At 44.1% G+C, this 72,089-nt stretch overlaps 1 protein-coding gene and 1 non-coding gene across 2 annotated transcripts; one reads left to right on the forward strand and one right to left on the reverse strand.

The window, feature by feature from the left end:
* Positions 1-22,937: 22,937 nt before the first annotated feature.
* LOC126484678 (probable cytochrome P450 6a14) lies at positions 22,938-55,782 on the forward strand. Its single transcript, XM_050108272.1, has 8 exons — positions 22,938-23,124; positions 33,826-34,064; positions 38,941-39,203; positions 44,793-44,987; positions 45,813-45,828; positions 47,761-47,980; positions 50,136-50,387; positions 55,610-55,782. Exons 1-8 carry the CDS (start codon positions 22,938-22,940, stop codon positions 55,780-55,782), a joined length of 1,545 nt encoding a protein of 514 aa, XP_049964229.1.
* A 1,116-nt stretch (positions 55,783-56,898) lies between these two features.
* Trnas-uga (transfer RNA serine (anticodon UGA)) lies at positions 56,899-56,973 on the reverse strand. Its single transcript has one exon. It is a non-coding gene; the product is annotated as a tRNA-Ser (tRNA).
* Between the last annotated feature and the right edge of the window lie 15,116 nt (positions 56,974-72,089).

Consider the following 72,089-nt stretch of genomic DNA (forward strand, 5'->3'; position numbering starts at 1 on the left):
TCGACAGGCGTAGCCTACCAGAAAAAAAACACCGACAGAAAAAAATTGCAGTACCAAGAAGGAATCGTCCGATATAAACGAAAGTTGGTAGGCGTTTTCCCGCATCCGAAAGATGATGTCTATTCAAATTTAGCGCCATTCGCATAAAAGTGACGCCAGTAGCGCCATTATGAGGATGCAAATCAGAGTTACCTTAAATACAGGCTGAGCTGTCGTAAGCGTTAGTTATCTTTGAGATTGGACGTGGTGAGTTGATGCCAGTCACGAAAATCTCTAAGGCGACAAAGTCGCCATTATCAATAACTCTCTGAAATGATCGTGTGGCACTGATGGCCGGGAGGCCCCATCCGCGGACGTTGGGCCGCCGGGTTGCAAGTCTTATTTGAGGCGACGCCACACTGGGCGAGTTGCGCGTCGGTGATGACGAGATGATGAGGACAACACCACACACAGTCCACGAGAGGCCAAAATCTCCAGTCCGGCCGGGAATCGAACCTGGTAGGCAAACACGTCACCACTCAGCTAAGCGGACGCAAAAAATGGTTCAAATGGCTCTGAGCACTATGGGACTCAACTGCTGAGGTCATCAGTCCCCTAGAACTTAGAACTACTTAAACCTAACTAACCTAAGGACATCACACACATCCATTCCCGAGGCAGGATTCGAACCTGCGACCGTAGCAGTCTCGTGGTTCCAGACTGCAGTGCCTAGAACCGCACGACCACTTCGGCCGGCTAAGCGGACGCACCTCACTGAGTTTGAATATCGTGTAACAGGGCTACGATACTGCGATACTGCTGGAAGACTTGGCAGGGATGCGCCACTATGCATGAATACTGGCAGTGGTGGTCACCAGAATGTACGGTCGCAAGAAGACCGGGCCCCGGATGGGCACCCGAGGTGGTGAGACCATTGTGTTTGGCGTGTGTCTCTGCTGCATTGTAACTGTGTCTGCAGCAGCAATTTCAGCAGCAGTTGGCACCACGGTGACACAACGAAGTGTAACAAATCTGTTACTTCGAGGACAGCTCCTAACAGAAGTCCCATAGCGTGCATTTCACTTACCCCAAACCGCTGCCATTTGCGACTTCAGTGGTGTCAAGCGAGAGCTCACCTGAGGGCTTGATGGGGGTCTGCTGTGTTTTCCGAAGAAAGCTGGTTCTGCCTCGATGCCAATGATGAGCTTGTGTTGGTTAGAAGGAGGTCAGTGGAGTGCCTGCAATTAACCTGTCTGCGTGCTGGACACTCAGGACCTGCACCTGGAAGAATGGTCAGGGTTGCGATTTTGTATGACAACAGGAGCAGTCTCTTGGTTATCCCACGCACCCATACTGCGAAACTGTACGTCAGTCTAGTGATTCAAACTGTTATGCTGCCATTCATGAACAGTATTACATGGGGTGTTTTCCAACAGGATATCACAACCTACGTAATGCTGTTGTAACCCAACATGCTCTATCGAGTATCGACATGTGTCGTTGGTCTGCTTGATCACCAGATCTATCCCAAACGAGCACATATGGGACATCAACCGACGACAACTCCATCGTCCTCCACAGCCAACATGGGGCGTAGTGCCCAACGAAGTGTATCACGCATGGAATTCTGTGCGCAAACTGACTTCCGGCACCTTACAACACAGTGCAGGCAATTTTGAATAATCACATAAATATGCTACTTATACAAACGTACTCCTGAAATTTCATTACTCTACATTAATTAATTTTTTGGTGTTGCGATTTTTTCCGTCACCGTATATTTTGCGTGATCGGTATGTAAGAACAAACCATTAACATTGTTCCAAGAAAAGTCCTTCTGCCTCATCTGCATTTAATTTTGTCCTGATGAAGAATTTTGCAAAGGCGTGATGAAAGGGTCTTGAGGTTTTCAGATACCTGAAAGAAATTGTTTCCAACGTCAATAAGGCTAGGTTTGTGTGTTTGTCGAACCACAGATCAATGACCTTCGATGCCAAACTCTATAATGTTTAGCTAATGCTTCGATTCCCGGTACCTTCCAGGATTTTACTGAGGTAGAGAAGTCTGGTATTTGGTACATTCTGCCTTGTGAGTCCAAATGAGAAGCCGCTTAAATAAAGAAGCAGCGGCATCCTCGAAGTCTACATATACGTCTACATGATTTCTCTGCGATTCACAATTAAGTGCCTGGCAGAGGGTTCTTGGAACCACCTTTAAGCTACTTCTCTACCGTTCCTCTTTCGTTCAGCGCGAGGGAGAAACGAACAATTAACTCTTTCTGCGAGAGCTCTGATTCCTCTTATTTTATTATGATGATCATTCTTCCGTACGCGGATTGGATCTAACAAGATATGCTCACACTCTGAGGACAGCCGTGCAGGATTAGCCGAGCGGTCTGAGGCGCTGCAGTCATGGACTGTGCGGCTGGTCCCGGCGGAGGTTCGAGTCCTCTTTCGGGCATAGGTTTGTGTGTTTGTCTTTAGGATAATTTAGGTTAAGTAGTGTGTAAGCTTATGGATTGATGACCTTAGCAGTTAAGTCCCATAAGATTTCACACACATTTGAACATTTTTTTTCGAACTCTGAGGACAAAGTTGGCGATTGAAATTTTAGGAGATCATCCTGTCGCAACGAAAATCGCTTTGCCTTTAATGAATACCACTCCAATTCGTGTAGCATATCCGTGGCACTCTGTACCCTTATTTCGCGATAATACAAAACGAGCTGCCCTTCTTTGAATCCTTTCGACGTCGTTTGTTAGTACAATCCGATGCGGATCCTACACTGCACAGCAATTCTCTACACTAGGGCGGGCAATCGTAGCGTGAGCACTCTCTTTAGTAAACCTGTTACATTTTCTAAGTTTCTTTTTGGTTGCTTTCCCCACAACACTATCTAAGTGATAGTTCCAATTTGTTTACTTGTAACGGTAACAGCTAGGTATTTAACTGAGTTTACAGCCTTTAGATTTGCTTGATTTATCGTGTAACTGAATTCTGATGATTCCGTTGTTTTGCTGATGTCCATAACGTTTCATGATCTAAAAGTCAACCGCCATACAGAGACCTTGTCTTTATCATTTTGAAATTCTTTTTGATCATCTCATGGCATTAAGTAACGGTAAATGACAGCATCATCTGCAAACGTTCCAAGACGACTGCTCAGATTGACTCCTAAATAGTTCATGTTGTTCAGGAACAACAGAGGGCCTATAACACTTCCACGGGGAACCCCAGATATTACATATGTTTTACTTGATGACTGTCTGTCAGTTGTTACGAACTGTGACCTTTCTGACAGAACATCACGAATCCATTCATACGGCCGAGAAGGCACTTCATAGGCACGCAGTCCAAGTAGAAGTTCGCTTTGAGGAAAGTTGTCAAAAGCCTTCAGGAAATCTAAAAATATGAAATAAATTTGACGTTCCCTGTCGATAGCACTAATTAGTTCGCGAGAATGAACAGATAGTTATGTTTCACAAGAGAGATACAGTATTTTCCGAATCTATTTATCGATAAAATGTTTTCTTCGAGACGGTTTATAAAGTTCGAGCACGTTATATGCTCCAAAATCCTACTGCAGATCGGCATTAGTGATATGCGTCTGAGATTCAGTGGGTTATTCCCGTTTACTTTCTTTCATCTGCTGGTAGTAACACCTGGAGGGTCTGACGACATCTGCATACCCCACGATCTTTGACCGCTTCTCGTGCTGGCTTGCAGGAGGCAGTTTGCCGGTTGGACCAGTTCTAATGCGTAATCCGTGAGTGGTGTTTACGAATACATGCACTACTTTATCCAAGCATATTTAACCTGTAGTTTAGCGCTCACTGCTTCGCTATCGTAGATTGTATGTCCTCCACAGATTTTTGTTTTGTTTCTCTTTAATCGTATTTTTATGTTGTGCACGAATTGCAACGCCTTCTAAACATTTCACGCCGTAGACCAATGGTCCCTTACAACTGTACTTCTGAATAAAAATTGATTCTGGTTGCTAGAGTCCAAGACTTAATAATCATGCTTTTTGCTTTCTTATGGTGACATTTCTATAGAACCTTTCATCCCATATTTCTTTACATCTATCGGAGAAGTGAAATATCTATTACTACAGATTTAACTTTAAATTGTTTTCAATGTAACGAGATATTTTCTTACAAATTTTCATCCCCCATTTCGCCCCCATAAGGGCTGAATTTCCAGAAACAGTGTAACGTTAAATTTTTCTTTACTAACCGAGAAGCCAATTTCCAAAATTCATAGGTTTAGCTTTAAAAATCCTTTCGTAATAATATACTTAAAAAAAGGTCATCCCCTATTCCACTCCCTTAGGGATTGAATTTCTAAAACAGTAAAGCACGTATCTTTTATTTTGTAAACAAGAAGCCAAGTACCAGTTGTCATAGATGGTGCTTTAAAAATACTTTAGTAGTTCTTTAATAATGATTTATTTCCAAAAATCTTTCTACCAGTATTTCACCCACATGGGGATTAAATATTCAAAAGTTCTGAAACAGGTACTTCTTTATCACCGACCGAGAAACTAAAAACCAATGTTCGTAGGTCTATCTTCAAAATTACCTTCATATCGATACCTTTCCAAAAACCTTTCATCCCCTATTGCACCACGTTAAGAGTGGAATTTCGAAAATTCACTTTCTAAACTACGCCCATAGTGTAAGATCAACACTGTCTCCCAATTTCAAGTTTCTATCCTTAGCGGTTTCGGCTGGGCGATGACGCGTCAGTCAATCAGTAATCGCTTTTGGTACCTACTGTATAGACTGAACGCTAGAACATAATCTCATTTATCTGGACATCATTTGAGCAGGCTATCTCTCTCGATAAGAAATATGGTAAGGAAAAATGACTAGAAGGGAAAACCAGAGTACATGTCTGAGCGTGTCTGTTGCGAGAAGAAAATTACGATTGTGTTTGCGAAGAACTCGAAATAATAAGCATGCAGACTACACCGATTGGAGATGTCGCTACAGAACTGTGTACTGCGATGTGGCATTTTTCGGTCGGTGGAGCCGTGGTGTCAGCTCTGTTTACCCTTCGTTATTTGTTCGTGGTATGAAGGACGTTCACAGGCCCAGTGGCTGTTTGCAGCAAAGGAGGCAGTCTAGCGATCTGTCGTCAAAAGTCTTTAAAAGTGAATGAGAATGACAGAAGAGAGGGCTGAGAATTCTCAATATCTATCATGCAGTCGCATAATCGACGGGTGCCGCAAATTTGCTATGAAACAATATTACAACTCTACACTGAATGACTTTGAATATTTAGTTGGCAATGAAAGAGCAAAAAATTACCAGTGACAGACAGGATTCATTGTTTTGTACAAAAATGGTTCAAATAGCTCTGAGCACTATGGGACTTAGCTTCCGAGGTCATCAGTCCCCCAGAAATTAGAACTACTTAAACCTAACTATCCTAAGGACATCACACACACCCATGCCCGAGGCAGGATTCGAACCGGCGACCGTAGCGGTTGCGCGGTTCCAGACTGTAGCGCCTAGAACCGCTCGGCCACCCCGGCCGGCTGTTTTGTACACCAGGAAGCACTTTGCACTAAATTTGCAGGCACGGAGCAAGTGAAGGAATTGGTGGTATGAATAGTAAAACTTCTGAGGTTGCACGCATTATTCCACTGTCGGTTGCAACAACGAAGAGTGTAGGGCTTTATGTTTTACTTCAAAGTACGTTGGCTAGCACCAGGGGCATTTCTGGAACAAATCTGCGATCGAAGGAGTGAAGGAACGAAAATTAGAACACGTAGAATGGGCTGCAGACCTAGCATTTAAGACGATTTGACTGCCCAGTGCCCACAGTAAGACGCTGCAGGTTGAGAAACAGTTTATTGTGATTCGGCGGAGGATTCATCTATAAATAAAGTCGCGTTACAGAATAAACAAATTCTGAAAAAAAAACCGCGTAATCCTGTCCTCTGAACTCACAGGTACGTGTACAGGCAAAGTACGGCTCTGCGTTCGGCAACGCCTATATAAGACAACAAGTGTCTGGCGCAGTTGTTAGATCGGTTTCTGCTGCTACAGTGGCAGGTTATCAAGATTTAAGTGAGTCTGAATGTGGTGTTATACTCGGAGGACGGGTGATGGGCCACAGCATCTTCGAGGCAGCGATAAGTATGGATTTTCCCGTACGACCATTTCACGAGTGTACCGTGAATATCAGGAATCCGGTTAAATCATGAAATCTCCAACATTGCTACGTCCGGAACGGAAAAGGATCCTGCAAGAACGGGACCAAAGACGACTGCAGAAAATCATTCAACGCGATTGAAGTGCAACCCTTCCACCAACTGCTGCAGCTAGGCCATCAACAAGTGTCAGCGTGCTAACCATTCAGCGAAACATCGTCGATATGAGCTTTCGGAGCCGAAGGCCGTGTACTCTTGATGTCTGCACGACACAAAGCTTTATGCCTCGCCAGGGCCTATCATCACCGGCATTCGACCGTTGATGACTGGAAACGTTGCCTGATCGGGCGAGTCGCATTTCATATTGTATCGAGTAGACAGACGTGTATGGTTATGGAGAAAACCTCATGAACCAAATGGTTCAAATGGCTCTGAGCACTATGGGACTCAACATCTTAGGTTATAAGTCCCCTAGAACTTAGAACTACTTAAACCTAACTAACCTAAGGACATCACACACACCCATGCCCGAGGCAGGATTCGAACCTGCGACCGTAGCGGTCCCGCGGTTCCGGACTGCAGCGCCAGAACCGCACGGCCACCGCTGCCGGCCCTCATGAACCCACAGACCCTGAATGTCAGCAGGGGACTGTTCATGGTGGTGGAGGCTTTGTAATGGTGTGGGGCGTGTGCAGTTGGAGTGATATGGGACCCCTGATACGTCTAGATACGATTCTGACAGATGACACGTACGTAAGCATGCTGTCTGATCACCTGCATCCACCACTACGGTCGCAGGCTCGAATCCTGCCTCACGTATGGATGTGTGTGATGTCTTTAGGTTAGTTAAGTTCAAGTAGTTCTGAGTTCTAGGGGACTGATGACCTCAGATGTTAAGTCCCATAGTGCTCAGAGCCATTTGAACTACTTGAACCTGCATCCATTCACGTCCATTGTGCATTCCGACGGACTTGTGGAATTCCAGCAGGAGAATGCGACAGCCCACATGACCTGAATTGCTACAGAGCTGTTCCAGGAACACACTTCCGCTGGTCGCCAAAATCCCTAAACATGAACATTACGGAGCAAATCTAGGATGGCTTGCAACATGCTATTCACAAGAGATCTCCACCCCGTCGTACTCTTAGCGATTTATGGACATCCCTGCATGGTGTCAATACCCTCCAGCACTACGTCAGACATTAGTCGAGTCCATGCCACTTCTGCGTGCTCCCGTTGGCCCTATACGATATTACGCAGGTGTACCAGTTGCTTTGGCCCTGCAGTTTAATGAGATAGTAGTGAGAATTTGATTCGTTGGAGACCTATGTTATTGAGATATTTGAAATATTAAGCCAAGTCAAACGCAATAAAAGTGCTTTGCCATATAAATATGGAACGTTCGCCGTTTCCCCCTATTCCCCCTTCTCTTGCTGAGGCAGCGTGGCGTAGCCATGGGTGAAGTGTGCGAGTAGGCAAGCAAGCCAGGGTATGGTTTGCGACCCTTGTCCACCCATGCCATAGAACCATCTCAGTTGAAGACACACCACTGTCTTTCTTGACGGCAGTGCAGAGGCCGAGCAGCATTGGCTGAATTGCTGCTGTCCAGGCCGTGTATTCGCAGATAAACGCGAATTTGAGAGTCCTGAGGCAAATACGCTTACCGTCGTGCTGCTGGCAGAGTGGCAACTGGTGGTTGTGGAATCCATATAATTTAGCAATGTACAGAAGTAAGGCAGATTAGAAGTGCCATCTTCGGTCTGTTGTGACATGTACCGAGCAACCATACCGGGAAATCCATGTAGCGCGTATGTCCTTGTTGTTGTTCCCGACTGGTGTAGCTTTGGCCCGCCGTATTGTAATCCTACATTTTGTTATCATCTCCGGAGCTCCCTATATGGCTTTCCTTAGCTGCTTGTTTTGAAGTCAAATGCTGGGCCCTCAGAGTCGTCTTATACCCCCTTTTTTGGTTTCGTTCCTCCTGATCGAATGAATTTTAAAAGGTCATATCAACTTACGAAATAATATTTGACTAAAGTAGCAGTATTGCGAACGTTTACTTTAATAGTTTGTTATTTGGTTCAACTTTTCCTAATCTGATTTTTAAGTACTTTCAGCAAATTATTCAGAGCAATTTTCCTACGTCAGTCGTCTTAACATGATAATGCAATTGATCAGCTGCCGTTGTTGCGGCTTTAGGTGCATATTGCACGACGAATGCTAGCACCAGTCTTCACTCATAAGTTCCATTACGAAGTCCGATTCGTCTTTATAGCAATATTTTACACTACTGGACATTAAAATTGCTACACCACGAAGATGACGTGCTACAGACGCGAAATTTAACCGACAGGAAGAAGATGCTGTGATATGCAAATGACTAGCTTTTCAGAGCATTCACACAAGTTTGACGCCGGTGGCGACACCTACAACGTGCTGACATGAGGAACGTTTCCAACCGATTTCTCATACACAAACAGCAGTTCACCGGCGTTGCCTGGTGAAACGTTGTTGTGATGGCCCGTGTAAGGAGGAGAAATGCGTACCATCACGTTTCCGACTTTGATAAACGTCGGATTGTAGCCTATCGCGATTGCGGTTTATTATATCGCGACATTGCTGCTCGCGTTAGTCGATATCCAATGACTGTTAGCAGAATATGGAATCGGTGGGTTCAGGAGGGTAATACGGAACGCCGTGCTAGATCTCAACGGCATCGTATCACTAGCAGTCGAGATGACAGGCATCTTATCCGCATGGCTGTAACGGATCGTGCAGCCATGTCTCGATCCCTGGGTCAACAGATGGGGACGTTCGCAAGACAACAACCATCTGCACGAACAGTTCGACGACGTTTTCAGCAGCATGGACTATCAGCTCGGAGATCATAGCTGCTGTTACCCTTGACGCTGCATCAAAGACAGGAGTGCCTGCGATGGTGTACTCAACGACGAACCTGGGTGCACGAATGGCAAAACGTCATTTTTTCGGATGAATCCAGGTTCTGTTTACAACATCATGATGGTCGCATCCGTGTTTGGCGACATCGCGGTGAACGCACATTGGAAGCGTGTATTCGTCATCGCCATACTGCCGTATCACCCGGCGTGATGGTATGGGGTGCCATTGGTTACACGCCTGGGTCACCTCTTGTTCGCATTGACGGCACTTTGAACAGTGGACGTTACATTTCAGATGTGTTACGACCCGTGGCTCTACCCTTCATTCGATGCCTGCGAAACCCTACATTTCAGCAGGATAATGCACGACAGCATGTTGCAGGTCCTGTACGGGCCTTTGTGGTTACAGAAAATGTTCGACTGCTGCCCTGGCCAACACATTCTCCAGATCTCTCACCAATAGAAAACGTCTGGTCAATGGTGGCTGAGCAACTGGCTCGTCACAATACGCCAATCACTACTCTAGATGAACTGTGGTATCGTGTTGAAGCTGCATGGGCAGCTGTACGTGCTCTGTTTGACTCAATGCCCAGACGGATCAAGGCCGTTATCACGGCCAGAGGTGGTTGTTCTGGGTACTGATTCTTCGGGATCTATGCACTCAAATTTCGTGAAAATGTAATCACATATCAGTTCTAGTATAATATATTTGTCCAATGAATACGCGTATATCATCTGCATTTCTTCTTGGTGTAGCAATTTTAATGGCCAATAGTGTATTACAAGTTCAGTACCGATACAAAAGTTTTAATTAACTTTCCACGGTCAGGCATCATGGACGTAAAGATGGGCTGTCAATACAAGCTTCGACGCTTTTGACTTCTCTCTTCAAAATTATAATCATCCTTTCTCATTTTTGTTCATCTGGTTCTTTACAGTCTATATTAAAAAATATGCGTACAGAGGAACAGCGATTATACACTCAAGATGCAAAGAAACTGGTCCTTCTGCCTAATATCGTGTTGGGCCCCTGCGAGCACGCAGAACTGCTGCAACACGACGTGACATCGACTCGGCCAATGTCTGAAGTTTTGCTGGAGGGAATTGACACCATGCAGGGATGTCCATAAATCCGTAAGAGTACGACGGGGTGGAGATCTCTTGTAAACAGCACTCGCAAGGCATCCCAAGTATGCTCAATAATGCTCATGTCTGAGGAATTTGGTGGCCATCGGAAGTGTCTAAATCCAGAAGAGTGTTCCTGGAGCGCCTCTGTAACAATTATGGACGTATGAGGTGTCGCATTGTCCTGCTGGTATTGCCGAAGTCCGTGGGAATGCACAATGGACATGAGTGGATGCAGGTGATCAAACAGGATGCTTACGCACGTGTCACCTGTAAAAGTCGTAACAAGACATCTCAGGTGTCCCATATCACTCCAACCGCACACGCCCCTAACCATTAATGAGCCTCCACCAGCTTCTCACGCAGGGTCCATGGAGTCATGAGGTTGTCTCCATACTCCTACGCGTCCATCCATTCGATGCAATTTGAAACGAGGCTTGTCCGACCAGGTAACATCTTTCCACTCATCAACAGTCCAATGTCGGCGTTGACGGGTCCAGGCGAGACGTAAAGCCTGGTGTCGTGCAGCCATCGAGGTTACATCACTGGGCCTTCGGCTCTGAAAGCCTGTATCGGTTATGTTGATGGACGATGTAATACCTACAGCGCCTCTCGGTGTTGAATAAGCAAAAATAGCTCCCAAATTAGCTCCCATGTCCTTAAAATATCAATTCACAAAATGACCCAAGTCCCTCCACAAGTAGTAATTACTAAAAACAAATAAAAAACAAAATAGAGGGAAATATCTAGTATAGAAAGCAAAAGAAAAGAAAAGGAAAATGTAATTATAACTTTTAGAATCATGGGAAGGGGGAAAAACAGTAGAAAATGTTAAAATATTAGTTATTCCAATACGTAAGAAAATCAATATTATAATCATAGAACGTAGGTCTGGAACACCAAAGATAGTGTTTATTAAAGTGTAAATAGCCATACGTTGTAATTACGATACTCCAGTCTCTAGTCTGTTCTAATTCGGAAGTTATTTAGGACGTACAGCTTTAGAGAACAGCAATTGGGACTTTATTAAACGGGGATCAAGAATAGACCGTGACGAGATTGTTTTTGAGGATTGTCAATTCAAGACCTTAATTTGGACATTTATCAGATTAGATGAACGGGAAGGTGAATAGTAATCTCTTTGGCTTTAATGTCAATTCGTGTGATTATTTAAACGCTTTACTGAATTGAGATTTTTAACCGGATTCGGACTTTCAATTGTGATAGTGGGAAACTTTAACTTCACGCGACTAGTGATCATAGTTAATGACAGTTTGCGGATATTAAATAGAAATAACTTATTTACCGAAAGTGACAGAATATTATCTAACATCTCTGATGCTATCGGTAATCCTACTTGGACATCTAATTAAAGAACTTCTTTGAATTAGATCGTATGAGTGAACCTGTTTATTAATAATTCTTGTCAATAAACTGACGTTGTTAATTTGAAACATAATACAACTCTTGAACATTAATTTAACTCAGATTAATAAACGTTAAGGTTACATGATCTATGTCAAGAACAAACTAGCGATTCGTACCTAAAACAACTGAACGAAAGGTTAAAGTATCGTCGTCTGTAAACATTGGTATAAAGCTACTAAAGATTTTTTCTCTCAGAGTTTTGAAGACTATACGCGTAGTGACCCACGTTTAACATTGGGTTTTAAAAGTAATCAAACTGATACTTAGCCGGGACAATATTAAATAGAAGTAAACCCCTTCAATGACAGTCAATGTGTAAAAAATAAAATCAAACTTTCACCTATTAGACGAAAAAGCGAAAACAGAAAAATTCCTGCTACACCCAGCATAGAATACACTGCATTGATTATGTTACGAGGTAAAGTCAAGCACCGGCACTCTAGTCGGGAACGAGACGGCAGAGAGGGATGTGAAGAAGACGTCAGCCAGTTGCACGCTGACCGACCCCTCTCCTGGATGACAACGCGACAACAGCGGCCTCTATGCGAAGAAGACATAAGCGCCGCGCCCCCCGACCGGTCGCGGTCACGTCTACAGCAGCGTCAACACCAGTTACTTTGCCTGCGTATTGTATGTAGCTCCAACTTGGAATTGTTATACTGAAGAAGCTCGTTTATTATGTCTGCCGCCATTTGCTTGCGACACATCTATGTAATTCTCAAAGTTAAGTACTGTCATTTACTTTTTGTAATAAAACTCATTAACACAATTTGCTTTAATTGTTTGTCTAGCGATCCAAGAAAGCAGGTTTCCTAGACACCGCACAATTGACGACTAGGACGGATTCAACAGATTACATGGGCCTTGTGACTTGATTTTTGTAATTGGGCAGAATACTTCTGGTTTTTTTTTTTCCATTACAAAAATACAGATTGGATGTGACCTTTTTTGTCACAAGCGTAACACCGAGCTTGTCTGGACGGGCAATCTTGGCGCTTGTGCCGTGAATAGGACCGAGGGCATCACTTAATTCCATTCTCAGATGTAGTCGACTGTTTATAGAACTGTTTACGAGGCAAGGTGCGCGCTTGCTGTTGCTGCCTATTGTATTGGTCGTAAGCAACGGAAGATTCGACCTGACAAATACGCGGCTGCTCAAATTTATCGTCCACTACGGCACCTCAATCATATTAATGTAGAATTTGTATTACATGCTGAAATGATGCATGTGACTGCTTCAAAATCTGTTCTCTAAGTTTGACATCAGTTGCGTTGTTCACAATCGCATCACACAATATAGCATATGAATATAAAGCACCCAAGCACATTTCAATGTTCATTTTCTCATCATATCCTGAAATTCTGTTACCCACTCACATAAGTTTGTTCTGACTTTTTCTTGCAACGAAAGAATTGGTACCTACTTGCCACCACATTCGCTTGTTGATCATAATAGTTACTTACAGAATCTAAAACTTGATCACAGGAAAGTTCTCTCAGAGTGGCGTTAGGGAACAATTTCCGAATGAGGCGAAAGACCGCACTTCCCGCCATTGACAAAAAGAACAGTAGTTTCATAGTACCTGATACTTTTTGAGCAATGATGTGGGCTTCATACTGTTACAACCACTCGAGACATTCCTCTTCCTTTTCGTTAAAGTGGCGAAAAGGCGGTATGGCACTGAGAGTTACAGTTGTTGCATGTTCTGCAGCGTTAGTTGTGTGGGTGGCGAGTAACTGCTGTACCGTATTGAGAAGCGTGACAATCTGCTGCGTCTGAAACTCAGACATCAGTGTTAGCTGCGATGCATCTATTGCTTGCAGCTGAAGCGCCTGAGCAGGGGCTGGGAGAGGTGGGTTGCTCATTTTGCAAGAGGCAAATGCAATAAACAGACAATGCAAGCAATAAAAATAAGCACACAAGCAAAGAAAATTTCTGTAACGCCCACACGAAAACACTGATTACCAAAAACACTATAAGAGAGACTGTTAAAATAGGTAAACACACCCCAGCTAAGAAAAGACAAGGTAGAATTACGGCGCCAACGAAACACAAGAGCCCACGACAAAACTCTGGGTTCGAACCGTGAACAGGGCGTCGCTCTGTTGTTCATACACCTCGTCGTCAAATATGTAGTGTCCAGGACGCCTGCATACTCGGTTCGCTAGACAAACAATAAAACAAGTCGTATTAATGAGTTATATCCAAATAAGAAAATTACAATACTTAACTCTGGCAGTTACACAGATGTGTCGCAAGCAAAAGGCGACATACGAAACAATCAATCTTTTTCATACAGACAATTCCAAGTCTGTGCTACATAGAGAGTATGACAATACAGACAGTCATAAAGCAGTATCTGTTAGGCAGTGGTTTGTCGAGAATAACACTCCTGATATGGACTGACCTGCCCAGAGTTCCGACTTGAGCCGAATGGAATATCTTTCGGACGAGTTACAATGTCGATTTCTCTCCAGACCCCAGCATCCATCATCACTGTCTTCTCTGGTTTAGTTTCTTGAGGAAGAACGAGTTGCCATTCCGCCATATACACTCCTGGAAATTGAAATAAGAACACCGTGAATTCATTGTCCCAGGAAGGGGAAACTTTATTGACACATTCCTGGGGTCAGATACATCACATGATCACACTGACAGAACCACAGGCACATAGACACAGGCAACAGAGCATGCACAATGTCGGCACTAGTACAGTGTATATCCACCTTTCGCAGCAATGCAGGCTGCTATTCTCCCATGGAGACGATCGTAGAGATACTGGATGTAGTCCTGTGGAACGGCTTGCCATGCCATTTCCACCTGGCGCCTCAGTTGGACCAGCGTTCGTGCTGGACGTGCAGACCGCGTGAGACGACGCTTCATCCAGTCCCAAACATGCTCAATGGGGGACAGATCCGGAGATCTTGCTGGCCAGGGTAGTTGACTTACACCTTCTAGAGCACGTTGGGTGGCACGGGATACATGCGGACGTGCATTGTCCTGTTGGAACAGCAAGTTCCCTTGCCGGCCTAGGAATGGTAGAACGATGGGTTCGATGACGGTTTGGATGTACCGTGCACTATTCAGTGTCCCTCGACGATCACCAGTGGTGTACGGCCAGTGTAGGAGATCGCTCCCCACACCATGATGCCGGGTGTCGGCCCTGTGTGCCTCGGTCGTATGCAGTCCTGATTGTGGCGCTCACCTGCACGGCGCCAAACACGCATACGACCATCATCGGCACCAAGGCAGAAGCGACTCTCATCGCTGAAGACGACACGTCTCCATTCGTCCCTCCATTCACGCCTGTCGCGACACCACTGGAGGCGGGCTGCACGATGTTGGGGCGTGAGCGGAAGACGGCCTAACGGTGTGCGGGACCGTAGCCCAGCTTCATGGAGACGGTTGCGAATGGTCCTCGCCGATACCCCAGGAGCAACAGTGTCCCTAATTTGCTGGGAAGTGGCGGTGCGGTCCCCTACGGCACTGCGTAGGATCCTACGGTCTTGGCGTGCATCCGTGCGTCGCTGCGGTCCGGTCCCTGGTCGACGGGCACGTGCACCTTCCGCCGACCACTGGCGACAACATCGATGTACTGTGGAGACCTCACGCCCCACGTGTTGAGCAATTCGGCGGTACGTCCACCCGGCCTCCCGCATGCCCACTATACGCCCTCGCTCAAAGTCCGTCAACTGCACATACGGTTCACGTCCACGCTGTCGCGGCATGCTACCAGTGTTATAGACTGCGATGGAGCTCCGTATGCCACGGCAAACTGGCTGACACTGACGGCGGCGGTGCACAAATGCTGCGCAGCTAGCGCCATTCGACGGCCAACACCGCGGTTCCTGGTGTGTCCGCTGTGCCGTGCGTGTGACCATTGCTTGTACAGCCCTCTCGCAGTGTCCGGAGCAAGTATGGTGGGTCTGACACACCGGTGTCAATGTGTTCTTTTTTCCATTTCCAGGAGTGTAGATTCAGACACCTTACTGGAAGTGTCCCCAGCGGAATTCAGGCTGTCACGCAGGTGTAGGGTGAACACAGCCCATATTAATGTCCATTAATAGGACACTTTTGGTCACATATTGTACGGCGGGAGTTCCATTTCGCGCGCCTTTGATACACCGCAGGCGACGGGCGGAATGCTTGTCATCGGTATGGAAAATTCCGAAGTTTACGAAAATACACTCCTGGAAATGGAAAAAAGAACACATTGACACCGGTGTGTCAGACCCACCATACTTGCTCCGGACACTGCGAGAGGGCTGTACAAGCAATGATCACACGCACGGCACAGCGGACACACCAGGAACCGCGGTGTTGGCCGTCGAATGGCGCTAGCTGCGCAGCATTTGTGCACCGCCGCCGTCAGTGTCAGCCAGTTTGCCGTGGCATACGGAGCTCCATCACAGTCTTTAACACTGGTAGCATGCCGCGACAGCGTGGACGTGAACCGTATGTGCAGTTGACGGACTTTGAGCAAGGGCGTATAGTGGGCATGCGGGAGGCCGGGTGGACGTACCGCCGAATTGCTCAACAGGTGGGGCGTGAGGTCTCCACAGTACATCGATGTTGTCGCCAGTGGTCGGCGGAAGGTGCACGTGCCCGTCGACCTGGGACCGGACCGCAGCGACGCACGGATGCACGCCAAGACCGTAGGATCCTACGCAGTGCCGTAGGGGACCGCACCGCCACTTCCCAGCAAATTAGGGACACTGTTGCTCCTGGGGTATCGGCGAGGACCATTCGCAACCGTCTCCATGAAGCTGGGCTACGGTCCCGCACACCGTTAGGCCGTCTTCCGCTCACGCCCCAACATCGTGCAGCCCGCCTCCAGTGGTGTCGCGACAGCCTTGAATGGAGGGACGAATGGAGACGTGTCGTCTTCAGCGATGAGAGTCGCTTCTGCCTTGGTGCCAATGATGGTCGTATGCGTGTTTGGCGCCGTGCAGGTGAGCGCCACAATCAGGACTGCATACGACCGAGGCACACAGGGCCAACACCCGGCATCATGGTGTGGGGAGCGATCTCCTACACTGGCCGTACACCACTGGTGATCGTCGAGGGGACACTGAATAGTGCACGGTACATCCAAACCGTCATCGAACCCATCGTTCTACCATTCCTAGACCGGCAAGGGAACTTGCTGTTCCAACAGGACAATGCACGTCCGCATGTATCCCGTGCCACCAAACGTGCTCTAGAAGGTGTAAGTCAACTACCCTGGCCAGCAAGATCTCCGGATCTGTCCCCCATTGAGCACGTTTGGGACTGGATGAAGCGTAGTCTCACGCGGTCTGCACGTCCAGCACGAACGCTGGTCCAACTGAGGCGCCAGGTGGAAATGGCATGGCAAGCCGTTCCACAGGACTACATCCAGCATCTCTACGATCTTCTCCATGGGAGAATAGCAGCCTGCATTGCTGCGAAAGGTGGATATACACTGTACTAGTGCCGACATTGTGCATGCTCTGTTGCCTGTGTCTATGTGCCTGTGGTTCTGTCAGTGTGATCATGTGATGTATCTGACCCCAGGAATGTGTCAATAAAGTTTCCCCTTCCTGGGACAATGAATTCACGGTGTTCTTATTTCAATTTCCAGGAGTGTATTTGATTACAGTTGCATGGAACTTAAAGTCACTGTCTGTACCGCCCGCCCGGTTGGCTGTGCGGTCTAACGCACGGCTTTCCGGGCGGGAAGGAGCGCCGGTCCCCTGTACGAAACCACCCGGCGGATTTGTGCCGATGTCTGGTGAGCCGGCGAGCCTGTGGATGGTTTTTAGGCGGTTTTCCATCTGCCTCGGCAAATGTGGGCTGGTTCCCCTCATTCCGCCTCAGCTATACTAAGTCGGCGATTGCTGCGCAAACAAGTTCTTCACGTACGCGTACACCACCATTACTCTACCACGCATACATAGGGGTTACACTCGTCTGGTGTGAGACGTTCCTTGGGGGCCAACCGGGAGCCGAACCGCACAATAACCCTTGGTTCGATGTGGGGCGGCGGAGAGGTGAAGTGGACTGCGGTAGTCGTCGTGGGGTTGCGGAGCACTGCGGCTGCGGCGGGGACGGAGCCTCTCCGTCGTTTCTAGGTCCCCGGTTAACATAACATATACATAACACTGTTTGCACTGTTTGTACTGCGTTCGGCTCCATGTCTGCCGTCTCGGCGTAATATTGTCAGTTGTAGGCACCGTTGCTTCACTTATAATTTGCTCTTTAGTGTACTTTTTCTTATCGGTGTCACCAATTGTGGGTACGTTAAACCACAATAAAAAACCTCACACTCAAAACTGCTGATTAAGAAAAAAATGGTTTTTATAGCTTACAAACGCTTACAGAATACGAATTCGCGGACGGTAAATGAGTAAAGGCCAGTGGTACCAGTGCTAAGTAAACTCCGCCACTTGGCGCGAACAACGATCTACTGCGTCATCCAAAGAGTGGTTACTACACTCAAAGCACTTGTCACTGCTCCCACGTATGCAAGGGGTTAGAAAATTCCCGTTACAGATTTCTAGAACTTGTGGAGGAATATGCTCACGTTCCTCACAGCATAATGTAGCCGCCGCCAGCTTCTCTCCGTCTCTCAGACTATGCGTCAAGGAGCTGTTCCACTGGAGGACGGAGGATTCGTGCCTTCACATCGGCATCGAGATTCATCAGACGGCGCAAAGCTTTGCCACTGCGCCAACATCCAGTGTCGATGGTCACGTGCCCATTTCAGTCGTAGTTGTCGAGGTCGTGGTGTTAACGTTGGCACGTGCATAGTTCGTCTGCTACGGAGGCCCGTCGTTAGGGATGTTCGGTGCACTGTGTGTTTAGACACACTTTTGCTCTGCCCAGTATTGAAGTGTGATGTTAGTTCCGCCACAGTTCGCCGCCTGTTGTGTTTTACCAGTCTGCCCAGCCTACGACGCCCGACATCTGTAATGAGGAGTGACCGCCCAACCCCACGACGTCTGGGCGTGGTTTTACCTTGGTTTGGCTACTTGTTGAAGACATTCACCACAGCACTCCTAAACACCCGGCAAGTCGTGCAGTTTTCCAAGTGCTGTCCTCAGACACATCGCGCGCCTTCCTCGTTCTGCACCCTCACTGGTACTGCATGTACCGTGCATGTGTCTGACTAGCAGTCATTCAGGAAATGAAATCCGCCCACAATGGAAGTAATTTATAAATGTCTCGTAGAGCAATGCTTGAAAACTGCTCGTCAGTGTGGGATCTTTATAAGGTAAGTTTAATGGAGCAGATGCATAGAAGAACGGCCGGTTTCGTCTCGGTTCATTGACTAAGCGTGAAACGTCATGATAATGTTCATCAAGCTTCAGTGGCAAATACTACAACTTAGATGTCACCGATAGGCGTACTGTTAAAATTATAAGAGCATACGAAGAAAAAGCGTTAGGCGACATAATGATTCCTCCACACGCACCTCGCAAGATAACCGTAACGTAAAATAGAAAAATTCTTCCTCATGTGAAGTCTTACACTCTTTTCGTTCATCGTTCCCGAATGTATCAGGAAAGGGAGAAGTAAAAATGTTGACTACAATCCCCCTCCTCAAATGCCATCCGCCGCACACACCTCGAGAAGTGTAACTGTAGATACAGATAGCATTACTCTTTATTTCGCAACTTCTCTGTTGTCCGCCTCGGTAGCTGAGCGGCGAACTGCGGGGAATGGCGAGCGAAGTGGTCCGGGTTCGATTCCTGGCCGGGTCGGAGGTTTCCTCCTCTCGGGACTAGGTGTTGTGTTATCCTCGCATATGTATCGTCATTACTGACATTGTGTTTTTGTGATGACTGACTGGGCAATTCCCGAAAGTCAATAACAATAAGAAAAGCTACTTCTGTCCCTTTAGACTCGATAGCTTTCTGTAGACTCCGGGTACAAATATCGGTGTGAGGACACAAAAGACTGTCTCCTTATCAGCTACTACTGTCAGCCAGTTGGAAGTTTTCTCTGCTTACACAAAACACAGTCTGTATTTCAAGCATTTAATGGTTCAAATGGCTCTGAGCACTATGGGACGTAACAAAAAATGGTTCAAATGGCTCTGAGCACTATGGGACTCAACTGCTGAGATCATTAGTCCCCTAGAACTTAGAACTAGTTAAACCTAACTAACCTAAGTACATCACAAACATCCATGCCCGAGGCAGGATTCGAACCTGCGACCGTGGTGGTCTTGCGGTTCCAGACTGCAGCGCCTTTAACCGCACGGCCACTTCGGCCGGCTGGGACGTAACATCTGACGTCATCAGTCCTCAGAATTTAGAACTACTTAAACCTAACTAACGTAAGGAAATCACACACATCCACGCCCGAGGCAGGATTCGAAGCTGCGACCGTAGCGGTCGAGCGGTTCCAGACTGAAGCGCCTTGAACCGCTCGGCCACACCGGCCGGCCTCAAGCATTTAAACCGGTATGCAGCTATTCTAGGAACAATTCAATGATTGTGATAATTAGAGTAACGAAGTTAACTAATTAGACTGTAGCAAACCATTGGAGGCCAAGGACCTGTGATACAAAAACACTCAGGAAACAATTCTGGACAGTTTCTAGAAGTTTTTGGCAGAATTCGGACTCGTCCCGTACGCCAGTCAACCTTCAATTGGTCACACTCTCGACAACCAGCCTATGTCGAATACCGTATGTTTCAGACTGCAATTGCCGCGTGAAGAAGAGTCAAGAATGAAAACCATTTCCCTGCATTCCAAGATGCTACAGAAACATATGCACACACTGCGGCGTTTGTCTAACCGTAGCTGTAAGCTTCAGTAACTACTAATAAGACAGAGGCTGACCTTCAAAACTGCCTACGAGTGATTTTGCTTGAGTCATTATTGGAGCAGATTATCTCGTAGTAGCAGCCAGGTGATAATCATACCCTATGAGTGACTCAGACGTTGTTTGTTCTGAGATCTCCAATGTCAGGCAGACAAAGTTTCGCAGAGTCATTGCGTTATCAGATTGCAGCGCGCTATATATATATATGAAGCTAAGACGAGACTCAAGCAGTCAGTGAACTTCACTCGGTAGGTAAGTGTGAGTGTCTAAGTGTCTTCCTCACATCCATCTCTTTCTCATTCTCTAATTTGTTGTTAAATGGATACGAAAGTTTGCCATAGAGTCAGCTTTTCGTCAATTCATGTTCGCAGCCATTAAAGCATGTTTTAGATAAAACGTTGACAACGTATGTGATTCAATTTCGTTATTGTACTATTTTGATTTTTTTTCACATAGGCTCTCCATTGCGTTTACGTGTCCTGATGAATATATGGCTGGACTTAAAGCAACACCAATGGAAAAAAAACCAAAGGGAAAGAGAAGCTGTCTGCGTTAGTTTGTAACAACACTGCAAACGAAATAAAAACTCATAATTGTCCGTGATTTTCGAAATCTCTTATAGTCTGGACTTACGTAATATTTCATATAGAATTTGGCATATCGAAATCAGATATTTCATAATTAACAGTAAACGAAAAGGTGAGAATTTCACTTTATTCTCAAAACTTCTAATGGTAAGTCGAAATTCTTTGAAAGATAGCCGAGGCCGCTCAAAAGATAAAAGAATGATAAAAGAATGTCACTAAATCTTGAATTACCGAGCGAAGTGACGGAGTGGCTAGCACACTGGACTCGTATTCGGGAGGACGACGGTTCAAACCCGCGTCCGGCCATCCTGATAGAAGTTTTCCGTGATTTTCGTAAATCATTTTGGCAAATGCTGGGATGGTTCCTTTGAAAGGGCACGGCCGACTCCCTTCCGCAACCTTCCCTAATGCAATGGGACCGATGACCTCGTTATTTGGTCCCCTCCCTCATACCAACCACCCAATCAATGGATGAGAAGCGAAATATTCTTACTCTGCTTTCACATGTTCATCGACTTTTCTAATGCAAAGGTAGAAAATCCTGTTCTGTGGCTTTTTGATGTGCATGCCTCTCTCACGAAAAACTTGGAGATGCCAGAACTAGCTCGCAGCAACGGTGTTAGTTTATTGTGCTTTCCGCCAAAGTGCTCGCATGAACTTCAGCCTCTGGATGTAGCATTTCTGAAATCCTTGAGCCTGTTTTATGAAGACGAAATGAGAAGGTGGTTGAGATCGAACACAGGCAAAGTTGTCACTTTGTGGCAAATCTGTATCTTGTTTGGGCAAGCTTTTGTTTATGATGCGTTCAAGCGAACTGTAATGAAAGGATTCAAGAAAAAAGCTATTTATCCAACGACTTTCAACGTCTTCTCAGACGAAGACTTCCTACCAGCTGCGACGACTGATATTTCGATTGAGGCATCAGCCAATTCCATTGAAAATCCTTCAGTCAATCGTTCAGCAAACCTTCCCACTAAAGCACCTACTGACTTCTCAAACCGACTTCCTGAACTCGCAGAAACTGACTGGAGCGACAGATTACAAACGACTGAGCTGGAAGCTGGACGTCAGTGTTCTATGATGACTGATACTCCAAGTGCATCCATGAATAACTCCACTCTGTTGAGCTTCCCTACTTTTAGCCCTGGAAATGCTGCAGCCGTACGCAGAGTTACAGTAGGGCAGAAATGAGGGACAAGGAAGAGGGGTAAAAGCACCGAAGATGACGAAGATACGGCATGTACATATTGCAAGGAATTACATTCCACTTCAACTGAGGGTTGGAATGCATGGCAGAAATCCACACAGTGTGCACATATCTCGTGCGGTGGCATTTATGGTAACGACGATGGAGCCGCCGGCCGGGGTGGCCGAGCGGTTCTAGGCGCTACAGTCTGGAACCGCGCGACCGCTACGATCACAGGTTCGAATCCTGCCTCGGGCACGGATGTGTGTGATGTCCTTAGGTTAGTTAGGTTTAAGTAGTTCTAAGTCTAGGGGACTGATGACCTTAGAAGTTAAGTCCCATAGTGCTCAGAGCCATTTGAACCATTTTGAACGATGGAGCCTGTCTTATCTGTAAGATGTGTCATCGAAGAAATTAAAAAGAACACGAGTTCCATTCCTTCCCATGCAAGGGGCGGAACGGACAATTTCTTAGTTTTTCGATATAACAAACGATATATACTACTTTAAGTTATGTTCATTTGCAAATTATGTTCGTCGAAATGTTCAATGCAATATTTTCTAAAAATTTAAAGTAAATCGTTCAAGAAGTTTTCGAGATTTTTGCTAATAACGGTTTTCCATTATACATTGCATATGTATTTATATATTAATAATATTAACAATGCCACATATGTCACACTAGTGAGAAAATTTTTCCCACTAATTACTGCTTTGACGTCCAACATAACCTTTTTTATTTTAGAATCACCTTCTTTGCGGAATCTTCAGTCATCAAAATGTTGGGTGCGCTGTTGCTGATCGCAGCGGTAGTGTACGTGTGGTTCGCCTACTCGTACAAGTACTGGAAGAAGAAGGGAGTGCCCTACCTGGAACCACAGTTCCCCTTCGGCAATATCTACAAAAGTTTTGTGGGAAAGCAGTCCATGGCAGCGGATGTCACGGACGCGTACAAACAGCTAAAAGGTAAGTTGGACCACAGACCCATGTAAGAGGGAAGACGTTCGAAGTGCATCGAGACATTCAGTTTTAGAAGGGTGGCGTGTACCGCACGTATCTTAGAAACACTGAATGTGTCTCTCAACAAGACCATCGTTAGCGTCAGAGGCATTAACTAATTTCCTACATTTTTGAAAAATAATGATTTCTCACAATAGCTGTATGATAATTTATTAATGCTATCAGTTTTGGTCGAACAGATTTTCCTCAGGAATAAAAACGACATTAACTACAGCACATTAATATCTGTTTTTTTATACCTAAGGATAGCCTGTTGTCCGACCGAATTTACTAGTTTCGATAAAGTGACCTGGAAGTACTTGATTTTTCACTTCTTCACAGTTTTCCTCTCTGTCTCTTGTTCGGAGGCGGCCACCATATTACTTTTTTCGGACATCGTTCATCCCCTAATCTCTTCCCAACTCTTCGGTGGTGTACGTGCTAGTCTTCATTCGTTTCCTGATGTCTTTATCTGAGATCTTCTCTCCCTTTGACACTCTACAACTTCTTTTCAAAAAATTGATTTGCACGGTTTCAAGTCTCCTATCTCGTTTTATCATTTCCCAGGATTCAGCTCCACCTAAAAAATTCTTTGTATTAACGATTCATATGACGTTTTCATCTTTTTCTTAGTTTCTTCTGACCGAAGTAGGGAACTCACCCTATAGGTTGCTTATTTAGCATGTTTTGCCCTCTGTCTTCTTTCGTCTTCACTGGAAACCAGATCTGAGGTTATAAATCTCTGATATTTCTACTTTCCACGTGCCTCGATAGTTGTTGCATCTATAGTAATATCGCGTTGATTATTTCCTACTGAGAGATATTTTATTTTGTTTAAACATGTTGTTAATCTGGACTTACAGTTTGTTTCTATGATTTCCTCCATCAGGTATTCTGTATAATAGTCATCTGCCGCTAGTATTATTTTATCATCGACGAAAAATAAACTTGACAACTAATTCCCATCTGTGTCTCGCTACATTCCTCAACATTGTTTCATCCATTCCTTAAGAACTTCGTTCAGATAATATTTAAACTGAACAGAGGCCGTACAGCACCCTTGTCTGAGGCCTGTGGTTGGTCCTATTACTCGGGAAATTTCGTTTCATATTTTCATTCTTGTCTCTAATTCCTGGTAATCTGCAACATATGTCTTATTCATTGTGTTTTCTTCAAGATTTAGACATGGATTCCTTGTTGGTGCAGCGTCACATGCTTTTTTTAAATTTGTGAAAATCTTGTGTATGTCTCTTCCCCTGGATATTCAGTTTTTAGTTATCTCTTTTATTGTAAATATAGTATTTACACAGAATGTACCTGCGGTAAAACCACTCTGCTCTTCTCTTACTATAATTTCGTTCTTCAGAATTTCTTTTCTAATCCTACCATTTAACTTTTCCACTAATGCGGTAATGCTTATGCCCCTATTACTGTCGATTTTTTTATGCTTTCTTATGAAATGGTACCAGGTATGCTTTTTTCAATTCCTTGGGGTGTCTTCACGTTCAGTCAAACACTTGTTAAGGACAAGTTGAAATATTTTTTGGTGTATTCTGTTTTCTTTTTTTAATTTCAGCTCAGATCTCAAGATTTTTCATTATTTCATTTTTACTGATTATGGTAATACTTGCAGGAACACACCTAAAGCTATCCTTTCGTTGATCGTACGTATTTCTATCTGCATGAACTCTTCTCGGTCTTCTGTTGATATATTTTAGAGTATTTCACACATTCTTCCATCTTTATCGATGGTAAATTTCTAAATCATCACTTCCTTTAAATAACTGCCAATATGTTTTAGGTTGCGCGCTGAACACACCTTCGTGGCACTGTATTATTTTACGGGCTATAACGCCTGTAAATCCTGCTAGACGGAGTTTATGTTCTGTTACTTACAGTTATGGGATTTTTTAAAATTATACTACGAGTCAAATGTTTATGTTTCTACTTTTTGTTTTGAGCTTTCAAGAGCGTAGGTTGCTGTAACGCTGCCACGAATGTAGAAGTTCAGAAAACTTTGTACTCGGGGACATTGGTACAGTTATATTAATGATTATCGTGTCGCGGACAGGGAGATAGTCAGTATATCGGGGCAGACATTACTAGAAAGTATATTTTCTTTCTGATATGCGGAATAACAGACATGTCCAACATTCATCACTCTGAAAAACTTGGAAAGGTGAACCCACGCAAGTAACAGCATGTTTACTGAAATTCTATTATATAGGCAATGTAGATCACATCTTAGGTACTGCGAAATCAAATATTCTATGCGGCCAGTGTCACAAACCGGTCACGAGTATTTGAATGAAACAAAAGCAGGAACTGTGATTACTGGAGATCTAGATTTTTTCATTTTCTCTGCAGGAGCACAGGTATTAGTTGCACACAATACATCATGACGCAGAAAGGCAAGATTTTTCTAGAACTTTTGACGGATATGACATTCCAACTACAATACACATTGAAGCGCCGAAGAAACTGGTATAGTCATGCGTATTCAAATACAGAGATACACTATGTGATCAGAAGTATCCGGACACCCCCAAAAACATACGTTTTTCATATTAAGTGCATTATGCTGCCACCTACTGACAGGTACTCCATACCAGCGACCTCAGCAGTCAGACATCGTAAGAGAGCAGAATGGGGAGCTCCACGGAACTCACGGACTTCGAACGTGGTCAGGTGATTGGGTGTCACTTGTGTCATACGTCTGTACGCGAGATTTCCAAACTCCTAAACAACCCTAGATCCACTGTTTCCGATGTGATAGTTAAGTGGAAACGTGAAGGGACACGTACAGCATAAAAGCGTACAGGCCGACCTCGTCTGTTGACTGACAGAGACAGCGGACAGCTGAAGATGGTCGCAATGTGTAATAGGCAGACATCTATCCGGACCATCACACAGGAATTCCAAACTGCATCAGGATCCACTGAAAGTACTATGACAGTTAGGCTGGAGTTGAGGAAACTTGGATTTCATGGTCTTGCAACTGCTCATAAGCCGCACCTCACGCCTCGCTTGGTAAAATGAGCGTAAACATTGGACGACTGAACAGTGGAAGAAGTTGTGTGGAGTGACGAATCACGGTAAACAATGTGGCGATCCGATGGCAGGATGTGGGTATGGTGAATGCCCAGTGAACGTCATCTGCCAGCGTGTGTAGTGGAAACAGAAAATTCGGAGGCGGTGATGTTATGGTGTGGTCGTTTTTCTCATGGAGGCAGCATGCACCCCTTGTTGTTTTGCGTGACACTATCACAGCTCAGGCCTACAACGATGTTTTAAGCACCTTCTTGCTTCTCACTGTTGAAGAGCAATTCGGGGATAGCGATTGCATCTTTCAACACGATCGAGAGCCTATTCCTAATGCACGGCCTGTGGTGGCGTGGATACACAACGACATCCCTGTAATGGACTGGCCTGCACAGAGTCCTGACCTGAATCCTATAGAACACCTGTGGGATGTTCTGAAATGCTGACTTCATGCCAGGTCTCACAGACCGACATCGATACCTCTCCTCAGTGCAGTACTCCGTGAAGAATGGGCTGCCATTCCCCAAGAAACCTTCCAGCACCTGATTGAACGTATGCCCGCCAGAGCGAAAGCTGTCATCAAGGTTTAGGGTGGGCCAACACCATAATGAATTCCAGCATTACCGATGGAGGGCGGCAGCAAATTGTAAGTCATTTTCAGCCAGTTGTCCGGATACTTTCGATCACATAGTGTATGTAAACAGGCAGAACACGGTCGGTAACGCCTATATACGACAAGGAGTGTCTGGCGCAGTTGTTAGCTCGGTTACTGCTGCTACAGTGGCAGGTATTCGAGGTTTAAGTGAGTCTGAACGTGGTGTTATAGTCGGCGCATCAGCTATTGGACACAGCATCTCCAAGGTACCAATGAAGTGGGGCTTTTCCCGTACGACCATTTCACGAGTGTACCGTGATTATCAGTAATCAGGTAAAACATCAAATCTCCGACATCTCTGCGGCAGGAAAAAGACCCTGCAAGAATAGGACCAACGACGACTGAAGAGAATCGATCAACGTGACAGGAGTGCAACCTTATCGCAAACTGCTGCAGATTTCTGTGCTGGGCCATTAAGTGTCACGGGTTGCGACTCATTCAACGAAACATCTTCGATATGGGCTTTCGGAGCCGAAGGCTTAGTCGTGTACCCTTGATGACTGTACGACGAGGCTTTACGCCTCGCCTGGTCCCGTCAACACTGACGTTGGACTGTTGATGAATGGAAACATGTTGGCTGGTTGAACGAGTCTCGTTTCAAATTGTACCGAGCGGATGGGGTAATATGGGACTTCTGATACGTCGAGATACGACTGACAGGTGCCATGTTCGTAAGCATCCTGTCTGATCACCTGCATCCATTCATGTCCGCTGTGCATTCCGACGGACTTGGGCAATTCCAGCAGGACAATGCGACACCCCACCGTCCAGAACAGCTGCAGAGTGGCTCTTGGAACAGACTATTGAGTTCAAACACTTCCGCTGACCAACAAACTCCGCAGACATGAACATTATGGAGCCAATCTGGGAAGCCTTCAACCTGCTGTTGAGAAGAGACATCCAACCCCTCCTTTTACTGACAGTTCTCCAGGAATCATGGTGTCAATGCCCTCCAGCACTACTTCAGAGATTAGTCGAGTACATGTCACGTCGTGTTGCGGCACTTCTGCGTGTTCGCGGGGGCTCTACACGATATTAGGCATGTGTATTAGTTTCTTTGGCTCTTCAGTGTAAGAACATCTAGATTAAATTCTTGAAAGCCAACACTGAAGAATGAGGAACGTGATGACAGAGGATGGGCTTTGCCCCGAAACGTGCAATCACGGAGAATTCTATGACTGGCACGTACTAACTACACAAATGGAAAAAAATTAGCAACACCAAGAAGGAGTTCTGCGACATATACGAAAGTTGTGTAGGCGCATTTCTACATCTCACAGGTGATGTCTATTCAAATATATGAGGATGCAAATCATATTTGCTTTCAACACAAGCTGTAACGGTCGTGAGCGTTAGTTACCTTTGGCATTGGACGTAGTGGGTTTGGTATTAGTCAAGAATGCTTTTATGGGCACAAAGACGCCATTATCAACGTCTCACTGAGTTTGAACGAGGTCGTATAATGGAGTTAAGAGAAGCTGGATGTTACCTCTGCTATAACGCAGAAAGATTTGGCAGGAATCAAGCCACTGTACGTTATTGCTGGCAGCAAGGTTACTGGTCGCAAGAATACCGGGCTCCGGACGGCCACGTGGCAGGGAAGACCATTGTGTTCGGCGTTTGGCTGTGGCGCATCGCACTGCATCTGCAGCAGCAATTTGAGTAGCAGTTGGCACCACAGTGACACAACAAACTGTTACAAATTGGTTACTTCAAGGACATCTCCGAGCCAGACGCCCTGTAGCGTGCGTTCCACTGACCCCAAACCACCTCCATTTGCGACTTCGGTGGTGTCAAGTGAGAGCTTACTGGAGGGCAGAGTGGAGGTCTCTTGCGTTTCTGATGAAGGCTGTTTCTCCCTCGGTTCCGGTGACGGTTAGGAGGAGGCAAGTTGAGGACCTGCAGCCAACCTGTCTGTGTCCTATAGACACTGGACGTACTTCTGTGGTCATGGACTGGGGTGCAATTTCGTATGACAGAAGAAGCAATTTCGGGGATACCCCACGCACCCCGACTGCAAATTTGTTTGTCGATTTAGCGATTCGATCTGTTGTGTCTCCATTCAGGTACATCATTCCAGGTGGTGTTTTCCAACAGGATAACGCTCGCCCACATACCCCTGTTGTACGCACCATGCTCTACAGACTGTCGACATGTCGCCTGCACGATCACCAGATCTCTCTGCAATCGAGCACATACGAGACACCAACGGACGAAATTCCAGTGTCATCCACAACCAGCATTAACCGTTCCTGTATTGACCGATCAAAAGCAACAGGCGTGGAACTACAGCCACAAACTGTTATAGGCCACGTGTATAACACAATGCGTGCACGTCTGCACGCTCGCATTCAACATTCTAGCGGTTACACTGGTTACTAATGTACCAACATTTCATATTTGTAGTGGCTTATAGGGCCCTTACATTAACCTGTGTTCTAGCAATGTTAATCACACAAATATTTTACTTAGACACACGTATTCCCGAAATTTCATTATTGTAATTTTGTTATTTTATGGCCTTGCGATTTTTATCCCTCAGTGTATTCTCATTCATTTACACACGTTACAAATAATTACGAAGCTTTTGAAGAACAGTTCAGGTAGTGGAATGGAAGACGGTTAGAAACGCGCGTGCGAGAACCTGAAAGAGTGATCGGCACCCAGTTTCCAAGACTGGCAGTCTGTATGTACGAGTATAATAAACCGTCAATAGGCAGCTGCTGTCACGATTTAAATTTTGTTTAAATGGCAGTATTTTGTTTAAATGGCAGTATGAACTTCTTTTTGCATTAAATTTCGAGCAGCGAATATCATCCACATATTTTTGCCTTAGCGGTTTTGATAAATTATTCAAATATAACGTTACTAAGTTCAGTTGCAAATAAAGAAGAATGGAAGAAATGTTGCACGTAAACGTCACATCGACATCGATGTTATGAGTGAATGGCGGGAATGAAGAGGTTGTGTCCTATTTTGAGAATATTTACTCTCAGTCATTTAGGAAATCCGTGGAAAACTTGAATTTGAATGGTTCTACGGAGACGTGAGCCTCGCTCCTACGGAATACAAACTCAGCACATTAATGACTGCCCAATCTCACTCAAGAAAAATCTAAAGTACGAGAATTCGTCCTCAGGTAGTCTTGTAATGATTTCCATTAATCTTGTTTTCAATGATATTTTTCTAATAAGATATTGTGAAAAAATTATATTCCATAGCTCAATATCTAACCGAAAGTTTGAATTTTACAGAAAACAATCAAAGTTTACTTGTTTGTACTGCAACATATTCTAATGAGATGTAATGGAACGCAGTTTATGATTCAGTAATAAGTTTGCTGGTCTTCGACTAGTACCAGTGCTGCATACCATTTATAGTAGTCTTCTAGTGAGCAAATATTTAAATGCTAATTGTCACGGATAGAAAGTAGTCAGAGATGTGACAGACGCACAAAAGTGCAGTACTGACACAAGATCAGTGTTTTATGAAGTCACCACGAGTCTTAACGTGAGCTGCTAGGAATGGGCTCGTATTTTTAAAATACGTACGCTTCTTTTCTCTATTTGCGATTAAGTATAGTTTTCGGAGTGATTGTTAGGAGAGATATTATTGCATGTCCAACATTATCTAATAGGTGGTGTCCGTACACAGCTGCCACGACTTAATAGAGGTCTTTAAATAGTGGGAAGTACATTAAATCTAAAACAATTGTAATTTTGAAAATTTTAGATGAAGTCACAAACCTGATTATACATTGAAGGGACAAAAGTCACAGGATACCTCCTAATAGCGTGTCGGACCACCTTTTGTTCGGCTTAGAGCAGTAACTCCACGTGACTCGACATGACTTGAGTTGTTGGAAGCCCCTGCAGAAATATTGGGGTGCAGGATTTTGTGCACGAACTGACCTCTCGAATCCATTCCTCAAATATTCGACGGGATTAATGTTGGGTGATCTGGGTGGCAAAATCATTCTTTCGAATTATCCAGAATGCTCTGTAGACGAGTCGCAAAAAACTGTGGCCCGGTGGCATGGCGGATTGTCATCCATAAAAATTCCATCGTTAGTGGCAACAAGAAGTCAATGAATGGCTGGAAATGGTCTCCAGGTAGCCGAACATAACGATTCTCAGTCAATGATCGGTTCAGCTGGGCCAGAGGACTCTGTACAGCCCTTGTAAACGTAGACCACACCATACTGGAGTCACCACCAGCTTGCACAGTGCCTTGTTGAAAACGTGGGTCCATGTCTTCGTGGGCTCTGCGCCGCACTAGCTCCCTAGCATCAGCTCTTACCACCTGAAATCGGGTCTCATATGACCAGGCCACGGTTATCCAGTTATCCAGTCTAGGGTACAACCGACACGGTCACGAGCTCAGGAGAGCCGATGCAAGCGATATCGTGCTGTTAGCAAAGGCGCTGGCGTCGGCTGTCTGCTGCCATTGCCCATTAAAGCCAGATTTTGTCGTACTGTCCTTACGGATACGTTCGTCGCATGTGCTACATTGATGCCTGTGGTTGTTTCGAGCAGAGTTACTTGCGTGTTAGTGCTGACAACTCTACGCAGACGCCGCTGCTGTCATCTACAACTGCATCTTCACAGATACTCCGCAAGCCACCGTTCGGTTCGTGACGGAGGGTACCCTGTACCACTACTACTCATTTCCTTTCCCGTTCCACTCACAAATAGAGTGAGGAGAAATCGATTGTTAATATGCCACCATATCAGCCTTAATTTCTCAAACCTTACCTTCGTGGTCCTGACACGCAGTATATGCTGACGCTTGTTGAATCATTCGGCAGTCAGCTTCAAAACGATGCTCTAAATTTTCTCAATACTATTCCTCTGAAAGTACGTCGCTAACATTCCAGGTACACCGATTTGAGTTCTCGAAGTATCTCCGTAACACTTGCGTGCTGTTAGAACCTGCCGGTAACTAATCTAGCAGCCCACCTTTGAAGTGCCTCGATTGCCTTCTTCAATGCCACATGGTACGGATCCCAAACACTCGAGCAGTATTGAACAATTGGTCGCAGCAGCACCCTAATTGCGCTCTCCTTTACAGATGAACTACACTTTCCTAAAATTCTCCCAATAAACCGGAGTGGACCATTCGCCTTCCCATCCACAGTCCTCACATGTTCAATCCATTTCATATTGCTTTGCTGCGTTACCCTCAGATATTTAAACGACGTGACTGTGTCAAGCAATACCCATTTAATGCTGTGTCCAAACACTGCAGATTTGTTTTTCCCATTCATCCGCGTTAACTTACGTTTTCCCACATTTAGAGCTAGCTGCCCATCACCGCACCAACTAGAAACTTTGTCTAAGTCATCTTGTATCTTCATACAGTCACTCAGCTTCGACACCTTACCGTACACCACAGCATTATCAGCAAACTACAGCAGCAGATAGCTGCCCTCCTCGTCCGTCAAATTATTTATGTGTATAGAGAAAAATAACGGTCCTATCACACTTCCCTGGGGCGCTCGTGACAGTGCCCTTGTCTCTGATGAACACTTGTCATCGTTGATAAGGGTTCTATTACTTAAGAAGTCATCGGCCCACTCACATATTTGTGAATTTATTCCATATGCTAATACCTTCGTAATCAGACTGCAACGGGGCACCGTGTCATATTTTTTCCGGACATTTAGAAATATGGAATCTGCCTGTTCTCCTTGATCCATAGTTCGCAGTAAATCACGTGAGAAAGGGGCAAGCTGAGTAACGCACGAGCGATAATTTTTAAAACCATACTGATTCGTGGACGTAAGTTTCTCAGTCTCAAGAAAATTTATTATATTCGAACTGAGAAAATGTTCAGAAATTCTGCAGCATACCGATGTTAAGGGTTACTGGTTTGTAATTTTACGGGTCCGTTCTTTTACCTTTCTTATGTAAAAGATTCGCTGCGCTTTTTTTCCAGACGCTTGGGACTTTGTACTGGGCGAGAGATTGACGATCAATGCAAGCTAGGCAAAGTGCCAGTGCCGTGTGGTACTCTTTGTAGTTTCCAGCCGGACCTGGTTATGTATTCGCTTTGAAATCTTTCAGTTGTTTCTCTACGCCAGGGATGTTTATTACTATCTCATCCATCCGGGAGTCAAAATGGTTCAAATGGCTCTGAGCACTATGGGACTCAACTGCTTGGGTCATAAGTCCCCTAGAACTTAGAACTACTTAAACCTAACTAACCTAAGGACAGCACACAACACCCAGCCGTCACGAGGCAGAGAAAATCCCTGACCCCGCCGGGAATCGAACCCGGGAACCCGGGCGTGGGAAGCGAGAACGCTACCGCACGACCACGAGATGCGGGCTCCGGGAGTCAGTCTGATGGTTGGTTTGTACGAAGTGAAGACCGTTGGCCACTGAGTTGTCCGTGGTGAGAGGTAATGCCTGAAATTTGATATTTTCGGCACACTCTTGACACTGGGGATCTCGGAAAATTGAATTCGCTAACGATTTCCGAAACTGAATGTGCCATACCTCTAGGTCCAACTACCATTCCACGTTCAAATGTCTGTTAAATACCGTCGCGCGGCCGTAATCACGTCTGGAAGCTTTTCACATGAACCACGTGCGTGCAAATGACAGCCACGCCAATTCACTGCTCTTTTACACCTTGTGTACGCTATACTACGGCCATCCGTATATGTGCATGTTGCTATCCCATGACATTTGTCAGTGAGTCAATGACGACAAAGGAAAGTTGAAATTTTTGCCTTATTTTCGGAACCATGGCGGGATGCTAAATTTTAAGTACTGTACATGGTATTCGTAAGTTCGGAGAGTTCTTATATTTTCATTTTACAATACTGACTAAGAGTTTTTTATATTGCCGCTTATAATAGTGAGTTTGCTCGATGATTTGGGGTATATTTTAGGCATGAGGCGAGATGACGTAACAGTTATTAATTGAAACTTTATAAACCATGAATGACCTTCGTTTTGTTACAGGGCACCGTTTTGGTGGAATTTATTTCTTCAACCGACCCGCTCTAGTGCTAGTGGAACCAGACCTAATACGCAGCATACTCGTGAAGGATTTCTGGACATTCCAAGACAGGGGAATAAGGGTGGACGAACGCGAACCGCTCTCCAGACACCTGTTCTTGCTGGGTGGGAGCAAGTGGCGGAAGCTACGCGCGAAGCTGACGCCCACGTTCACATCTGGCAAAATGAAGATGATGTTCCAGGTGAGTGGCGTGGCACGGTGCATAGAGCGTAAGATTCAGGATCACGCAGTGTTCTTGCTTTAGTATAGCGTTTTATCACTGACATTCCGAAAACCTGCTTTTGGCTTTTGGATGTGCCCATTCTAACAATACCACCACTTGCAAAGTAGGTTAGAAATTAAATTTATAACGTTGCTGACGCAGCATATGTTCGCTTTATCGGGCAACAAGAAAGTTATTGATTGTGGATGGTATCGTCAGAATGGAAATAATGATGTCACTGTAAAAAAGTAATTAATTTTGGCATTTATCTTGAATGGATTCCCACGTAGATTTCGTCGAAGTTGTTATGGCTCATCTTGTCGATTCTAGGATGATTCCACTTTGACTGTTAGAAGGTCCAGATCTGTATTTTAGCAATATTTGAAGACCTAACAAATGCGTTTTTCAGAAAATCCTTAATGATCAAACAGTTCCAGATCAGAAAAATGGTATGGTAGAAATAATTTTTGACTTGGTGTTCCGGATCCATATTTTTAGTAAACTTCTTGTAAAGTCACATATACTTCTTCTTAATTGTTACATCATCAAGAAAACAGTTTTGTACCAATCTTCATATATTTAATTTCCACTTTAACCAAACACAAGACTTGACTGTTCTATTACAAAGCAAAATAACAACTTAAATTCTGGAAAGTGAAACAAAGACTGCTCTGTGCGCATTCGCGCCAAAACGGTTACAAGTAAGTCAAAGATTATGACAGTGTCACAGAAATGAATACACACAAGAACCATATCACTGTAATATATCGATAAATGGGAGTACCTATACATTAATAAAACCAAATGTGAGTATTGGTACAAAGATATGTCTGTTACTTCGCAGAAAAGTAGTACGATATTACAGGTATCGAGAACTGGGGTTGGAGTGCCGTAATGGTCACGTAAATAAAAAACCATTACACCATGTAGGCTAGCACTTTACAAGTGCTCAGCTGGCAGAAATATTAGTACACCTGCAAAGGCGACTTCGATATTAGTCCGATGACGGCATATGCCATCTGGAGGATGGTAGATGTGCTGATAATGGCTTCAACACTGTCCTCCAACATATAGTGTATTGGCATAGCTACCAGACCACCATTTGCGTCTGTACTTTATTAGAGAATGTTCACAGCCAGAAGGCTCAGTGTGGAGCAAACGTGTGAAGCAAGCAGGCAACCGCGCGAGGGACGCGCACTCGTGCTTCCTTCAGCTAACTGACGTGAGTGTGGAAGACGTCAAATTTTGGCCATCCAAGTGGCGGCATGGTACTTTGGGAGGAATTGCAACGTCAGTATTACGAAAATGAGAAGACCTTTCTGAACATGAATACCGTGTACAATACTGAAAATTTCGCGTTCTGCCGTTTTTCGAAAACATGACAAAAATTTCAACTTCCCCTAGTCGCCATCGACTGACTTGACTTTCTTTACACTGATTTGAAAGGTTATGGACTAGTGATATGTACTTTCACATATCGCGTACACTAGGCATAAAAGAGCAGTGCATTGGACAGAGCTGTCATTTGAACTCAGGTGACTTATGTGAAATGGTTTCCAACGTGATTATGGCCGTACGACGGAAATTAAGAGACTTTGAACATAGAATGGTAGTTGGAGCTGGACGCATGGGACCTTCCATTTCGAAAATTGAAGGAAATTCAGTATTCTGGAGTCACATTGTGCCGAGAATACCAAATTCCAAGCATTACCTCTCATTACGGACAACGCAGTGGCTGACAACCTTCACTCAACGACTGAGAGCAGCGTAGAGGTGTCAGTGGTAACAGATAAGCAACTCTGCGTGAAATAATGGCAGAAATCAATGTTGGATGTACGACGGAAGCACCCTTTAGGACAGTGCGGCGAAATTTGGCGTTAATGAGCTATGGCAGCAGACGACCGACGCCAGTAGCTCCGTTAACATCACATCGCCTGTGGCTACTCCACTGGGCTCGTGACCATATCGGTTGGACCGTAAACGACTGTAAAACCGCGGACTCGTCAGATGACTCCCGGTATCAGTTGGTAAGAGCCGATGGTAGGGTTCTAATGTGGCGCAGACCTCACGTAGCCATGGACCCAAGTTGTCAACAAGGTACTGCGCAAGCAGCTGGTGGCTCCATAATGGTTTGGGCTGTGTTTAAATAAAATGGTCTGGGTCCTCTGGTCAACTGAACCGATCATTGACTTGAAATGGTTATGTTCGATTAACTGAAGACTATTTGCAGCCATTCATGGACTTCACGTCCCCAAACAACGATGGTATTCTCATGGATGACAATGGGCCATGTTACTGGGCCACAGTTATTCGCGACTGGTTTGAGGAACGTTCTGGACAGTTCAAATGATTGATTTGGCGGCGAAGATGGCCCGACCTGAGTTCCATCGAACATGTATGGGACATAATCGAGAGATTAGTTGGTGCACGAACTCCTACGCCGGCAACACTCCCGCAATTATGGATGGCTCTAGAGACAGCATGGCTCAGAATTTCTACAGAGATCCTCCAACGACTTATTGAATATGTGCCATGTTGAGTTTCTGCACTACGCCGGACAAAAAGATGTCCGACACGATATTAGGGGGTATCCAATGACTTTTTACACCTCAGTGTACGAAATTAGGTAGTCGAACACTTACTGGGACACTTCAGTGCACAACATTAACAGATGCGTTATCTAGGGAAGATCTCACATTACTGTTATGCGCAAGTATCAATAGTTTTATTGCTACACCTATGGTACTGGAATCGAAACCATGCCTTTGGTATTTCTGAAGAATTGTAAGAAAGATCAATACAGAAAATCTCCGTGGCTTGGGACGAAAGTAATAGCCTTTGGTTCAAATAGCTCTGAGCACTATGGGACTTAACATCTATGGTCATCAGTCCCGTAGAACTTAGAACTACTTAAACCTAACTAACCCAAGGACAGCACACAACACCCTGTCATCGCGAGGCAGAGAAAATCCCTGGCCCCGCCGGGAATCGAACCCGGGAACCCGGGCGCGGGAAACGAGAACGCTACCGCACGACCACGAGCTGCGGACGTAATAGCCTTTCACTACTAGATTAATACCTATATTGTATCCAGGAAACAACGACTCCATTAGAGAACGTATCAGATTTCAACGACGTGTACCAGTGATGTTATGTACCCACTGCATTAGGAAAGTGGTTCGAGGATTCAACCGGATGAGTAGCAAATTTAGCAAAATGAAGACTTTAATAACTCCGTAGAACTGTGTCTTCAAGAACGCTTTCTTGATCTGAGTTACTGAAGGACAGAGAATATAGGGATCACTTTTCTACTTGCAGCCTCCGTACGTAGGTAGATCTCTCCTACAGTAGCTGTCACACGGCTGCCACAGAAATTAGGAAACTGAAAAATCGGTTACGGCGTTTCTGAGAAAGACGTTGCTGTGAAAAGATTTGATTTTTGGAAGATATGTAAGATAAATGCTGATAAAAGGAAAAGACATCATGACTCATACGAGGTATCTTTGTACATACACAGCTCAGTGATCCTTACGAAATCAAATGCTATAAAAGAATAGGAGGACATAAAAACTTTTTTCCTGATTTTAGCAAACAGACTGGAATTCTTTTAGTTAACATGTCTACTTCAATGTCTTGGGAAGCTCTTTTTCCCATACCCACATCCACAGCCTCTCCACGTAGAAATTAGCTTTTCACCCAACACCTTGGAAGTTAAGTATTTTTCGGCAGGGTGTCAGAAGAGAATGGTTCACGTGGAAATGACTTTTGAGCAGGAAAATAGTTTTACTTGTGATAATGGCGTGTGCAACATGAAATTTGCGCCAAGGCCTATATTTTTGCTTTTGTTTGGAAAATTTGTCGTTTCTTATTTTATTTTCCGATCTAGTGGGTCTATGAAACCACAACACGACTTGCATATTTTAACTTTTATTCTGAATGTGTATTTTGTGTTAAAGAAAAGGCTAACGATGCATAAAACTGTCAGTATCTTGCGATAACGTTGGCGTGGATAATTTCCCCCCTATAGCATATACTGTATCGTATCTGGTATTGTGACATCCCTACGGCTGGAGTCGAGTGCCTAATGGCTTTCATACAGCTTGCATAAGACAGCTGCATGCGCAGCTAGGCGTTTGACAGCAGTGGCTTGCAATAAAATTATTGAGCGACCTCGCAGCAGATCTTGAAATGTGAATAGACAGACGTACATCAGTTTCAGTATCAAACTGCATGCCAGTAGGAGTTTACCGAAACCTCTTGGTATTCTGCAAAAATTTGCCAAATGCGTGTTCGCTCTTTATATCAGCCACCGTCAGGTCTTTGTCCCACCAAATGAATTATTTTATTTTTGAATAATCCCCTCGTTTCCATGCAGAAACCCATGCACTTCTCCAAAAATATACCTCATAAATGTGCTCCAGAGTACTGTTTAGATTTCCGACGTCTCTCCTAGAAAATCATAGGGTCATAATATCTTGTAGTTTCCAGATAGAACTCTAGTTAGTCCATTATGTACCTGTATAATATATGTAGCAGAACACATGAGCTTCCTTGGTTCCAGGGTGTTTTTTGCAGTTCAAGCTGCCATCTATTTGCAGCTATAAAAGCTGAACTGGCATTAGTTCTTGAATACGCTTGCTTGAACAAATTGTGTATTCTGGTATTATGTGGAAAGTGGTTGTGCTTTTAGATGGATATGGAACTGATAGACGACCAGCAATAGGCTGTGTTGATTATGCCATAGTGTGTTGGGGTACGATACTTTACACTTTCAACTGCGAACTCGCGCGTATAAAAGGGCCTTACCATGGCAGTTGCGGGTTGAGGTGTCTGAGCCCCTGCGGTGTTTGTGCAGACGATGGCGGACTGCGGCCGCGAGATGGGGGAGGTGCTGGAGGCGGCCGCGTCGCGCGGGGAGGAGGTCGAGATGAGGGAGCTGGCCGCCCGCTACGCCACCGACGTCATCGCCTCCGTCGCCTTCGGCATCGAGGTCGACTGCCAGCGCGAACCGGACACCGAGTTCCGGCAGTGGGGGCGGCGCTTCTTCCAGCAGAACTTCCTCAACACCCTCAACGGGATCATCATGGCCATCAACCCCAAGCTACTCAACATACTGAGGTATGTGCGGCGTTCGTCAGCACTGTGCTTGCGTTATCGGAGCAAATCGCAGTTGTCAGTGTGTACGTATTGCGTCTCTGTAATAGCATAACTATATCACATCATAATCTTCGGAAAACAAAAATCATTCCTGAATTCAACGAATAGCAAGCAGATTATGATAACGAATACAGGCCGAGGCAATGAATTAAAACTTGTACCAAGACCGGGTCTCGAAGCTTAATCCGCTGCTCACAAGGCAGATGGTCTAACCACAGCATCACTCTGTTACTGCAGACAAGACGTAAGTCTTGTGCTAGAGGTGCACTGCGGTTTGTGCATCTGCCTGGTGAGCCGGAGACATGGGCTTGAATCCTAGCTTATTCACAAAATTTTATCCGTTGCTTCGGTCTATAGTCATTATCATAAATAAAATTGAGACTTAAAAAATCTTTGAAGCATAGAATTAATCTGATTACTAACGATACTTTATTCGCAACCTCAGGACTCTTAGACAAAATAGAAATATATCTTTTAACAACACAGAAAATTTTTTCGTGGAAATTAGTCGAATGTTTGTACCCATCGTGACAATTTTACACTGAAGAGCCAAAAAAACTGACAAACCAGCCAGTTATTGTATAGGGCCCCCGCGAGCACGCACCACCAAATGGCATGGACTCGATTAATGTCTGAAGTAGTGCTGGAGGCAACTGACATCATGAATCCTGCAGGGCCCTTCATAGATCCGTAAGAGCAAAGGGGTTGGTGGGTGGGGGTGGGGAAGGGGTGGAGATGACTTCTAAAGAGCACGTTGCATGGCATTCCTGATATGATCAGTAATGTTTATATCTAGGGAGTTTGGCGGCCAACAGAAGTGTGTACTCAGAATAGTGTACCTGGAGCCACTCTGTAGCAGTTCTGGACGTGTGGTGTGTTGCATTGTCCTGCTCCAGTTGCTGAAGTCCGTCGGAATGCACAATGGACATGAATGGATGCAGGTGATCAGACAGGATGCTTACGTACTTGTCACCTGTCAGAGTCGTACCTAGACGTATCAGGGATCCCATATCAGTCCAAATGCACACGATCCACACTGTCACAGAGCCTGCATCACCGTGAACAGTCCCCTGCTGACATGCAGGGTCCATGGATTCACCACACCCATACACGCCCATCCGCTCGATACAATTTGAAACGAGACTCTTCCGACCAGGCAACTTATTTCCTGTCATCTGTAGTCGAATGTCGCTGTTGGCGGGCCCAGGCGAGGCGTAAAGCTTTGTGTCGTACAGTCATCAAGGTTACACGAGTGGGTCTTCGGCTCCGAAAGCCCATATTGATGATGTTTCGTTGAATGGTTCGCAAGCTGACACTTGTTGATAGCCAAGCATTGAAATCTGCTACAATTTGAAGAAGGGTTGCACTTCTGTCACGTTGAACGATTCTCTTCAGTCGCCGTTGGTTCCGTTCTTCCGTGATCTTTTTCCAGCCGCAGCGATGTCTGACATCTGATGTTTCAGCGGGTTTGTGATATTCACGGCACACTCGAGAAGTGGTCGTAGGGGAAAAACCCCACTTCAACGCTACCTCGAAGTTGCTCTGTCCCATCCCTTGCGCGCCGACTTTAACACCACATCCAAACTCACTAAATTATTATAACCTGCCATTGTAGCAGTAATAGCCGATGTAACAGCTTGCCAGATACTTGTTGTCTTCTTGTTGTTGTGGTCTTCAGTCAAGAGACAGGTTTGATGCAGGCCTCCATGCTACTCTATCCTGTGCAAGCTGCTTCATCTCCCAGTACCTACTGCAACCAACATCCTTCTGAATCTGTTTAGTGTATTCATCTCCTGGTCTCCCTCTACGATTTTTACCCTCCACGCTGCCCTCCAGTAGTAAATTGGTGATCCCTTGATGCCTCAGAACGTGTCCTACCAATCGATCCCTTCTTCTAGTCAAGTTGTGCCACTAATTTCTCTTCTCCCCAATTCTGTTCAATATCTCCTCATTAGTTATGTGATCTACCCATTTAATTTTCAGCATTCTTCTGTAGCACCACATTTCGAATGCTTCGATTCTCTTCTTGTCTAAACTATTTATCGTCCACGTTTAACTTCCATACATGGCTTCACTCCATACGAATACTTTCAGAAACGACTTCCTGACACTAAAATCTATACTCGATGTTAACAAATTTCTCTTATTCAGAAACGCTTTCCTTGCCATTGCCAGTCTACATTTTTTATCTCCTCTATTCCGACCATCATCAGTTATTTTGCTTCCCAAATAGCAAAACTCATGCACTACTTTAAGTGTATCATTTCCTAATCTAATACACTCAGCATCGCCCGTTTTAATTCGACTACATTCCATTATCCTCGTTTTGCTTTTGTTCATGTTCATCTTATATCCTCCTTTCAAGACACTGTCCATTCCGTTCAACTGCTCTTCCAGGTCCTGTGCTGTCTCTGACACAATTACGATGTCATAGGCAAACCTCAAAGTTTGAATTTCTTCTCCATGGATTTTAATTCCTACTCCGAATTTTTCTTTTGTTTCCTTTACTGCTTGCTCAATAAACAGATTGAATAACATTGGGGATAGGCTACAACCCTGTATCACTCCCTTCCCAACCACTGCTTCCCTTTCATGCCTCTCTACTCTTATAACTGCCATCTGGTTTCTGTGCAAAATGTAAATAGCCTTTCGCCCTCTGTGTTTTACCCCTGCCACCTTCAGAATTTGAAAGAGAGTATTCCAATAAACATTGTCGAAAGCTATCTCTAAGTCTACAATTGCTAGAAACGTAGGTTTGCCTTTCCTTAATCTATTTTCCAAGATAAGTCGTAGGGTCAGTATTGCCTTACGTGTTCCAACATTTCTACGGAATCCAAACTGATCTCCACCGAGGTCACTTTCTACCAGTTATAGTTATTCCATTCGTCTGTAAAGAAATCGCGTTAGTATTTTGCAGCCATGGCTTGTTAAACTGATAGTTCGGTAATTTGCACATCTGTCAACACTTGCTTTCTTTGGGGTTGGAATTATTATATTCTTCTTGCTCGCCAGATGGTAGAGTTTTGTCAGGACTGGCTCTCCCAAGGCTGTCAGCAGTTCTAATGGAATGTTGTCTACTCCCGGGGCTTGTTTCGACTCGGTCTCTCAGTGCTCTGTCAAACTCTTCACGCAGTATCATATCTCCCATTTCACATTCATCTACATCCACTTCCATTTCCATAATATTGTCCTAAAGTATATCGTCCTTGTATAGACCCTCGATATACTCCTTCCACCTTTCTGCTTTCCCTTCTTTCCTTAGAACTAGGTTTCCATCTGAGCTCTTGATATTCATGCAAGTGGTTCTCTTTTCTCCATAGGTCTCTTTAATTTTTCTGTAGGCACTATCTATCTTACCCCTAGAGATATACGCCATTCATCCTTACATTTGTCCTCTAACCAATCCTGCTTAGCCATTTTCCACTTCCTGTCGATCTCATTTTTGAGACGTTTGTATTTCTTTTTGCATGCTTCATTTACTGCATTTTTATATTTCCTCCTTTCATCAATTAAATTCAGTATCTTTTCTGTTACCCAAGGATTTCTATGAGCCCTCTCCTTTTTACCTACTTGATCCTCTGCTGCCTTCACTATTTCATCTCTCAAAGCTACCCATTTTTCTTGTACTGTACTTCTTTCCCACATTCTTGTCAATCGTTCCCTAATGCTCTCCCTGAAACTCTGTACAACTTCTGGTTTAGTCAGTTCATCCAAGTCCCATCTCCTTAAATTCCCATCTTTTTGAAGTATCTTTAGTTTTAATCTACAGTTCATAACCAATAGATTGTGGTCAGAGTCCACATCTGCCCCTGGAAATGTCTTACAGTTTAAAACCTGATTACTAAATCTCTGTCTTACCATTATATAATCTATCTGAAACGTGTCAGTATCTCCAGGCTTCTTCCATGTATGCAATCTACTTTTATGATTCTTGAACCAAGTGTTAGCTATGATTAAGTTATGCTCTCGGCAAAATTCTACGGGGCTGATTCCTCTTTCATTCCTTACCCCTATTCCTTATTCACCTACTACGTTTCCTGCTCTTCCTTTTCCTACTATCGAATTCCAGTCACCCATGACTATTAAATTTTCGTCTCCCTTCACTATCTGAATAATTTCTTTTATCTCATCATACATTTCATCAATCTCTTCGTCATCTGCAGAACTAGTTGGCATATAAACTTGTACTACTGTGATAGGCGTGGGCTTCGTATCTATCTTGGCCAGAATATTGCGTTCATTATGCTGTTTGTAGTAGCTTACCCGCATTCCTACTTTCTCATTCTTTATTAAACCTACTCCTGCATTGCCCCTATTTGATTTTGTATTTATAACCCTGTATTCACCTGACCAGAAGTCTTGTTCCTCCTGCCACCGAACTTCACTAATTCCCACTATATCTAAATTTAACCTATCCATTTCCCTTTTCAAATTTTCTAACCTTCCTGCCCGATTAAGGGATCTGACATTCCACGCTCTGACCCGTAGAACGCCAGTTTTCTTTCTCCTGATCACAACGTCCTCCTGAGTAGTCCCCGCCCAGAGATCCGAATGGGGGACGCCAGCAGAGGGCACCCACGGTTTGGCTCCCATTAAATGTCTTGCTTTTGCTACGTTGGACTGTCTCTCCAGCAGCCAATATACTCTCTGACGACATCCCAGTCACGTGAAACTTTTATAATCCTCTCGGAAAGAGAAAGGATCACTGCCTGAAACACAGTCGCTTTCTTTAACTCAGATGCTCCGAAGAACAGAATTTAATCATCCGTCAGCCTTTGGTTCTGTCACACATGAACATAGGTAGATTTAAATGGAACTATATGATTCCAAAGACATTTTGAAGTCTCAAACATCTATGATGTATATCTATAGACTGAAGCGATTAATGAAAAGTTGTACCAAGGAAAGAATTCGATACTGAGTCTCTTGCTCACTATGAAGATGTGCTAACCAGTACGCCACGCTGCCACAGTGGCTCTGCACAGCTGCACTGACTGCCCAGCATGCTTCACTCCACAGTCCAGATTCCCGTTCACGCCTCACTCAGCCCACTTGGTATTCCTCGTAAACTCAAACAGCATTGCAGACGTTCTCCAACTGTACTGGAGCAGCACCTCAGCATCGAATGAAACCGGGGATCCTGCCTCAAACCCAGGCAGAGATACTTCACTCAAATGAAACTATGCTGTTCCAAAGACATTTTGAAGCCTCAGATATCTATGATATATATCTGCAAACTGAAGGATCCGTCTTTAGTTCGATGATGGGGTGCTTTTTGAATGTAGTAGGAGAGCCTCTGCAATGCTGTTTAAGGGGAATACCAAGGAGGCTGAGGTGTGGATGGGAATTCGTCTTGAGGAGGGAGGCGTACAAGGGTAGTAGCCACAGTGGTATGCTGATATAGCGGTTGGCGTACCTGCCTAGTGAGTAGAACACCACAGTAGATTTGTACTGCAGATAGTCTTTTGAATTTAAAACTATATTGCAGACACTCTTTTGAATTTTTCAAGTCCCAGTGAGCAAGTAACAAGTACATGCTATTGATTTCAGGGTGAAGAGCAACGCTTCTGCCGTCTCGCACTACTTCCGCAGCATGGTGCGGCAGACGGTGAACTACAGGGAGGAGAACGGCGTGACGAGGAACGACTTCATGCAGCTGATGATCGAGCTCAAGAACAAGGGCTGCGTGGGCAGCGACAAGCCTGGGGCGCACAAGGAGAAGGGCGAAGAGGACACGTGGAGTGAGTGTTCAGTACTTCTGTATCTGCCCTGGTGCTGCCACTCCTCCATGAACTGCAATGCCACAAAATGAAAGATCACGATGTTAATAAGGGAAATCCATTCAATTAACACATTTTTGCCCAACTAGGAACACATGTTTATTCATAAGCATGTCTGTCTTTTCAAAAGGTGACTCCATGAAAACTATGAGACATGCCGAAAGTAGACACATATCAGTGGATAGAACATGGCCGGCCATGGCGTGACGAACTTGACGAGTGTTGCGAGTGCGGACAGCGTGCGGGTCGAGGCTTGGCTTGTCACTCGGCTTCACTCGGTCCTTCTCGGGAGTACCTGGAGCAGCGAGGCATTTCGTTTAGCTTCTCCGTGCGGCATTTTTCGGTCGGTACAACTCTCAGCGTTTGGCAGAATCGTCGTGTGCTGGCTGGTTAACCTTCGCTACTTGTTCACAGTATGGAGGACTTTCACAGGTCCAATGACTATTTGCACAAAAAGAGGCAGTCTAGCGATCTATCGTCACAAGAATTTACGAGGGTGAGTCAAATGAAGACCTTAAACTTGTAATAACAAATCGAAATTTCGCGCCGTTATCCTGCAAGTTGGTAAGCGTGCTACAAACAGCGTGCAGTATGGCCTGTAGGTGCCAGAATAGTGCAGATGCACACATACTGTCGCAGTATCAGTATAAAGATGGCCGCCCCACTTGCGACTTGCACCAGGGAAGAACGGAGTTCTGTTATTCGGTTTTTGCGTAGTGAAGGTGTGAAAGCTACTGAAATTCATTGACGAATGAAGGTTCAGTACGGTGATGCATGTTTGTCACAGCAGCAAGTCTACGAATGGAGTAGGAAGTTCGCAAATGGTGTGACATCAGTGGAAGGTGCTCCTCGTCCAGGTCAGGCACAACGAGCTGTGACTGCACAGAACATTGCAGCAGTTGAAGCCATAGTGAAGGAAAACCGCCAAGTGACACTGAATGACATTGCAGCATGTTTACAGATTACTCATGGGTCATCACACCACATTGTGCATGATGTGCTCCAGTTTCACAAAGTGTCTGCAAGATGGGTGCCACAGCAGCTGACTCCTGAAATGAGAGAACAACGTGTTGAAGTTTGTAAAGAACTTCTTCGGCGCTTTGAATGAGATGGTGGTGGCTTCCTTGCAAGAATCGTTACTGGGGACCAAACCTGGGTTCACTTCCACCAACCACTGCCTCATCCACCATACTCACCAGACCTTGCCCCAAGTAATTTCCATATGTTTGGACCACTCAAAGACGCAATGGGAGGAAAGAAGTTCCGTTCTGATGAAGAGGTACGCCACGCGGTGCATGAGTGGTTGCGCGGACTACCAAAAGAATTTTTTTCTAAAGGTATTTATGCACTTTGTAAGCGCTGGAGGACTTGCATTGAGGGTGGGGGAGATTATGTTGAAAATTGATACAGCTTTGTACCACTTCTGCACAATAAATAATATTTAAAAAAGATATTTAAGGTTTTCGTTTGACTGACCATCGTAAAACGAATAGGAATTATGTAACAGAGGGATAAGAATTCACAGTTCGCCTGCTCACTAGGCAGTTGCACTATCCACTACGGCATCCCTGCCCAGTGACTTTGTACAACTGGACGGAGTTCCATAGCACACACCCCTCTTCAATCCAAGTTACTATTCACACCTCAGCCTTCTTGATATCCCACCTAAACACGAACGGCGAGTTGAAAGAAACTAGCGCGTTGAGGAAACATAGATTGATCAGTTTTTCGAGCAACTAATAACTAAACGGTCCGCTAGAATAACGTTTCCACATAACTTCCGGGAGAAGGGTCAGCTGTATGGACAATATAATACGTGTTTCATATCTTCAAAGGTAGCAATGGTGTTGGTGAAAACACAAAAACAAAAATCACTAAAAATATGTCAAAACAAAAATTAAACACAATATTATTGTGATGTATCTGATACTATTCCCTTCGATAAGGATATTATGAAACTGAAATTGGATTCTGGCTAAGCAAAGTATTACCAAAGTTATCGGTGTGTCTTTATTGAAATTAATATTACAAAATCCGTGTATTTTAAACTTCCTCTGAAATACATTTATTGCCTCAAAAGGGGTTCATAAACCAGTGCCAAAAATAAGATAGGCCTTTCTCTCACATCAAGGTTAGTTGGTGGACTATCACACACAAAACACTACGTTAATTCGAAAAAGAGGTGGTTCTGAATTCCAGTATGTTTCTAAGATGAGGATAATTTATGAAAGGGAAGCCACAAACCGAAATATTGCACCGTACGAATAAAGCTGGTAAAGTAAGTTTAAATAAAAGATCGCTGTGGAAAGTGACGAGTAATTTCAAGCAATTTTATTTAGTGGTCAAAAGGCCTTGTTACATCAGAACCGACTTTTACTACGTAGAACCTAGATTATGACGAACAAAGCAGTCTTTATCTGAAGCAATCGATTTTTTGCACAATACTCGGTCGCAGTAGATCTTGGGTTTATGAAAAGGGCGACGATTACAATGGAATACTATCACAACCGCCAGCAGAAAGCCGGGGAAAACAGACTGCCATTTATGTATACCTATAAGTTAGATGAATACGCAAATAAAAACAGTAAAAGGGTGATCCAAAACGTCATGTGTTATAATTTTGATGTGTAGGGTCAGGTAATAGTTCGTTTATCGACTATTTCTACTTCGAATTTCTTTGTGGTGGTAAATTTACTAACTGCCGCTTTAAATATAAGACGTGGGCAACTTTTCCAGAGTTGTCGATGGACGACGTGGCCGCGCAGGCGTTCGTGTTCTTCCTGGCGGGCTTCGAGACGTCTTCGACGACCATGAGCTTCGCCCTCCACGAGCTGGCTCACCACCCGGACATCCAGGCGCGCGTGCAGGAGGAGATAGACACAGTCCTCAAGCAGCACGACGGAAAAGTCACCTACGAGTCAATCAACAGCATGCACTACCTGGAAAAAGTAGTCGCAGGTACGTACGAATTTACAGTTTTTTCCCTGTTTGACAGTATTGTCGTAAACATGACCGACTCGCACTGAAGAGAATAATTTCAGTTTTAAAAAGATTGACGTGAACTGGAAAGAAGGAAGGTTGTTAAACAGGTTCGTGACACGTCAAATTAAAATCAGGCTACAAGTATAACAAAACGGCGAATTACAGTAAAAATAAACCCTCGCGTCAAAGCGTCTGACTGCTCACCTTAACTAAAGAGCCTCCATGAGGCAGGTGATCTCGCTCATGTTTCCAAAATACAAAGGTGACAAACACTTTGCAACTCACACAAAATTCTGTGTAATTTCCATCCCCATTCTGTCAGAAATAACAATTAATGACGTAAATTATTAATTTCTGATTCAGAATCTCGAATATAATTCACATGGATCCTTGCCATATTTCTATTACATCATCTGTAAACAATTTCTGCCTACTTAGTTTTCTTGTGTTCGCAGTCCGTTTCATGTGTCCTGCCATTAGAACCTTGTCCTTGTCGAGACCTATTTTTGACGGACAGAGAGGTCTTAACTCTGTTCCATCACAGTTTATAAAACACAAAATATTCTCTGCCGAGAGGAGTAGTGCGACAATTTAAAAGCTTCACTGTCATACTATAGGCCAAGTACGGAAACTGCCGTCCCGAAATACGTATTTAGTTTTTCTATGGTTTCAGTAAATCAATAAAGGCGACTTCTTGAATGGGAAGTTTGAAATGTACACGGAGAATTTCATTGCCCCATCCTTATTCATATCGAATGTTTGCAACGTCTATAATTACCTCGACGTCGATGAGACGATAAATCTTTCTTTACGCTGAATTTCGACAGTCAGATCTATTTGGAACAGTTTCTTCTCGAGAAACATTTATAAGGAAATTTTCTTCGCATCGAGAAGGGATAGTGAATCCCCGCGCGGAAGTGGTAGGGGGAGGTCAGTTATTTGCTTCATCTCTCTCGGTATACTATCCTTCAGTACCGACGTGGAGCATAAGACCTCCAATACGTAACTGTAAGTGTGTTTCTTAGCATGTGATAGATGTTGCCGCGCTGAAGTATAAATGACATCTGTAAACAGGAAAGGGCAGACTGTGCATATGCAGCAGGCTAGAAGAGATTACCATGTTCCCAAGTACTTTTAAACTATGTGGATAATGTAATGTTTATAAAGGTGTGTGTGTGTGGGGGGGGGGGGGGGGGAGGGAGGTCTGTGTGTGTGTGGAGAGAGGGGCGGAGAGTGTTGTTAAGAGAGAGAAGGAATGTGGAAAAAGGACGAGTAGACGGAAAATATCTGAGAGAAAACTAAGGAAAATTCGGATCGCTCCTTCATCAAAATTTGCAGCGAACCGATAAGGATTAGCTTTTATCTTCTTTAAGTACACGGAATTACGTGCAACTAAAGGTTAACTATTTTCTATCTGTGTTTATATTGCGAAAGGGATTAATTCCGTAGTTATCAAGTGGAGTATCAATCATCTAAAAGCATCAATATGGCCAACTGCACATTGCTTCCCAATAGCACGCGGCACTGTACATGTCTGAGAAACTACTAATATCCGCAGAAATCCATCCTTTGCTCACGTAGAAACATCTATATACCCTCAAAAAGACAATGATGGCCAAGAAGGCAACCGATGTTACCTCGAGATCTCTGGCGTTACAAAATCTGGGCCTTTTTTTCTAACGCAAGGCGGCGAAATGTGTGCGTTATCAATAATTACACTGGCGGGACCGAGTAAGATGGCCCAGTCAGTGAACTCGTATTCTGGAGAACTTCTTTGCCGATTCTAACTTCCGCGGTTATCCTAAATCGAGAACAATGCTGGGACGATTTCTCTGAGAAGTACGCTGTTGATTTCCTTCCTCAGACCGAGTTTGTTATCTGTCTCTAATAACCTCGTCGTCGACGGATTTATATGTCTTGGTCTTCCATCCTTCTCTTGTTGGATAGTTCCACAAGGACTGAGGGCCTTCTTGGTAACGATAAGTCGATAGTATTGCGAACAGTCCCTTTTTCTCAATTATTGGCGGAGGCATTTTATATGGTTTCAGCCAGTAAGAAGAGTCCTTTTTGGAATAATAGCTGTAAATGAGAAAACACGGAAAGAAAGTTGTTTCTACTGTTCTTGTTACAGAGACGCTGAGGAAGTATCCACCACTTCCTGTACTGAACAGGGAGAGTAACGCCGTGTACAAGATTCCTGACAGCGACGTCGTCCTGGACAAAGGGACGCCCGTCGTGATACCAGTGTACGGGCTGCACCACGACCCGGAGATCTACCCAGACCCGGAGCGCTTCGACCCCGAGAGGTTCTCTGAGGAGCAGAAGGCGCAGAGGCATCCCTACGTGTACCTGCCGTTCGGGGAGGGCCCCCGCATCTGCATAGGTGAGGTCTGCAAGCGGCCGCCACTTTACTCATGTACACTGCGCCTCGACCATCACACCTCCAGCAAATCCCGCGGAACGACAACTGCACCAGCGTCAGTATTTAGTTTGTCTAAAGATCTCGGATTAGTTAAAGGCGTGTCAAAGTGAAAGGTAACAAGTTCCTGATTATATTTAGCAGCTCCTCTTAATTTACTTACAGGGTGTTACAAAAAGGTACGGCCAAACTTCCAGGAAACATTCCTCACACACAAAGAAAGAAAAGATGTTATGTGGACATGTGTCCAGAAACGCTTACTTTCCATGTTAGAGCTCATTTTATTACTTCTCTTCAAATCACATTAATCATGGAATGGAAACACACAGCAACAGAACGTACCAGCGTGACTTCAAACACTTTGTTACAGGAAATGTTCAAAATGTCCTCCGTTAGCAAAGATGCATGCATCCACCCTCCGTCGCATGGAATCCCTGATGCGCTGATGCAGTGCTGGAGAATGGCGTATGGTATCACAGCCGTCCACAGTACGAGCACGAAGAGTCTCTACATTTGCGTAGACAAGAGCTTTCAAATGCCCCCATAAATGAAAGTCAAGAGGATTGAGGTCAGGAGAGCGTGGAGGTCATGGAATTGGTCCGCCTCTACCAATCCATCGGTCACCGAATATGTTGTTGAGAAGCGTACGAACACTTCAACTGAAATGTGCGGGAGCTCCATCGTGCATGAACCACATGTTGTGTCGTACTTGTAAAGGCACATGTTCTAGCAGTACAGGTAGAGTATCCCGTATGAAATCATGATAACGTGCTCCATTGAGCGTAGGTGGAAGAACATGGGGCCCAATCAAGACATCACCAACAATGCCTGCCCAAACGTTCACAGAAAATCTGTGTCGATGACGTGATTGCACAATTGCGTGCGGATTCTCGTCAGCCCACACATACTGATTGTGAAAATTTACAATTTGATCACGTTTGAATGAAGCCTCATCCGTAAAGAGAACATTTGCACTGAAATGAGGATTGACACATTGTTGGATGAACCATTCACAGAAGTGTACCGGTGGAGGCCAATCAGCTGCTGATAGTGCCTGGACAAGCTGTACATGGTACGGAAACAACTGGTTCTCCCGTAGCACTCTCCATACAGTGACGTGGTCAACGTTACCTGATACAGCAGCAACTTCTCTGACGCTGACATTAGGGTTATCGTCAACTGAACGAAGAATTGCCGCGTCCATTGCAGGTGTCCTCGTCGTTCTAGGTCTTCCCCAGTCGCGAGTCATAGGCTCGAATGTTCCGTGCTCCCTAAGACGCCGATCAGTTGCTTCGAACGTCTTCCTGTCGGGACACCTTCGTTCTGGAAATCTGTCTCGATACCAACGTACCGCGCCACGGCTATTGCCCCGTGCTAATCCATACATCAAATGGGCATCTGCCAACTCTGCATTTGTAAACATTCCACTGACTGCAATACCACGTTCGTCATGAACACTAACATGTTGATGCTACGTACTGATGTGTTTGATGCTAGTACTGTAGAGCAATGAGTCGCATGTCAACACAAGCACCGAAGTCAACATTACCTTCCTTCAATTGGGCCAACTGGCGGTGGATCGAGGAAGTACAGTACATACTGACGAAACTAAAATGAGCTCTAACATGGAAATTAAGCGTTTCCGGACGCATGTCCACATAACATCTTTTCTTTATTTGTGCGTGAGGAATGTTTCCTGAAAGTTTGGCCGTATCTTTTTGTAACACCCTGTATATGGTTTCCTTTCCATAGGAGCTCGACTGCGCTGCAGCAGTAGATATGACAAAGGATTGTAGCTATCATGGGAAGTTGATGGACTTGCCAGCTGTCGACCAGCTTTGTACACTCTCTTCAGATTTCGCCAATAATGAACTGACTGCTGTTTTTTAGCAAGACAAACACCAACGCTATACCTATATAATAATGAATACAGGCAATGGATTAAAATTTTACCTTCAACCATCATCTGCCGACTACAGGCAGATGATGATTGAAAGTATCGCTCTAGGAAGCAGAATTCTGTTAATAAAAGTATTTCTGGCCCCTTCTTTGATCATAATCGAGGCGGAATCTTCTTACAGGTCAGTAGGAGCCTGAAGTTGGCGTAGTAAATTGCCGAAACTGGTAGCCAAATAAAATATGTTAGGAAACTAGACGACTGGAAGGTGTTGAATTTGACATCAAAATAAAGCCCAGTAGAAACGCACATATTAAAAAAATTTGATGCCTTTTAAAAGATTTAAACAAACTTCGAAATTCTGACATTTTTCAGGAACTGACGACAGTACTGACAGTACTCCAATGAGAAATTTAAAGAAATTTACACGCCGGATGAATGTAGCTTTATAGACGAATTTCAATGAAAAATGAAGGACCTGATCCGTCGAAAAGAGTGAGATATATAGTAAAAATTTATACACTGTATGAGGTAAGTAGCGGTTATTGTTACGGTTCCAAAATACGAAACTGGTCGGAATACTAGTGCACCAGAGAATGTTGTCATGGTCTTGCCACAATCCGAACTAAATAAGGTTCAAAATGGTTCAAGTGGCTCTGAGCACTATGGGACTTAACATCTGAGGTCATCAGTTCCCTAGAACTTAGTGCTACTTAAACCTAACTAACCTAAGGACATCACACACTGTAATGTACCCTTCTCCTCGGGGTTCTGCCGTGAAAAATATAAAATAGAAAATCTGATTGGGTTTGGAATCTTGGTGGTTTCAGTTACGGATAAGGCGGACTTCGTATTATTGGTTGAGATCGTGCTGTAATTTGACCGTGCATGGCAGACCGGGTCGGCAACACTACAAAAAGCGACTGTACGGAAATAGCATCAGAAACTAATTGAAATTTACCTTATAATCTTGTTAGATAGGCATTATTAATTACAATGTAGTCTTCATGGCTGTCCTCGTAATTTCTCTTGTAGGACGACCCGTCTTTCACTTTTCTCCGTCTGTTGAGAACTTCTTCAAGTTGTCACTGTCATGATCAGTTTACAAATTTGATGATAACCACCTCGAATCACTATTGAAACAACCTCGCTTTGTAATGTAATTTTAATTTCCACCCAAAAGCACATTCAACACATCGCCGAAAAATACACGTCTTTCGTATGAAGACAAGAGAGAGAGAGGGTGTAATCAATTAGTTGTTAAAAACAAAAACCTACGCAAAAGTAAAAAGACGAACAAAATTATTTGTAAAAATCGGTCGCTGGCGCAGCGCTCTTCTGCGTGCGCGATCGTAAATTATATCTTTGAATTGGCGGAGGCGCGGAAGTCAAAGTACCATTACAACACATCCATGGCCGAGGCAGGATTCGAACCTGCGACCGTAGCGGTCGCGCGGCTCCAGACTGTAGTGCCTAGAACCGCTGGGCCACTTCGGCCGGCGAACTAAATAAGGGATATTCTATACTTTGTTTCTTAATAATACTCCACTCCCAAACCTCTTTTTAAAAACAGGAAAACGCAAATGTTATCGGGACAGTTCACAGAAGTGAGCGGAATGCGCCAAAAATATTCAAGGACATACGTTCTTTAAAAAAAAGTAAAATTTTCATGGCGAAGTTGTAATAATTTGCAGGCTCTGGTATGGAAGGACAAGCGTGACCTGTGTATCACATCAACGGAACACGGCAGTGCAGAGATGGTTGAACACCTAGACAAACAGTTTAGAACAACAATGATCCCCGAATGCATCCTCGAATACAGTAACTGCTTTTCAAGATTAGATGTTGGCCTTTTTCCAAGTCATGAGAAAAGTCCTCGAAGCATACCGGCCGGCCGCTGTAGCCGAGCGGTTCTAGGCGCTTCAGTCCGGAGTTGCACAGGTGATACGGTCGCACGTTCGAATCCTGCCTCGGTCATGGATGTGTGTGATGTCCTTAGTTGGGTTTAAGTAGCTCTAAGCCTAGGGGACTGATGACCTCAGATGTAAAGTCCCATATTGCTTAGAGCCATTTGATTTGAAGTATACCGAAAAGTTGATTATATGTATGTCGGACGTGGCTCTATTACATATGTAGATTATCCATAAAAAGATACACGGTCAGGAAAAGAAGACATATGTCGATCCGCGTGTAAATGTAGCATAGGTAACTGTAAGAAATGTCAATTACCGGACTAGGAAAAGCGTGGAAATCACAGTGTAAAGTGGCTTTACATCTACCGCAATGCTTTCTAAACTACCTTGCCACCATGCCATGCAGGATTACTAATTTCTGGAGTTGTAGGTATTTTATTGTCAGAAATTCGTTTAAGGGGTGCAGTTCTTCCTGTAATTGACAGTTTGACAGTCTATACTTTACGGCCTCGTGTTATTACATTCCTTCTGATGATGTCACATATGAAGACGCTCCATATGTATTTTTAGACTTTTTTAGGTCTGACATATTTAAGAAGGGACCACGAATCAAATCAGTGTTGATATACACCAGCCATTGGGCTTTTACTGCGATTGTTTCGTGCATTATGCTGTCCCGTTCAGCACACGTCGTCACTAACAGCCTGGGCACGGATTTCGTCGAACTGATTAGTACAGCAAGGAGTGAAATCGCGAGTCCCTAGCAAAAGTCTCACGTCTCTCCGAGAAAGCAGTTGACCCTAAACAATACCAGAAAATAGAAAGTATGAAAATTTTCCCCAACAGTTGGGATGTATAATGGAAACATAGATTACGCGTCTCTAACAGAGTGGAGTGTTAACGATATCACGAAACTACACCAATCAACGCTACTGGAAGAGGTTGCCTTTACTCTGCCTAGAAGTGACTGCGAAAAATGAATTGGTAACAAACAAGATTGGGAAGCAACACTGAACGCGTTATCAGACAGCTGTCTCTAACAATCAGTTGGGAAGTCCAAACTCTAAACAGAACTATTTGAAACCTCCTGGCTGCAATCATACCTGACCATTTCCAGAATTTTTCCTAAGAGAAAAAGGTCAGTGACTATTATTTGTAAATCGAATGGAAAATGCTGAGACTGGATATGCAAATTTTCTCCAGTTAGCTTGGTTACTGAACAGATTAAACATTTTACAGCGAATATTTGATTTGCAAGAATGGTCCAAGTTGTATCTCCGGACCATATAATGAATGTGGCTTTGGGAGACATACCCACATTTGGTAATAGTCGAATTTGCTTACTGTATGGTAAAAGGCTTGTTCTCATGTTTCAGGTATGAGATTTGGGTTGCTGCAAACTAAAGTCGGGCTCACCAACATTCTCTCGAGGTATAACATAGAGCCATGTGAGAAGACCATCCGGCATCTCTCCTTCGAACCCAGGGCGATAGTCCTTACACCAAAAGGCGGTATACAGCTGAGGCTCAGCAAGAGGAACAAAGTCTAGTGTTCATTATATGCCATTCGATATTGTATAAAAGACAGCTATTTAATATTTTTCATATGTGTACATATTGTAATTAAAAATTTTTTTTACTGAAACCTTATCATATTGTTAGTAATAAATAGAATATCATCTGCCAGAAGCCCTTATCATGCATTTCGTAACTCACTCATAACGTGAGCAGTATTCCCATACAAGTGAGTATAAGAGATTTGCAAGGTGTGATGAATTGCGACTTTGTAAACCACACTGCGTGCACTGTGCATGAAACATTTGACTCTGAAGAACGCATTAACTGATTACAAGATAATGCTTTCGACAGACACGTTTACACATTTTTTTAACTTCCAATGATACGCGTCACGATGTTGTCACTATCTTTTCAGACAATTTTCTTTCGCTAGAAGCGGGTAATTTTTACACACAGCTTAATAGCAGGCCATACGAGCAAGCAAGGAACTTCGTTTGATGATAACTGCAGGTCACAGTTGTTAATATAATAAACCATTTCTGTATCTATGCCTACAGTTTCAGCGACACCCTGTGATAACAAATTCTAGGCGATAGATGATCCCGCTGAAGCAGTTATCTCTAATTGTGTAGTGATTATCTGATCGGACTCCTTTGGCTAGAAATGACAGGTATTTATAGTGGTTAGTAAAAGATCAGTGGTGCCCTAGTATAAGGAAACAACTAAACGGGCATGGGAAAGGTGCAGGTCATTCATCACAGGTCATTCGTTACTTCACGGAAGTCCAAGGATCTTTTATTGTACAGATACCAAAACCAATAAAATACAAATGATTCAGGCAGTTACTCCAAAATTTCTTCATCTAAACCATGTGATGATTAATTAGTTAATTTAAACGAATAAAATGCACCAATTTATGAAGGACTAACAAGCAAGTAGTGCAATCAAATATAACTCAAACAAGCGTTTAGCGCTGGGTGAACAGCGACACCAGTGATGCTAAAGACTATATTTCCAACATTTGTCTGGCCAAAGGGGCTGCCTGACAACTAATATAGCTAAGAAGAAGTGTAGTAACATAAAATTACATAAGTCTAGAATCAACACAAACACACAATATCTGAAACTCCCTGGCAGATTAAAACTGTGTGCCCGACCGAGACTCGAACTCGGGACCTTTGCCTTTCACGGGCAAGTGCTCTACCAACTGAGCTACCGAAGCACGACTCACGCCCGGTACTCACAGCTTCACTTCTGCCAGTATCTCGTCTCCTACCTTCCAAACTTTACAGAAGCTCTCCTGCGAACCTTGCAGAACTAGCACTCCTGAAAGAAAGGATATAGCGGAGACATGGCTTAGCCGCAGCCTGGGGGATGTTTCCAGAATGAGATTTTCACTCTGCAGCGGAGTGTGCGCTGATATGAAACTTCCTGGCAGATTAAAACTGTGTGCCCGACAGAGACTCGAACTCGGGACCTTTGCCTATCGCGGGCAAGTGCTCTACCATCTGAGCTACCGAAGCACGACTCACGGCCGGTACTCACAGCTTCACTACTGCCAGTATCTCGTCTCCTACCTTCCAAACTTTACAGAAGCTCTCCTGCGAACCTTGCAGAACTAGCACTCCTGAAAGAAAGGATATAGCGGAGACATGGCTTAGCCACAACCTGGGGGATGTTTCCAGAATGAGATTTTCACTCTGCAGCGGAGTGTGCGCTGATATGAAACTTCCTGGCAGATTAAAACTGTGTGTCCAACCGAGACTCGAACTCGGGACCTTTGCCTTTCGCGGGCAAGTGCTAGTTCTGCAAGGTTCGCAGGAGAGCTTCTGTAAAGTTTGGAAGGTAGGAGACGAGATACTGGCAGAAGTTAAGCTGTGAGTACCGGCCGTGAGTCGTGCTTCGGTAGCTCAGATGGTAGAGCACTTGCCCGCGAAAGACAAAGGTCCCGAGTTCGAGTCTCGGTCGGGCACACAGTTTTAATCTTCCAGGAAGTTTCATATCAGCGCACACTCCGCTGCAGAGTGAAAATCTCATTCTGGACACAATATCTGATCAATCAGAGAAGTCCCTTGTACATATTCAAGATACTGACCTGAAAACATAAATTACGAAATAAAGAAATTTGAGCTTTACATCGGTAAGATGGTTTAGAATAACGGGCACTACTGCTTAAACTAATGCCCGATTGCTACGAGACGCAAAGTTAACTTATGAGGGATGCCGTCGCAAGCCAGGATGCCGCAAATGTCTCAGAGGCTACGGTGAGACGAATCAGCACGCTGCACGCGAGCACATACGCAGCCTATGCCGGCAGGCTACGCCAAATGTACCGGCGGGTAACATAACACCCAGGGGCAACGCCTCCAAACGCTAGGAACAGCTCGGAAAGCGGAGAGCAAACAAGCAAACCTTACGTATTACAACAAGTACATTACAGTAAGGATTAATAAAAGAATTAACTGGTTAATCTTACAATAACATATAACAAGTTAATGTAATAACCAAGAAATCACAAGTTACTCAGACACATTGACTTACGTGGCGTAAAAGGTAACATGCAAATCTTGAAGGCTAACATTCAAACGACTGCAATAGTGATTATATTAATTTTCTTCAAAGGGGCAAAATAGCACCAGAGTTATGGAACTTAATTATCCAAATGAGGAAAGATTCATTGGGCAGCTAGTGTTTGCTCACCACGGCTGTAGGTAATTTTGTAATCGTTACATCAGTCAGGGAAGCAAGGACTTCCAATACAAATAAGACTCAGTGGTCATTAACACACGTGGTGGCCTGGAACTTAAGACAGGCCCCAAAGACAAGATAAACAGACACTGAACAAGTTGCAATTAAAAGAAATTTTTAAAACACACGAATATGGAGCTCAGCTAATTTCAAACAGGGGCGCCGGAGGGTAAATTTAATACTCCAGAGAGAGTGATGGAGAGCCATAGGAAATCCAGTGTAGCGAGAGCAACTTCAACAAGGGAGCATATGTGTCTATCAAGTAAGGAGTACCTTACCGGACAGGGCAGAGCACACGGTACCACTCCAACTCCTACATCAGCAGCTATGCCTACTTTCTCTAGGGTAAACCGGCTGTGTCAACATTAGCCCCCAAGCATTGCCGACCAACACAACTCTAGCGACCACTGATCGCTTAAACAATCGTACGCCCGTAAGCTCCGTGAACAGCCCACCATACGGAGCCAACACGGCCCAGTTAGGAGCTCATCTCTTGTGCCACTGTATCACTTCTAACCACATATATCGTTTTTTACGTACATTAATTACTTCCTTTTCTGAGTGACCGAGCGATGTGGGGTAGGAGAACGACGGTTCAAATCCACGTCCGGCTATCCTGATTTAGGTTTTCCGTGATTTCCCGAAATAGCTTCAGACAAAGGCCGGGATGGTTCCTTTGAGAGGGCACGGCTGACTTCGATCCCCGTCTTTCCCTAATCGGTTGGGACCTGTGACCTCGCTGTATGGTCACCTCCCCAAAATCAACCAACCAGCCTTCTGAGTGCATCTGCTGTGAACTGTAGATTCGTTATTGGTAGCTTATCAGTCTCTCCTTTGGTATCGAGAGTAATTGCTAAATCTGTCTCATAATTTCAGGGTGGAAAACTGGTGATACACTGAACATGAAAAAGACAAATGCTCTACCGTATCAGAGATTTATGAAACCTACTTTCGTGTTTCTGATCATGAACCAGACATGTAAATGAAACTCAGCAAATCGAAGGTAAATGAGTAAACATTCGTAACGTATACTATTACATAAAGACATGTTGTATTTTAACGTTTCTAGCAAAAATCTCGAATAGTTCTTAACCAATTTAGTTAAAATTTTTATATGACGCTCTAATATACTTTCGTATGAATAAAGGCTAGATATTTCTTTAATGTACATGGTAGATAACGGTATATACAAGAGGAAAGGTTATTAGATGTAATGTAATTTAATTTATATATATATACAGGGTGGTACATTGATCGTGACCGGGCCAAATATCTCACGAAATAAGCGTCAAACGAAAAAACTCCAAAGAACGAAACTTGTCTGGCTTCAAAGGGGAAGCCAGATGGCGCTATGGTTTCATAAATCTCTGATACGGTAGAGCATTTGTCTTTTTCATGTTCAGTGTATCACCAGTTTTCCGCCCTGAAATTATGAGACAGATTTAGCAATTACTCTCGATACCAAAGGAGAGACTGATAAGCTACCAATAACGAATCTACAGTTCACAGCAGATGCACTCAGAAGGCTGGTTGGTTGATTTTGGGGAGGTGACCATACAGCGAGGTCACAGGTCCCAACCGATTAGGGAAAGACGGGGATCGAAGTCAGCCGTGCCCTCTCAAAGGAACCATCCCGGCCTTTGTCTGAAGCTATTTCGGGAAATCACGGAAAACCTAAATCAGGATAGCCGGACGTGGATTTGAACCGTCGTTCTCCTACCCCACATCGCTCGGTCACTCAGAAAAGGAAGTAATTAATGTACGTAAAAAACGATATATGTGGTTAGAAGTGATACAGTGGCACAAGAGATGAGCTCCTAACTGGGCCGTGTTGGCTCCGTATGGTGGGCTGTTCACGGAGCTTACGGGCGTACGATTGTTTAAGCGATCAGTGGTCGCTAGAGTTGTGTTGGTCGGCAATGCTTGGGGGCTAATGTTGACACAGCCGGTTTACCCTAGAGAAAGTAGGCATAGCTGCTGATGTAGGAGTTGGAGTGGTACCGTATGCTCTGCCCTTTGCGGTAAGGTACTCCTTACTTGATTGACACATGTGCTCCCTTGTTGAAGTTGCTCTCGCTACACTGGATTGCCTATGGCTCTCCATCACTCTCTCTGGAGTATTAAATTTACCATCTGGCGCCCCTATTTGAAATTATCTGAGCTCCATATTCGTGTGTTTTAAAATTTCTTTTAATTGAAACTTGTTCAGTGTCTGTTTATCTTGTCTTTGGGGCCTGTCATAAGTTCCAGGCCGCCACTGAGTCTTATTTGTATTGGAAGTCCTTGCTTCCCTGACTGATGTAACGATTACAAAATTACCTACAGCCGTGGTGAGCAAACACTAGCTGCCCAATGAATCTTTGCTCATTTGGATAATTAAGTTCCATAACTCTGGTGCTATTTTGTCCCTTTGAAGAAAATTAATATTTATTGTTTTAAATATAATCACTATTGTAGCACGGCGTTCCGTATTACCCTCCTGAACCCACCGATTCCATATTGTGCTAACAGTCATTGGATATCGACCAGCGCGACCAGCAATGGCGCGATACGATAAACCGCAATCGCGATAGGCTACAATCCGACCTTTATCTAAGTCGGAAACGTGATGGTACGCATTTCTCCTCCTTACACGAGGCATCACAACAACGTTTCACCAGGCAACGCCGGTCAACTGCTGTTTGTGTATGAGAAATCTGTAGCACATCGTCTTCGTGGTGTAGCAATTTTAATGGCCAGTAGTGTACTTCCCTATCCGTGTGCTAGATGTTTCATTCCGGAATGGTATTAACAAATCTCACCAGAAAATAACTTTTGTTAACCCCCCTATTTTGGGTTGTTGGCCATGGGAAAACCGGGAGTTAAAAGCTAGACCAGGGTCATCGGACTGTATGGCTCTGAGCACTACGGGACTCAACTACTGTGGTCATCAGTCCCCTAGAACTTAGAACTACTTAAACCTAACTAACCTAAGGACATCACACACATCCATGCCCGAGGCAGGAGTCGAACCTGCGGCCGTAGCAGTCGCACGGTTCCGGACTGCGCGCCTAGAACCGCGAGACCACCGCGGCCGGCTCGGACTGTATGGCCACATTCATTCAGTGTCTACAGAAATCCCAATTTAGATTTTCCTTTTACTGAAGAATAAAACATAAGAAAACATTGAAATTATGGTGACACAAATTGAAATAAAAAACAATCTTCTTGTAGGTGATAAGCTGATCATTTCTCTCCTATAGTGGATCACACACTTCGAATGATACTACTGAAACTTGTAACCACAAGACAGGTGCACTCATCACACGTAATACACGTCATCGATCGTCGATTTTCAGCCGTTGCGACGCCGGTGTGACGAAGACGGCGGTGCAACGATGCGGCACGTGACGGAGCTGCCAGGCGCCCCTCCCACGCGCGGACAGGCAGTCGTCGGGCGGGGGCCGTCGGCTCTCCCATCAGCTGGTTGGCCTGTGCTCTCGCGCCCTTGCAGGCGCGTAAACATGAATTAATCCACGCTGGCATTAATTTTGTAAGTAGGCTCTTTAGGTTTTTATATTGGTAACGCCACGTAGCGCCCTGTATGAAAATCACTGGCTGTGCGGGGTGCAGTCTGTGGCTGGTTTGCATTGTTGTTGGCTATTGTAGTGTTAGGCAGCTGGATGTGAACAGCGCGTAGCGTTGCGCAGTTGGAGGTGAGCCGCCAGCAGCGGTGGATGTGGGAAGTGAGATGGCGGATTTTTGAAATTTGTAAGACTGGATGTCATGAACTGATATATATATTATGACTTTTGAACACTATTAAGGTAAATACATTGTTTGTTCTCTATCAAAATCTTTCATTCATATGAAACGTACCCTTAGAAAAATTAATGAATTACTGTGCTGATAAACCTCTTACATTATTTGATTTTCAAACAGCTGAGCAGAACTGAACGTACTCAGACATTTCGCTCTTTACCTATTCTGATCATCACTAAACTGACACACACTATTTTTAGCGCAACGCAATCTGACTTTCAATAATCCCTACAAAAGAATGGCCCTGACTAACAATAATCATTTATCTCACAAAAATCTTCGCTACTCGAACTACTGCAATACAGCGAGCGCCACTACTGCCAGCTAAACAAAAGATTGAAACTACTGAAGGCACTAACTACTGATAGGCATAGTTAGCAAATGAAACATTTTGATAGAGAACAAAAAATGTATTTACCTTAATAGTCATAATATATATAGCAGTTCATGACATCCATTCTTACAAATGTACTGTTTCTGATGGACACACGTCCACATCATCCATTCTCAAAAATCCGCCATCTCACTTCCCCACATCCACCACAGCTGGCGGCTCACCTCTAACAGCGCAACGCTACGCGCTGTTCACATCCAGCTGCCCAACACTACAATAGCCAACAACAATGCAAACCAGCCACAGACTGCACACCGCACAGCCAGTGATTTTCATACAGAGCGCTACGTGGCGTTACCAATATGAAAACCTAAAGAGCCTACTTACAATTTTAACTATTTACGTAACAGATGTTACTGGCTAGCGGGAAAAGAGAACTATTTAGTGGTCCATTCATCCTTTATTCGCACATGAATGTTTGTTTGAATGTTCTGCAATGTATTTAATTTCCCGAGCTACCTTTAGTCCGGTTTCCGGACCACGATGTATTCTCTGTTAAATTCCTTTGAGAATTATACAGCCTATTGGTTCATGACTAGCAAAGTTCCCCAATCTTAGTGTGTCTTGTAAACTCATGCAGTCACTTTACATAAATTCCAACTCTGTACCGTTGTTCGCTACACGTGCGTACATGCGAGAAGGCGACCCAACTTTTCAAGCACGTTCTGACCTCCACGTATTTTCTCTTTAATGGAGAATACTGTGAACAAAAAGGAGTCGCAATGGGGAGCCCACTCTCGCCTGTGGTCGCGAATTTCTATACGGAGTACTTCGAGGAGGAAGCTTTGGCGTCATTCAAATGGAAATCTACTTGTTTTCTACGTTATTTAGGTGACACGTTCGTGATCTGGCCCCATGGAGGGGACAAGCTCCTAGACTTCCTTAAACACCTGAACTCCATACATCCGAACATCAAATTCACTATTGAGACCGAAGCAGAAGGAAGATTACCAGTCCTGGACGTCATGGTCAAAAGACGAGCGGATGGTACCCTGGGCCATAGGGTATACGGGAAGAAAACGCACACCGACCTGTATTTGCAAGCGGATAGCTGCCACCAGTGCTTTTTTTCTAAAAATAGTTTGAGGGTACTCCGACATTGGATATAATGCAGTGAAAATTACCTATAACTGAAGCATGGGATACCACACGTCTGCTTTTAGCCATGACGTCATCAACATACTTCTCTCTCTGGAAGAGCAAAACGACAACATGAAGTTTTGATATTTGTTTCACCATATGTTATTCCAGGATTCTCAGGCCAATTTGACAAGTCCAAAACTTTCGCACATTCAGAGATAGCAATGTCCTCTGTCTGCAGAAGACGATTCTCCATCCGCTGTTTCAGACAATCGTAAAATATGCTGGGCTCAAGATGTCTGATAGTTGCACCCTTTTCCAGTGGAATTCCTCTGAAGTTCAGCTCTTGGACTGCTTTGAGAGCTTCACAGTAATGACGACCGCAGCTCAGTTTTCTTTCTTCAAACATCAACAGCTGATTTCTCATCTTCTGTCAGGCAGAATACAGTGTGATGTCTCTTCACTGTAGCTCAAGACTTAATTCTGATAATTCTTGAAGGGCATCACACAATAGAACCAAGTCGAGAATGAAGTCAACTTTGGTAACGTACTTCGATAAAACCACCGTACACACCTCTGTCACTTGATTCCCTGCTTTTATCATCTTTTTCAGCTGTGAAGTGAGAAACCAAAGATTTAAAGTTTTTCCACACTGCTGACACACTTCTGAAGCTCGATGCTACCCATCTGGTGCCCAAGATTCTGCCTATTTTCAGAATTTCAATTTCAAGTAGCTCTGCATGTTGCTTTAACTGTCGAGTGTTTTTCGGGGACTGGTGGTACAGCGAATATAACTTGTCTAAGAAAGACCTGAAGTGATTCACATGAGATGGGAAGTCTCTTTTTAATACGTCATTAACTGATAACTCGAACCTATGATTAGCACAAAGCCAAACCAAAATCTGTGCGAAATGCTGTTTCATTAAGGTAACAACTCCTTTTCTTCTTCCCATCATCACATCTTCAAATTACATTTAGTACAATTCCATGAAGAAAATAAAATAGTAGACGACAAAACTCCGTTATACACTTCATAACGAATCAGGTGGAAAGCCAAAGCTACTACATTTAACGGGCAGTAGAAACACATGTCGTAAAGATGACATATTTCGTTTGGATCGGGGTGTGTATAACGGCCGGCCGGAGTGGCCGAGCGGTTCTAGGCGCTACAGTCTGGAACCGCGCGACCGCTACGGTCGCAGGTTCGAATTCTGCCTCGGGCAATTGTCCTTAGGTTAGTTAGGTTTAAGTAGTTCTAAGTTCTAGGGGACTGATGACCTCAGAAGCTAATTCCCATGGTGCTCAAAGCCATTTGAACCATTTTTGAACCAATATAAGATAACAAGCATAATCTTTTGCAGATGAAATCTTATACTAGAACTAGAATCCTGTGACCAGACCTTTCTGCCTAGGATGTTATCTCGCAACTTTGAGAAAATCTGAAAGTGACATATATTAAATTATTCGTAGCGGCCGCGTAGCTCGTGGTGCCCTAACCGGCGGCACGTCTCGAAGGTGAGCTGAAAGAAAATTACTAATCATTTTCTAGTATGGCGCCTAACAATGGTCAATGTTCCGTTAAGGCCACGTCTACTCAGGACAAACAAGGTTTAGGTTTACAAATAATTATGTACCGTACACAAATCTTAAGTCATGAATAACTATATTTTAGTTTCGTTTATAACTTACGTAGACTGCTACAGCAAGATGAACCTCAGACACTGCCGGCCGAAGTGGCCGTGCGGTTAAAGGCGCTGCAGTCTGGAACCGCAAGACCGCTACGGTCGCAGGTTCGAATCCTGCCTCGGGCATGGATGTTTGTGATGTCCTTAGGTTAGTTAGGTTTAACTAGTTCTAAGTTCTAGGGGACTAATGACCTCAGCAGTTGAGTCCCATAGTGCTCAGAGCCATTTGAACCATTTTTTTTTGAACCTCAGACACTCGTTCTTTCCTCTTCGAATCCAAGAACAGAAGAAGAATCTTGAATGTCCATGGAATATATTGCAACACAATGCATTTCCGTATTCTCTGCTGTACATCGCCAGCTGTTCATACAATAATTGTCACTACATGGCACTTACAAATTTCGAATTCATGACCACCCCAGGAGATACAGAAAATAACAAAAAGCTCTAAACGTTTTAAGCAAAAATTGTATGGACAACTGCGTGCCGTTCTGTTTTCTTCGTTACAGTAAGTTTTAGGAAGGAAGGTGAATGCTGTATTTATGACTTATCGACTTACGAAAAGAATATTATTGTATTATGGAATCTGAATCACCCGAAATTTTGGTCCTGTCCGTTCACAGAGTAAAACTATGCGAAATACTCTCATTGAAGCTACTATCCTCAGAGATCCAGGAGCTGGAAACGTCCCCCCTGTAGCCCTTAGGCCTATGTTAATGATCCCAACCCATTTGCTCATTCACGTTAGGCGACCTCATTTCCCAGTCGAGATTTCGTTTGCAATAGCAATAAAGAAGGCTCAAGGTCAGAAATAGAGGGGAAGAGGTGATGGACAGAGAGGAGAAGAGGGAGAAAATGAACAGAGAGAGGGGAAGGATGAGATGGATAGAGATATTTGGGGGGGGGGGGAAGACGAGTTGGTGAACAAAGAGAGGGGGAGCAGGAGACGGACAGAGAGAGAGGTGGGGCAGATGAAGATTGGGAAGTATATACAGTTCCCATTCATATTTAGAAATTGAATAGAATTGCTAACTTCTCTAGTAATCTTTGTTAAAATAGTGGACCAACGTGGATGAGCTCCACAGTGGCAGGGTTGGCTAGCTGTGGGGGGTCATTGTTAAGATGTTGACCATGAACACATGAAAGCAGCATCAACTATCAAACGTTTTATTCAGACTCAAGTTACACCACTCGTAGCGCTGCCTCGTGGTGACCACGCCCCCCTCTGACTCGTGGTGACGACAGCATTGGTAGAACCGCTGAGGTCAGCAGGTGGCCAGATGCCTGCTCTGAGGTGAGCCAGCAGAGGAATGCTGACGCCAGGGATCTGCGTCACAGCAGATGATCGGCTATTAGAGACTCAGCTAGCTTGCGGCAGGCCTGCTGTAGTTCTAGCAGGAGATGTCAGACCTCACAAGTTGAACTCGCCGTTGCGAGTGAAGGGGCACGGCTGGAGGTCGCCTGCACCAGTGTAGGAGGGCAAGCAGCTTCACCGCCATGGTCTCGAACGGCTGCACTCCAGGCCAGAAGACTGCTGTGGCTGGACTGAGCTGGAAGATGGCTCACCAGTGGCAAGGCGCCAAGCCCAAGTAGGTGGACTCAAGAGTCTGCAGTCGGACCGATGGTGGCTGCCGGCAGGACCGTATCGCTCCGTCGTCTGGCACAGGTATTTGTACTGGTCAGTTGCGCATGTGTTGTGTCGACGTACTGCTTCCAACCACGTACGGTATAAAAAGTCCGTAACTTGAAGGTGTGGACAGATGCCAGCCAATCCCACAGGAGCCCTTCCCTTTCGCTGCGTCGTCAATATTGTGATGCACGTGTAAGTAGGCTGTTTAGGTTTTTTTATTTGTAGCGCCACCTCTGTATGAGAGTCACTGGCTGTGCTGTGTGCAGTCTGTGGCTAGTTTGCATTGTTGTCTGCCATTGTAGTGTTGGGCAGCGGCAGCTGGATGTGAACAGCGCGTAGCGTTGCGCAGTTGGAGGTGAGCCGCCAGCAGTGGTGGATGTGGGGAGAGAGATGGCGGAGTTTTGTAATTTGTCATGAACTGCTATATATATTATGTCTATTAAGGTAAATACAGTGTTTGTTCTCTATTAAAATCTTTCATTTGCTAACTATGCCTATTAGTAGTTAGTGCCTTCAGTAGTTTGAATCTTTTATTTAGCTGGCAGTAGTGGCGCTCGCTGTATTGCAGTAGCTTGAGTAGCAAAGATTTTTGTGAGGTAAGTGATTTGTGAAACGTATAGGTTAATGTTAGTCAGGGCCATTCTTTTGTAGGGATTTATGAAAGTCAGATTGCGTTGCGCTAAAAATATTGTGTGTCAGGTTAAGCACAGTCTTGTACAATTTTTCAAAGGGGACGTTTCATATGTCGACCCTTAGTCGAGGATACCTCACTGGAATCTTCTGATTTTTTCTTGTAGTTTGTGCAATTAGTGCAGCCTTTGTCTATTGCTAGCGCGTAATTATAGAGAGAATCTCCTTTGTAGTTGTAGTTTTTCATTGTTGTACAGTAAAACAGTTGTGACATGCATGTAGATTTGCAGCAAGTATTTCGCAGCTGCACTTGCAATTAACTAGATATTATTTTCAGTGCTATGTTAATGTGTTCTCTTATTTTTGCTCTTCTAATTGTGCTTTTCTGTGTTATCGTGTGAAATATTGTGACAATAATGGCGTGTGAAAAACGTAACACTAGGCTCCAAAGTAAACTGAGAAATAATAGTGACGACGAGCATAGCTTATCAGCACCACTGTGTAATGAAGTAACAGACATTCAAAGTAGTAATTTGGTAATAGTGCATAGGGAAATTGAGCGGGCGGCAAACAATGGCGTAGGCAGTGAAACAATTAGTGAACAGGGAAGCATTATCGATCGATCGATCGGCAACAGCTCGCCTCAGGAATCGGGAATGACAGGACACAATCTTGCAAATACTGCAGATTCAGGTTTTGGGTCCTCACCGTATTCTCAAATAAGTCAAGACACATTTTCTGCTTGTCAAAATGTCAATGTTGCCGGTGCAAATTCACTGCTGAAAAGCACTGAGGAACATGTTTCAGACACCAGTGCATTGTTATTACAGTTAATGCAACAAATGGGACAAAAGCTACAAAAGTTAGACACAACACTTGAACAAAATCAGAAACAAATGGGACAAAATCTTCGAAAGTTAGACACAATGGAACAAAATCTTCAAAAGTTAGACACAATGGAACAACACCAGAGACAAACGCAGCAACAGTTAGACGCAATGGAACAAAAGCTTCAAAAGTTGGACTCAGTGGAACATACGCTTGAACAAACACGTGAAGACTTAACTACTGAGTTACATAACATCGAATCGAAATGTCAAAAAGTCTGTAATGACGTAAAAACACAAATTTGTGAGCATTTCCAACCTATTTTTTCGCGGCATGAAAATGCATTACAGAATCACGAAGCAGCCATAAAAGAACTGCAAACCATTGTTCATGAAAATCACGACACCTTGCAAGCTAAAATTGACTCAGTTGCATCTACCGATTCGGTTACGCAACTTGCAAAAACTCAGGAAAATTTAAAGGACACAGTAAATACTCTGAAACTTGGTTCAGAAAAACACACTGAGGAAATAAGTACACTATCGGAGAAAGTAGCCGAACTTTCGGATCAGTTCACTAACTTATCTACAAAGGTAGATGATGATCTGAATGACACAAGACCGGTAGTCTTTAATGACACAGAAGAGTGCGAACAAATTAGGAAATTCAAACAAAATCAGAATCAAATAAATACGCAACACCAAAGAGAAATCCGGGAAGTACAAGATCAGCTGACACAGGTAATACAAGAATTACGTATTTCAGAGGACACTCGCGCCCCAATACGGGAAGAGGGACATAGAAATACGGAAAAGCCACAAAATAATAACACAGGGCATTTCGGAAACTATGAAAGAAATTGGCAAGGTGCACCGAATTTTGAAATGGAACCGCCGAAACGACGTAACAGTGACCGATATGCGACTCGCCGGCATGATGACTTTGACTATAAGCTGTTCATTACTACACGTAAATTCAAAACATTTAAGAATTCTGGCAACGACATTCATCCACAAGCATGGCTCCATCAATTCTCTCATTGTTTTCCTCCCAACTGGTCGTTAGAACACAGATTAGAATTTATGTGTGGCTACTTAGAGAATGAACCAGCTGTAAGAATGCGATCGGTCATTCACGATTGTCACAGTGAATGAGAATTTTATCATGCCTTCCTCTCAGCATATTGGTCTCAAGCCACACAAGACCGAGTAAAACATGGCATCATAATGATGAAACAATCTGAATTTTCCAGTCTTGTGAAATATTTTGAAGACATGTTACACAAGAATCAGTACCTGTCAAACCCATACAGCCCCTCAGAACTCATCCGCATTTGCTTAATCAAATTGCCTGAACATTTACGACATATTATTTTGGCAGGACGTTGCAAAGACGACATTGAAGCTTTTCAGGGACTCTTACAAGAATTAGAAATTGACACAGACAGTTGCGGGATGCGAAAACAGGAAAACAATCACTACAGGTCACATCCGTCACAATTCCGTGACGACAGAAACGATAACTGGACGCGACAAGGCTATTCTCACCACACAAATCGTGACCAAAACAGACACCACCCGTATGACAATCGTTGGCAGAGTAGTAATAATTACAGGGAAAGATCACCTCTCCGCAGTAGTGACTATCACAGAGACAATCAGAGAAACAGACAATATGGGAACCAAAACAATTATTATTACGGGAGACAGAATAACTTTAGACACAACGGTCCACCGTGCAGTGATAATTCAGGGAGAAATTCTCCACCACTTAACCGAGAAGAAAGAAACTACAGGAACTACCAACATGACGACAGACGATGTGATCGTAACGACAGACCTGAATTGCATCAGAACTGGCGTGCTTCAAACAGAGCAGGGCCCTCTCGACAAAGTGAATTTGTAGAAGTTAGGTCTCCAAACCCCAATAACGATGCGCGCCAACAAAGAGACAATAGGCAATGACTCATACCGCTGGCAGCCACAAAACGTACGTATGAAACTAACGACGCAGCTGCCGTAGCTAGTAATTACGTAAAAATGGAAGACATTAGGGACATCTTACTCCAGGAACACGACATAAAACATAACAACATTGCATATCCTGTGATTCACATTACTGTAAATGACGGCAGTACTTGACTCTGGCAGTCCCATTTCAGTAATTAGTGAAACAGCTTTTAGCAAATGCAACAAATCGAACGATTGCCCCACACTTCCGTTATGTAAGATTAAATTACAAGGTGCAATCTTTGGAAAAAGTGTAGATGTACGCCAACAAACCAATTTAGAATTCCTTTGCCAAAGCCACAGCTTCTCTATGGACTTTCTTATTGTTCCATTATTGTCGACGGAAATTATATTGGGAGTAGACTTTTTGAATGAATACAAAGCAATCTTAAACTTTCACGATGCGGAAATAGGTTTAGAGAAGGAAGGTAAGTCAATAGCTTTGAAATTTGAAGATTGGCTCTCAAACCATGACGAGGAAATTAATCGGCTTTACCTTCTGTTAGACAACAGTTCGGAATTTTCTGCGGAACTAGACACTAACAATCACTCTGCAAGTACTGACAGGGATGATATCGACAGCATATTTGAAATTAATGAATTAATTCAGAATAAAATTCAAACAATTGAGAATTGTAATGACACTGATAGGCAGGACCTTTTTGAGATTTTACAAGCACATTCCACAGTTTTTACTCATAAAACAGGAACAATCAAGGGATTTCAATACCAATTTCGTGTTCGTGAGCATACTGAATTTTGTGTTAGACCATATGTAATTCCAGCACATTATAGGGACCGTGCTAGAACAGAAATACAATCTATGCTTGACGTGGGCATTATTGAGCCTGCAGTAAGCTCATACAACAATCCATTACATGTTGTTGAGAAGAAAAATGGATCGATCAGGCTTGTCTTAGATTCGAGACAAATCAACACTATCATTATTCCTGAAACAGACAGGCCACAAACGTTGGAAGAACTTCTTCAAAATTTTAATGGTGTAAAAGTGTTGTCTTCCATTGATCTCAGATCCAGCTTTTATCAGATCGAACTTCATCCAGAATGTAGAAAATACACAGCTTTCCTTTGTTTCGGCGTTTGTTATCAGTTTCGGAAACTTCCTTTTGGTTTGAACATTTCTTCGGCAGCATTCATTCGCGGGCTAAATTTCATATTACCTGAGTTCTTAAAACGTCACATCACCTTATATGTGGACGATATTCTAATAGCAGAAGCTTCATGGGAACAACATAATCGCATCCTCAACAGTTTGTTACGTATTTTTGCAGAATCTGGAAAAGTCTGAATTCGGTAGGTCAAAGGTGAGGTTTTTGGGACATATTATTTCTTCTGAAGGCATTCAGCCGGATCCTGAAAAGTTAGAAGCAATCAGAGCCATTCCAGTTCCATCCACAAAAAAACAAGTCCGCAGTTTTCTAGGTCTCGTAAATTTTTACCGTCGTTTTCTGAATATGCAAATTCTTGTTACACCAAAACTTTGTTCTCTCACTGGAAAAAATACTATTTGGAA

The sequence above is a fragment of the Schistocerca serialis genome, chromosome 6 (assembly GCF_023864345.2).
Source record: "Schistocerca serialis cubense isolate TAMUIC-IGC-003099 chromosome 6, iqSchSeri2.2, whole genome shotgun sequence".
Lineage (NCBI taxonomy): Eukaryota > Metazoa > Arthropoda > Insecta > Orthoptera > Acrididae > Schistocerca > Schistocerca serialis.

Excerpts from the sequence above, each read along its gene's own strand:
- LOC126484678 (XM_050108272.1), top strand. The coding sequence starts at position 22,938 with ATGTTGGGTGCGCTGTTGCTGATCGCAGCGGTAGTGTACGTGTGGTTC. Across the intron at positions 23,125-33,825 it reads CGCGTACAAACAGCTAAAAG|GGCACCGTTTTGGTGGAATT; the intron begins GTAAGTTGGACC and ends GTTTTGTTACAG. Across the intron at positions 47,981-50,135 it reads CCTGGAAAAAGTAGTCGCAG|AGACGCTGAGGAAGTATCCA; the intron begins GTACGTACGAAT and ends TTCTTGTTACAG.